Source organism: Triturus cristatus, chromosome 2_2 (genome assembly GCF_964204655.1).
Source record: "Triturus cristatus chromosome 2_2, aTriCri1.1, whole genome shotgun sequence".
Classification (NCBI taxonomy): Eukaryota; Metazoa; Chordata; class Amphibia; order Caudata; family Salamandridae; genus Triturus; species Triturus cristatus.
The window spans coordinates 264,868,038-264,940,126 of record NC_140582.1 but is presented as its reverse complement, the minus strand read 5'-3'; the positions used below and the strand labels follow the sequence as shown (position 1 = coordinate 264,940,126).

Genomic DNA, 72,089 nt, shown 5'->3' with positions numbered 1-72,089 from the left:
TGTCACTACCCATGTACTCCTCCAATCACCCAGCCAGTACCATGTACTTATCCAATCACTCTGCCAATACCCAAGTACTTATAAATTCACCATACACTACCCTTGCAGTACTCTAATCATCCAGTCAGTACTGATGTACTCTTGCAATGACCCAGACACTAACCAAGCAGTACTACAATCACCTGTGCACCTTTTTTTACCTTAATTCAAGTCACAAAACAAAGCAATCAAAATACAGTTAGGAGTTATTTTTAAGGAATGAAAAATGCTATAATTCTTGTTCCTCTTTGTGTTCTTTATTCTCCTTTAGCCTCTTAGCCAACGCATTTCGTCGCAGCTGGACTGTTCCCCTTTACGACTTCCTCAGGGCACAAGATCCAACATGTGATTAATCATTCACGATACTCCAAGTTGTTGAAGTCCTAATATTAATTCTCACAAAGTCATTATATTGAAATCCGTGGTCTTTGAGCAATTTCCATTGTATCCTCATCATGCAGCCACTTGATTCAACCACTTTTCAATATTGTAAAATCAAAATAGTGCACCCATGTTTGATGATATTTTCAACCTGTGACATTTATACATGCAACTGGTATTATAATACAAACAGTAGAGAAAATTCCCAAGAAATTTCAAATCAGTTCACAACAGATCCTAATAAATTGGAAAGAGTAGAAACAAGCACATTTTATCGTATCAAATATTCAAATTCGGGGGTCTGTAACGGACCCCTGAGCCCCAGGAACCACCACCTCCCCGGGGCTTTGCGCGGACCCCCTCCTGGAGCCTGGGATGGCCCTGGGGACCGCCACCCCCCAGGGCCAGCTCTGCAGTGTCCCGGGGTGCCCACCCCAAGGACACTGCTGTTTGCAATGACAGGGCAGGAGCCTCTCGGCTCCCGCCCTGTCATTGCAAACTGCTTTGCTTCATTGAAGCCTGCTCTCGCTTGAATGAAGCAAAGCAGATTGTTTTTCCATAAGAGGAGCTGCATGTTGGCATCTCCCCTTGTGGAAAAGCAATGCCGGCTCCCGCGGGATGTGGGGAGCCGGCAGGGACCGTGGGGGCATTGGGGCTCCCCCCGTGGGCCCCAACGAAAAGGCCAGGCCCCGGGAGATGGGGTCACTGGGCCCAGAAGTGGCCTGGGAGAGGGGCCACGCAGCCCCTCTCCCCTACAAAAATATTTGAAAAAGGCAGGCCGGCCTCGGGGATAGGGATCCCGGGGCCATAATTGGCCTGAGGAGGGGGGCCACGTGGCCCTCCTCCAAAAAATAAAAAAAAGCAATGGCCAGGCCCTGGGGAATGGGGTCCCAGGGGCCAGAAGTGGCCCAGGAGGGGGGCCACGCAGCCCCCCTCCCCAACGAAAATGTAAAAAAGGCAGGCCGGCCCCGGGGGATGGGGTCCCCATGGCCATAATTGGCCTGAGGAGGGGGGCCACGCAGCCCCCCTCCATAATAAAGAAAAAAAAAATGGCCGTGCCCTGGGGGATGGGGTCACCGGGGCTGGAATTGGCCACGGGAGGGGGGCCTACGCGGCCCCCTTCCCATTAATATATATATATATATTTTTTTTTAAAAGGGGGTCAGACCCTGGGGGATGGGGTCCCCAGGGCCCAAAAAAGTAAAAAAAAGGAAGACCACACAGCCCCCCTTCCAACTAAATTTTTTGTATAAAACACACGCGGTCGTGCCGTAGGCCCCGCCCCCTCCCAGCAACACTCTGCAAATGCGCCCTGAGGTGCGTTTTAAGTTGGGGAATTAATTCCCCTTCAATACTGGGGGTCCCTGGGGGCCAACTAGCCCACTAGCCCACCAGGTACCTCCAGTAAGCGCCAAAAGGCTGCATTGCAGAGAGGTGGTCCAGGCCACGCCCCTTTTTACACCTCTCTGCAACGCAGCTCAGTGGTGCTTACTGGAGGTACCTAGTGGGCTAGTTGGACCCCAGGGACCCTCAGGATTCAAGGAGACTTAATCTCCCAACTGTAAAAGCGCCACGGGACGCGTTTGCACAGTGGTGAAGGGAGGGGGCGGGGCCTCTGGTGACATGTGTGCAAACACGCCCTGTGGCGCGTTTTAAGTTGGGGACTTAATTCTCTTTCAATCCTGAGGGCCCCTTGGGGCCAAATAACCTACTAGGTGCTTCCAGTAAGCGCCACTGCGCTGGGTTGCAGAGAGGTGGTCCAGGTCATGCCCCTTTTTACACCTCTCTGCAACGCAGCTCTGTGGCGCTTACTGGAGGTATCTGGTGGGCTAGTTGGACCCCAGGGACCCTCAGGATTCAAGGGGACTTAATCCCCCAATTTAAAATGCGCCACAGGGTGCGTTTGCACAGTGGTGAAGGGAGGGGGCGGGGTCTGAGGGGACATGTGTGCAAACACGCCCTGTGGCGCGTTTTAAGTTGGGGAATTAATTCCTCTTCAATCCTGAGGGTCCCTGGGGGCCAACAACCCCACCAGGTACCTCCAGTAAGCACCACTGCGCTGCAGATAGGTGGGGCAGGCCACGCCCCTTTTTAAAACTCTCTGCAACGCAGCTCTGTGGCGCTCACTGGAGGTACCTGGTGGGCTCATTGGACCCCAGGGACCCTCAAGATTCAAGGGGACTTAATCCCCCAACTTACAAAGTGTCAGGGGGTGTGTTTGCAGAGTGGTGGAGAAAGGGGGAATAGCCTTTGTCTACCTCTCACCAATCCCACTGCTTGGGGCTTACTGGAGGTAAAAGGTAGGCTAGTTGGCCCCTAAAAGACACCTAGCAGTGAAGGGGACTTCAATCCCCATCCAAGAGCGTGCCAGGGAGCGTGTTTGTAGAGTGGTGGGCAAAGTGGGCGTGGCCTGGTATGAGTACCTACCAGTGCTGCTGTGTGAGACTGACTGGAGGTAATAGTTTGGTAAGTTGGCCTCCAAGGATGTCCTTGGAGGCCGACTACCCCTCTTGTTACCTCCAGTAAGTCCCACACAGTGGGATTGCTAGGACGTCTTCAGAGGCCATGGCCCCCTTTCTCTACCACTCTGCAAATGTGCCTCGTGGCAGACTACGGGATGGGGATGAAGTCCAATTTAGTCCTGAGCGAGTTTGGGCGCCAAGAATCCCTCCTGGTACGTCCTGTAAGTCCTACACAGCGGAATTCCTGAGCATTGGTTGGACGCCCAGCACCCTTTCTCCACCACTCTGCAAACTACTTGTTAAAGTAGCATATTTCTGCACCTCTGACTTAGAGGTAGTTTTAACCCCCCTGCCCTATTATTTACTAGGACCTTACAGAAGAGGTCATGCTAATCACAGGGGTACCCCAACGCATAGTGTTCCCCAGTGTATGTAGGTGTTTTCACTGTATTCTAAGTGTCTTTTAGCATTGCACTGGCTCTTGGCCTGGTTAGTCAGTCAGTTCCCACCAGTACCCGTCTGAAAAAGTTGTGGGCACAGGATGATTTAGCAACAAGGACTCTTTCTGCTCCTCTGTTCTTCCTGCACTTTTCTTCATCTTTGTGGACTTCTTTTGCTTCTTATTGTGTACTTTTTCTTCTTAAATGCTAATTTCTAACTATAACGTGCCTGAAACCTATGTTTTTTTCAGTGAATTTCAAAGGTTTTTTAAATGCTAGTTTCTAACTATGCCTACAGAGGTAGGACATGTGATGAAAGAAGAAACAACGCACAGAAAGAAGAAAAAAGAAATGCCGAAAGAAGCAACAGAAGTCCACAAAGATGAAGAAGAAAATATGTGCAGAAAGAACCAACAGAGGAGCAGAAAGTCCTCCTGTGCCCACAACTTTTTCAGACGGGTACTGGTGGTAACTGACTCTGACTAACCAGGCCTAGAGCCAGTGCTATTCTAAAAGACACTTAGAATGCAGTGAAAACACCTACATACACTAGGGAACACTTTGCGTTGTGGTACCCCTGTGATTAGCATGACCTCCTCTGTAAGACCTTAGTAGATAATAGGGCAGGTGGATTAAAACTACCTCTTAAAACGCGCCACAGGGCGCGTTTGCACACTGGTGAAGGGAGGGGGGTGGCCTGAGGTTACATGTGTGCAAACACGCCCTGTGGCCATTTTAAGTTGGGGGATTAAGTCCCCTTGAATCCTGAGGGTCCCTGGGGTTCAACTAGCCCACCAGGTACCTCCAGTAAGCGCCACAGAGCTGCGTTGCAGAGAGGTGTAAAAAGGGGCATGGCCTTGACCACCTCTCTGCAACGCATCACAGTGGCGCTTACTGGAAGCACAAAGTAGGCTAGTTGGCCCCCAGAGGCCCTCAGGATTGAAGATTAATTAATTCCCCAACTTAAAATGTGCCACAGGGCGTGTTTGCACACGTCACCTCAGGCCCCGTCCCCTCCCTTCACTACTGTGTAAACACGCCCTGTAGCCCTTTGAAGTTGGGAGATTAAGTCCCCTTGAATCCAGAGGGTCTCTGGGGTCCAACTAGCCCACTAGGTACCTCCAGTAAGCGCCACAGAGCTGCATTGCACAGAAGTGTAAAAAAGGCGTGGCCTGGACCACCTCTCTGCAACGCAGGCCTGTGGCGCTTACTGGAGGTACCTGGTGGCCTAGTCTGCCCCTAGGGGCCCTCAGGATTAAAGGGGACTGAATTCCCCAACTTAAAACGTGCCACAGGGCGTGTTTGCACACATGTCACCTCAGGCCCCGCCCCCTCCCTTCACCACCGTGCAAAGGCTCCCCGTGGCACATTTTAAGTTGGGGGATTAACTCCCCTTGAATCCTGAAAGTCCCTGGGTCCTACTAGCCCACCATGTACCTCCAGTAAGCACCACATAGCTGCGTTGCAGAGAGGTGGTCCGAGTCCATGCTCCATTTTTACACCTCTGTGCAACGCAGCTCTGTGGCTCTTACTGGAGGTGCCTAGTGGGCTAGTTACCCCTGCCATGTTTTTTGCTTTGTAGACAGACTTTGTTATGGTCTTGACCACACCGCTTTTGCCAGACAATTATGTAAGCATTACCAGAGAGGGGCTTTTGGCTGCACCCACATGTTGGAAGTCTGGTGTACATGTTTTGATTGGGCAGATGTTGTGTGCCTCAACAAAAAAAGTGCTTTCCCTCGAAGCAGCTTTGCTTGTTTTGTTTATTTATCCCAACTGCCTAAACTTGAACTTTCATAGACACACACATTACATTAGAATGCTACTAAAATTTGTCTTCGATAACTAGATATGTTGTGTTTCTCTAGCAGCAGAGATGGGAGGAGAGCAGTTATTAACCTACATGGATTTTTAGGTCTGGCTCGACAGTGCAGCTGTCACCAGACCTTTTAACCTACATGTGTAGATGTCACAATTCATTAAAGATAACTCCATACTTTCAGACTACCAAACATGATTATGTCCAGGTAGAGGCAAAGAATCTGCCCTCATCGTTGTTGGACTTGGCCCTTCTGGCAGGTTCACTCCTAAACTTTTTGCTTTTACTGGTGGCCTGATGGTAGTGATTTTTGGTTTCTGCACACTTTCCCTGTGTCCCAGAGTAAAGTTCGTGCGCACTCTGAGTGCATGTGGTGAGATAGGCCTGCCCTCCCATAGGAATGCATGGGGAATGTATGTGTCACTAGTAGTTCCTGATGCGTGGGGAGTGCAGTTGCGAGTTTGGTATGTACGGACTTGTGTGATGAAATGCTGCGCGATGATGTGTGCGGTGTCCATGTAGCTAGTGTGGAAGTGCCACTTCTAGACGCTGGCATAAATGTGCAGTGACTGCCTGTCGCGTGATTGGCTGGCTGAGGTCATGTGATGGGCTAGGGAATCCCCAGAGTCAGGAGGAGTCACCCAGTGGTGAATGGGGAGATCAGCAGCCAGATGGGTGGGAGGAGTACACCTAGGACCTGAATAGGGCTGGGCTTTCCCCACACAATGCTGGCTCCGCCCCCTGTGGTGCGACTGATGACCCTGGCCTGTTCTCTGAATAGGGAGAGGGGCTGAGCAAAAGAAAGTGCTCAGGAACCAGTTGTAACTGGTTCACCCCTTCCCTGCACCTTGAGACAAAGGAAACCTGTGTATAAGAAGGGGCTGTGACCCCATGTAAAATGTTCTCTTCTGATCCTAACCTGAGGGGGGCCTGCTGCTGCTGGGCACCAGGAGAGACCGCCACTGGGGACTGCCTCCCTGCTGGAGGGCCCTGTGAGCTGGCCTCTGGGCCCAGTCTTTGCCCCCCCCTGCATCTGAATACTTTCCCTGGACTTTGCCTGGAGAGCTGCCCCCTTTTTCCCTGGAACTGGGTGCTCCAGAGCCTGGGGAGCGACGTACATTTGTTGCCTGGTGAGCGCGGCAATTATTTGCGCCGACACGAAGCCGGACAGCGATTCCGACAGCAGCGCGAAGCTGCGATCATCTGGGTCAGGGAATCCCCGGCGTAGGGATTCCCCCACTTTTCGCTGTACTTGTTGGTGGGTGCCCACCCCGCTTATTTCTTTATTTACGGAGCGGGAGGCCACCCCCCTCTGTTCGTTTAATTCGAGGGAGCCTACCCCTCATTTGCCCCGCTTCACCGCCGCCGGCCCGAGCCACCACAAACATGGAAAGACCGGAAGTCAGGCCACCCTCGCCGGGACGGGGCGGGGCCTGACTCAGAAGCAAGCAGGAAGCGACGGGAGCCTGCCCCGCACTCCTGTACTGGAAGCAGGAAGAACTAGTGAAGGCCGGCTAGAAGAAGCGTCCAGGCGGGAGCCCACCCCGCACTGGACGGTGCCCAAGGAAGTCCGCGAGTAAGCGGGGCTCCTGTGTGCCAGGAGAGCCCCGCAGCCACAGAGGAGGTTGGAGCGCTGCGTGTTCCCTAGCAGCTGTCCCCATCGCCTGCCAGGAGAGCCCTGACGGCGAGGAGAAAGGCCGGAGGGGAGCAGGGAGCCTCCCACCATGACCGGAGCAGCCCGTCAAAGTCCTGGTGAGTGGGGGCTGAAGGGGGAGCCGTGTTAGCCCTCCCCAAGCACTGTGAGAGCCTGCGAGGCTCGCGAGTCCCCCGAGCGGGACTCCAACGTCGGGGGTGATCTCTGTTAGAAGGTCCCCAGAGAGGGGGCCCCCACCTACCTGTGCCAGCGCTTGGGGGCATTTATTGGCGGCCTCCGTTAAGTGCCAGTGAAGGCACTGAGTGTAGAGTTCTTGGGCAGCCCCGTCTGATAGCGGGCCGCCCCAGCAGGGGCATTTCAAGAGTCCCCCGAGCGGGACTCCAACGGTTGGGGGCATTGTTTCATGAGCCCCTGAGGCTCCAACGCGGGGCACATTATTTTGTAGAGTCCTGAAGGACTTCCACGGGCCACATTTGTCTCGAGCCTGTGAGGCTCCAACGTCGGGGGCATTGTTTTCCCAGAGCCCAGAGAGGCTCCAAGTGTGACATATTGGTTTTCAAGGCACCGTGGTGCCCAGGCTCCTTTCCACAGCTGCCCAGCACTTAGTGGGCAGCTGCAGCGTTTAGGTTGTGCCCTTTACGCTTTGGCTTGCGCAGCCTGCGCAGTCTGGCCCTGACTCTGCTGGACAGGGCGTCCTAGCCCCAACAAGGCCAGTTGGCCTAGGGACAGTCACAGGTGGTGACTCATGTGAGTTGGGCGCAATTGTGTTTTCCTGCACCTCTGAATGTGTTTTTATGCGTCATGTGCCTTGTTGCTACACCGCTGAATGTATGTTATGCATCATGTGTTTTCCTTCCCTACACCTCTGAATGTGTTGTGATGCATCATGTGTAATGTGCTTATACCCCTACAGGTATTGTGATACTTAGGTGGTTGTTTTTCTCCTAGTACAGGTGGTGCTAGTGAGGTCCTGGTTCCCTGCGCAATATTTTCCTAAGGTGGTTAGGGTTGCGTAGGTGATACTTAACAGTTACCAGTGGTTACTGGTTGTGCGCTACATTTTCTAATTGGTGCTACAGTGATTATATATCCGATGTTCTAAAGTGATATTTCTACAACGTGCTAGTTCCAAAAGAGCTTATTCCTGACAGTGGTCCAGGTGGCCCTGTCTTGTACATATCCCCTGTAAATTCTGCCCGTGCCTGTTGGCACATTGTGAAGTGTGTGTTTTTATCTGATGTGTTTTGGTATAATACAAAGGCTATTTTTTTATATAATACCTTGTGTGGAGTTTCCTTTGTGGTGGGCCTTGGGTGTTGTTGCTGGGTGCGCGCGCAAACGCTTTACACATTGCCTCCGGGATAAGCCTGACTGCTCGTGCCAAGCTACCAAGGGGGTGAGCAGGGTTTATCTTTGGCGTGTAACTCCCCAGCCCTGACTAGATTGGTGGTTTCTGCCTGGCTTTGGCGCAAGCCCTAGCCAACCAGAAATCGACATTTCTAACAGTCGTCATCTGGGATTACCTTGAAAACACTGTAGACTGGAACAGGGGTTTCTGCACTACTTCTCTTGAATCTCTCAGCTGCCTCTGACACAGTTGACCATGACACTCTAATACAAAGACTCTACGATGTGCCGTGCGCTCATGACGGAGTGGTTCCGTCATGCTGCGGCCGTTGGCCGCCGCTCCGCCCACGCGGCGCTAATTCCCCGCCTGTGTGGGCGATTAGCGCAGTGGGCGGAGTTGTGACGGAACCACTCCGTCATGAGCACAGCTCAACTGTGACTCATGACGGAGTGGCTCCGTCATGAGCACAGCGCCACCGCGCTGCCCCCAAACCCCCCCCAGTGCTGCGGCGGAATTCCTGCCGCAGCCAAGGGGTTAAACAGGAATAACGCAAATACAGTGGAAACTAACCAATCTTCAGTTGCCTCAGAGCCGTTGATCAGTGGGTGACATGGACCCATCTGGAAATGAATGCTTCCAAAGCTGAAATACATGTAGCGACTGGACCCACTCTGCACCTGGCCTGATTATCTGGCACCACTTCCTAAAGTAACCAAGGAAGTAAGAAATCTTGGAATTTCCATGGACTCTGAGTTATCAATAAATGCCTACGTGGACTTATTAGCAAGATCAAGCTTCATTAACATGAAAACTCTGTGACACATCTTTCTCCACCTGGGATTTCCACACAAAGTCCAGGCTACTATTTCTCTTGAACTTGAATATGCCAATGGCCTCTACCATGGTTCATCTATATAATCTATGAAAAGACTACAACAGATACTATTTTTCTGACCCTCTTTTTGTTGGCTTTAGGACTCTGGGCACTTTACCACTGCTGATTAGTGCTAAAGTGCACATGCTCTCTGTGTAAATTGTGATTCTTATTAGTTATCTATAATTAGCATATTTGATTTACTGGTAAGTGCCTAGTAAAGTGCATTGTGTGTGCCTGTAAATGAAATGCTACCCACATGAGTAACCCATAAACGTGTTTCAGACCTGCTATTGTAGTTCTGTAAGTGCAGTTTTAAACTGCCATGTTGGCCTGACAAGTGCACCCACTTGCCAGGCCCTAACTTTCCCTTTCACTACATGTAAGTCACCAATAAGGACCCATGAGCAGGGTGTAGTGCATGTGAATGAGGTAGGACATGTTCTGGCGTGTTTTACATGTTCTGGTAGTGAAATACTGTCAATTTCGTTTTTCACTATTCCAAGGACTAGTTCTCCCATAGGTTATCATTGGAGCTCCGTTTAACATCTTACAAGTGTAACTTTCTATTGGGAACAACTAGAGATTTGGAGTTTGGGCTCTCTGAGCTCAGAATTTTAAACCACATTGTTTAGTAAAGTTGATTTTTAAATTGTGTGTTTGAAAATACCACTTCTAGAAAGTTTAAAAAGAACAGATGATGGACGGAATGCTGAATCAATCAAACCTTCACCCACAATCACAGATCTGGGTTAAATCCATCTTTTTCTGCATGCCACGCCATTGCAGTTTAGACCCAATCATATGCAAATCAGTCTTGACTCTGTTCCCCATGGAAACAGTTAAGCCCAACTGCCAGGCCTGGTCCTCCCTGGACCAGAAATAAGCATCATACAACCGATTTTGGGGTTTCACCTCTCATCAGCTAGGATAGCTTGAATCTGGTGGAGAAGCGAGCATGGGACCCACATCTAGGCATACCCTTCCCACTTAGGGTGACAAATGCAAAGAGAACAGATGATGGACAGAATGCTGAATCAAGCGAACATTCACCCCCAGTCACAGATCTGGGTTAAATCTATTGATTTTTTGCATGCCACGCCATTCCAGTTTTGACCCAGACATATGCAAATCCCTCTTGACCCTGTTCACGTGGAACAGTCCAGCCCAAACTGGCAAACCAGGTGCTCTCTGGACCAGAAACAAGCATCCTAGGACCGGTTTTGAGGTTTCACCCCCTCATTAGCCAGGATAGCTTGAAACTGGTGGCGTAGCGAACAATCCAGTTTAGACCCAGCCATATGCAAATCATTCTTGACCCAGTCCTCTATGGGAACAGTTCAGCCCGAACTGCCAGGTCAGGTCCTCCCTGGACTGGAAACAAGAATCCTAGGACGGGTTTCGGGGTTTCTCCCCTCATCAGCCAGGATAGCTTGAATCTGGTGGCGTAATGAGCACGGGACCCAAGTCTGGGATTACCCTTTCCACTTAGGGTGACAAATGCAAAAAGAACAGATGACGGACAGAATGCTGAATCAATCGAATATTCACCCACAGTCACAGATGTGGGTTGAATCCATTCATTTTTTGCACACCACACCATTCCAGTTTAGACTAAGCCATATGCAAATCAGTCTTGATCCTGTTCCCCATGGGAACAGTCCAGCCCAAACTGCCAAACCAGGTGCTCCCTGGACCAAAAACAAGCATCCTAGGACCAGTTTTGAGGTTCCCCCCCCTCATTAGCCAGGATAGCTTGAAACTGGTGGTGTAGCGAACAAGGGGCCCACGTCTGGGCATACCCTTCCCACTTAGGCTGATAAATGCATAACAAACAGACGATGGACGGAATGCTGAATCAATTGAACATTCACCTCTAATCACAGATCTGGGTTAAATCCATCGGTTCTTTGCACGCCAAGCCATTCCAGTTTAGACCCAGCCATATGCAAATCATTCTTGACCCAGTCCTCTATGGGAACAGTTCAGTCCAAACTGCCAGGCCAGGTCCTCCCTGGACCAGAAACAAGCATCCTAGGACCGGTTTCGGAGTTTCACTCCTCATCTGCCAGGATAGCTTGAATCTGGTGGCATAGCAAGCACAGGACCCATGTCTGGACATACCCTTTCCACTTAGGGTGACAAATGCAAATACAACAGATTATGGACGGAATGTTGAATCAATCGAATATTCACCTCCAAACACAGAAGTGGGAAGGGCATGCCCAGATGTGGGTCCCATGCTCGCTAAGCCACCAGATTCACGCTAGCCTGGCTGATATGGGGTGATGCCCCGGAACTGGACCCAGGATGCTTGTTTATGGTCCAGGGAGGGCCTGACTTCGCAGTTTGGGCTGGACTGTTCCCATAAGGAACAGGGTCAGGACTGATCTGCATATGACTGGTTCCAAACTGGGGTGGTTTGGTGAGCAAAAGAATGATGGATTAAACCCAGATCCTTGTGACTGGGGGTGAATGTTTGCATTGCCCAGCATTCCATCCTTCAATTCATTCCTTTGCATTTATCACCCTTAGTGGGAAAGGTATGCCCAGATGTGGGTCTTGTGCTCACTGCACCACTGGTATCAAGCTAGCCTGGCTGATGAGGGGTGATGCCCCAAAACCGGTCCCAAGATGCTTGTTTACAGTCCAGGTAGGACCTGGCTTGGCAGTTCGGTCTGGACTGTTCCCATAAGGAACAGGTTCAAGACTGATTTGCATATGGATGGGTCCAAAGTGTGGTGGTGTAGGGAGCAAAAGAATGATGGATTCAACCCAGATCCTTGTGACTGGGTGTGAATGTTTGCATTGTTCAGCATTCTGTCTATCAATGTTTTCTTTTGTACTTCTAGAAAGTGGGCATTTTCTTGTTTAACCATCCTGTGCCTCTACCTGCCTGTAGAATCAACGTGTGGTTTAGACTGACTGGGGCTGTTTGTCCATTCACTCTAGACAGTGGGAGCTGAGGTGTGTCCTGCGTTTCCTGATGAGCCATCACCATGCTAATGGGTCTTCCTGAGCTAAAGTGGTGGGAGGGGTTGTCACTGACACCTGAATAAGGCTGTCCTTGGCCCTCACAATGCTGTCTCCCCCCCCCCCCCCGAGTGTGTCTCAAGCCAAGACCAGGTAGCAAAAGAACTTGTGCACTACAAACAAAATCCTTTGAAGAATGCCCACTTCAAATGCTTAAAAGGGTATAAGAATTGGACCTAAAAGCCCAGAGTTTTAAAACACTTTGTGAACAAGAGGAACCTCTGAGAAGGAGAAGAGCTGAAGAGCTGTGAAGAGGAGTACTGCCCATTTGCTGTGTGTTGCTATTCTGAGTTGGCCTGCAGTTGCTGCTTCTGCTTTGGAGAGGAAAAGGACTGGACTTTGCTGTGTATCTTGCTTGAGAAGTTTCTCCAAGGGCTTGTGTGTGCTTGTCTCCTGTTTAGAAGTCTTGGGCCATCAAATACTTCATCTGCAGCATTCCTGGACTCCCTGCTGGGAGTTCTCACCTGACTTGGGGTGTCAATTCCAGTTCTGGGCCCTTGGAGGTTGATTTGCTGCTTCTGCAAATCCATGCATCGCCCTTCCAGCGCTTGTTTTTCTGCCGCATCATCGCCGTGCAAGAGAAGTTTCCATGCACCACAGCGGTGTGGCTCAAGAAATCGACGCAGCACCTACCTGCGGCCGAAGAATCTACCGCATCCCGAGTTCAGGGCACTGTGTCTCCAAAGTACGGGACCACCGCTCTGACTCCGACCCAGGCCCTGATGTGCGGCGAAGGAATTGAGACATCTCCTGTCTGCGGCTGTGGGAATCGATGTAGCGCCTGTGTAGCCGTCACATTGACTCACAGCATCTGGATTTTCCATTTTTCGCACCAGTGCACCAAGTCTATTTTGACGCTGGGCTTCAGTAAGGAACTGAGGCCGCGTGTCTGGAGAAACAACATATCACCTCCCTCACGCAGTAAGAAACCAATGCATCACCTCCTCTCACAGTAAGGAACAAACGCATCAACTCCCCTGCATAGCAGTAAGGATTCAACGCATCGCCTCATCTGGGAGCAAGGAACCGGCGCCTCATCAGCCCTGTGCCTGTTTTTGTCTTTGATTTTGATGACCCCCCAGGTACTTTGTGCTAACAGTGACACATCAATAATTTTCTATGACTGAAATATTTTAAACCTTTTTAAAGTGATATCTTGATATATGTATGTAGGATTTTTTTTTCCCATTGTGTTTGGTTTAGAAAAAGATGTTTTATTCTTCTACACTGGTGTTGTGTCCATTTGTATTGTTTCCACTGGGTTACTGTGTGTTATGTTCAAATACTTTACACATTGCCTCTGACATAAGCCTGACTCCTTGTGCCAAGCTACCAAGGGGGTGACCAGGGGTTAACTTAGGTTTGTGCTCCCCTTATCCTGACCAGAAGGAATGGTCCCTACTTGGACAGGGTGCAAGCCACTGCCAATTAAAGACCCCCATTTTTAACAATAAGTATGGTTTTAAAATATATAGACGTTCTTTAGGTCTGCTTAAGAAATGCACTATATATATATATCCTCACACACGATTACGGAAGTCCGGTGCTTCAGGCGCGGCGGTCCTGGGCGGGCTCCGTCAACCCCAATATCAAACAGCAACCTTTGTCATTTACAAAAGAAATCCAGGACACACAGGAGTCTTGGTTAGAAGGTATTTAATGGGCGAGATAGCGCCTCACCAACGCGTTTCGCTTTGCAGCTTTTTCACAGTACCGTGAAAAAGCTGCAAAGCGAAACGCGTTGGTGAGGCGCTATCTCGCCCATTAAATACCTTCTAACCAAGACTCCTGTGTGTCCTGGATTTCTTTTGTAAATGACAAAGGTTGCTGTTTGATATATATATATATATATATATATATATATTACCTACTGGCGGTCGCCAGTAGGTAGTTATAGTTAGGACCACGTTTCCATAGGAAAACCTCAACATTCTATTTTGAATAACTTTGGCGCCGGTCGACGAATCCTCGCGAATTTCTCAAAATAGGTGGGGCGCTACGCTCCGCTCCTACCCTGAAAGTCTCGGGGGGATTCGTCAAGCGGGGGCTGAGATAAAAGGGGGGTCCCAAAACGCGTTTTTCCCATGCATTTTTCCATAGGACCTTTAGAACGAGCTACAGCCCGAACGGCTGAACAGAATTACTAGAAATTTGGCAGAGAGGTAGTCCCTAGGTCAAGGAAGTGCCTTTTGTAGGTTTGGTGTAAATCTGTTCAGTAGATTCTGAGAAAATAGCCTTTAAATCAATATATATATCTGAGCCCGCTTACGGTACGCTTACCGTACGCTTACCGTACGCTTACCGTACGCTTACCGTAAGCTTACGGTGGCGTGCGCGAGCGCGATTCTGATTGGCTCTTAGATCTTAGTAAACATTCGAATCGGCCGAAACCAGGAAGCGGCGTCCGCCATTTTGTCTCTCGCACTGAGTGTTGTTTATCAAACATGATGGCCAAAAACATGTTACGGGGCTGTTTTGACAACTCCCTCCCACATAGTCATGTTGAGGGAGTCCCCAAACATCCCCCAAGAGCAAAAACGGTTTTATTTTTTTTTCGGCAATTTCGCGGGGTACGCTTACCGTACGCTTACCGTACGCTTACCGTAAGCTTACCGTACGCTTACGGTAAAAAAATAAAAATAAAAAAAACACTATCCACACTTACCCCACCCCCTGTGCTTTTGGTGGCCGCAGGCCACCAAATGTGCAGGGCTTATTAATAGAGAAAAAAAACGTAATTTTGGCAACATGAAATTATAAAATCGAAATAAAAAAAACACTATCCACATTGACCTCACCCTCTGTGCTTTTGGTGGCCGAAGGCCACCAAATGTACAGGGCTTATTAAAGTTGATAAAAACCGTGCACGGAACGAACTGCGTTAAGTGGGCGCGCACGCCACAAATGGCGTAAAGTAACTTAGCATTTAAAAAACCGTACAAATTCACTGAAAAAACCATAGGTTTCACACACGTTATAGTTAGGAAATAGCATTTAAAAAACCTTGCTAATTCACTGAAAAAACCATAGGTTTCACACATGTTATAGTTAGCTGGACATTTTACTGATAAAAAACCAATGAAATTCCCCCGTTATAGTTACTGTAGGCAACTATAACTCACGCGACCGCAATCCTCTGCTGAGGACGTCAGATATTACATCACTGATGACATATGTGTCTTTCTGAAAAAAAAATATTTATAATATATGTATAGCTAAAAATTAATGGAAGAAGACATGGGTAAATAAGTGTCTAAATACAGTGATGTAATATCTGACGTCCTCAGCAGAGGATTGCGGTCGCGTGAGTTATAGTTGCCTACAGTAACTATAACGGGGGAATTTCATTGGTTTTTTATCAGTAAAATGTCCAGCTAACTATAACATGTGTGAAACCTATGGTTTTTTCAGTGAATATATATATATATATATATATATAATGGTAAGGCATATATTACTTTATGCTTAATATGTTTATAGGTCACTGCATAGTTTTCCTTTAAATTATTTGATTGGAGGCTTTATGGGTCTCTGTTTTATTCATCTATCACAATATGTAAATATTATCATATGTATTTTACCTACAAGTGTTTCAGTATTGAAATATTGAGGAAAAGAGCAAATTCAAAATAAATAAACAAATTAGCTTAAAGTACGGCAACACTTGAAAGTCTGTGTTTACAGTAAATATATATATAAATACATATATATATATATATATATATATATATATATATATATATATATATATATATATTATCTACTGGCGGTCGCCAGTAGATAGTTATAGTTAGGACCGTGTTTCCATAGGAAATCCGCAACATTCTATTTTGAATAACTTTGGCGCCGATTGACGAATCCTCACGAAATTTTCAAAATAGGTGGGGCGCTCCGCTCCGCTCCTTCCCTGAAAGTCTCGGGGGGATTCGTCAAGCGGGGGCTGAGAAAAAGGGGGGGTCCCAAAACACGTTTTCCCCATGCATTTTTCCATAGGACCTTTAGTCCAAGCTGCAGCCCGAACGGCTGAACAGAATTACTTGAAATTTGGCAGAGAGGTAGTCCTCAGGTCAGGGATGTGCCTTTTGCAGGTCTGGTGTAAATCTGTTCAGTATTTCCTGAGAAAATAGCATTTAAATCAATATATATATTTATAGGCGCGCTCCGAGCGCGTACCGTAAGCTTACCGTACGCGCACGCTGCCGTGCGCGAGCGCGATTCTGATTGGTTGTTAGATCTTAGTAAACATTCGAATCGGTCGAAACCAGGAAATGTCGGCCGCAATTTTGTCTCTCGCAGTCTGAGGGGGTGAAAAACAAAGGTGGATAACGTGAAAAGGGGGCAGGCTGGACAGTTCCTGACCCCCTAGCCTTGGTCAGGGGGTCCCAGAAGGACCCCCAAGGGCAAAAATGAATTTTAATTTTTTTACAAAAAATCACGGAGTGCGCGTAGCGTACGCGCACGGTAGAAACGGAAAAATTCCGCGAACTACGTGACGTGGGCGCGGGGTGCGCGAAGTGCACCGTGTGCGCACGGTACGCGCACGGTGAAAAAACTTTAAATAAATAAATAAATACATAAATTAGCATTTAAAAAACCGTACAAATTCACTGAAAAAAACCATAGGTTTCACACACGTTATAGTTAGGAATTAGCATTTAAAAAACCTTGCAAATTCACTTAAAAAACCATAGGTTTCACACATGTTATAGTTAGCTGGGCATTTCACTCGTGAAAAACCAATGAAATTCCCCCGTTATAGTTAGGTCAGATAACTATAACTCGCGCGCCCGCAATCCAGTGCTCATGACGTCACATATTACATCACTCATGACATGGTCAGTGGCATTACTCATGACATCACCGATGACATCATCCTTGTGATAGAGTGGCTGTCGCGTGAGTTATAGTTATCTGACCTAACTATAACGGGGGAATTTCATTGGTTTTTCACGAGTGAAATGCCCAGCTAACTATAACATGTGTGAAACCTATGGTTTTTTAAGTGAATATATATATAAATATATATATATATATATATATATTCCTTGACCGTAACTCTCCCTTTCTGGGAATTGCTTTTCCAAAATGAGCGCACTCTGGAGCAATTTCAAATTTCAGTTATTTTTAATCCTTCTATCAGAATGACAAATGCTTTTCGGCGTTACTGCCTTCTTCAGTGTCAACAATTCATTACAAATCTAGTGTTTTTAAATAAAGTTGTGCTATACAAACGGACCGGAAGTCAATGACATAGAAAGTGTCAAAGTGCAAAACATAAACATTACGTTGAAAATGTGGCAGACATCTTAGAATGGTCATTTTTTTATACGTCTATTCAACCAACAATTCCTATCCACTTTGTCATTACCAGTAGGTATAATACCATTTGATATAGATAAATGAAAAATGTAAAACATTGTAAATTCATCCTGTTTGTCCACACGTCACCATTAGTTTTAAATCATATTTTTATAAACTAACAAATCAGATTCTTTACATGGTTATTATAGCGCCCATAATGTTCCTCCTATTCCAACTAAAAGAAACTAAGTACTGAAGTAAATATAACGCTGTGTTTTACTAATTAGTAGCCACACTTTGAAGTTGATTATGTTCATTAATGCCAACTATTGCAATCTTCAGCCTTATTAAAAAATAATCTATAATTTTGTAACTCGTGACCATGGCTCACTGTACCTTTATCTACTCATCAGCTCTGGTTAGGAATGTTCCATGTGATGCCACATTAACTAGTTCTATTACGCCCTGTATGGGCAATTGCAGCAGTCAAATAATATTCTATACAAGTTCTATATATATATAATTCTATGTTTAACATGTTTATAAGGCACTGCCTAGCTTTCAAATAAGTTATTTGATTAATGCTTTTGGTTCTCAGTTGTATTCATCTATTACAATATGTGAATATGATTATAACTATTTCACCTACAAGAACTTCACTATTGAAATATTGAGGGAAAGATAAGATTTAAAAAAATATTAAAATATATAAATGAGCTTCAAGTACGGCAACACTTGAAAGACTGAATTTGTACAATGCAACTTCAAATCTCAATATATTATCTTACTTATACAAATATGCCCTTTCTAAGTAGTTATGGATCTATATATTTATACTGTAGAAAATGAAAAAAATACATGTATATCCTTTCTATGTAGTTATGCATCTATGTATTTATTATTTCACTCCTACTGTAGAAGAAAAAATAAACAACTTTGACTTTCTAGAAAATACAACTACTCTGTCTCATCCAATACCTCTCTCAATATACCATCTACCTCCACTCTGACTAATTCCAAACCTAATTTTACTACTATGATCTCATAAATAATCATTTCTAGACTATCCCCCTCTATCCCTCCTTGGCTCACCCAAAATCTCATTTTACTACTATGATCTCCCAAGCAACCCTTTCTAAATGCTTACCTCATGTATCCCAAACCTCATTTTACCACTATGATTTCCGTAAACCCCTTCTTGAGACTCTTACCTGCCTCATCTCTCCTTTAACTCATCTCAAGCCTCACCTTACTACTATGATCTCCCAAATAACACTTTTGAAACTGATGCATCGCATTTGCAGCGTGGAGAAGATCTATGCATTAGGCACCTGTGGGCCTCGACATTGACACACTTTGCGGTTTGCAACCAAGAAAGGTACTTTGTTCACCGGTGCCTGGTGGGTCCCGTAGCCGGCTGGTGCTCCATCGGTTTGCCCCAGGACTGCGTGACATAAAGTAACCTTTTTACAGCTACTTACTTATAAGCGCTTTACTGCATTTATTCTTTTAAAGTTCAATATCTCAACTTCTATACATTGTTTTTTTGTCGTTTTGGTCAGAGATGGACCACCATGTCAAGGTCTTCCAAGGGCCGAACCGGCTGAGGATCCATTGTCAGAAACGTAGGGTTTTTCGGCTATCTATGTGTTGGAGGAGCCACAAGTTTGGCATGGTGGGGTTTCGTACAATTTATGGCTAAACTCTTGGTGTGGCAAACTCTTAATTATTATGTACAGCACTGTGCAACTTTCAAAAGGGCACTAGAAATTATAAATGCTAATTCCTACCAGTACCTTGCTTCTACGAATAAAGTTGGTCATGAAATGTTGCAAACCGCACACAGTACCTTTAGACAAAATATATTTGAAAGATTCAGCTGGTGCCACTTTTATTATGGATCAGCATTTGGTCGAACCCAGCTGCCAAGCTATGTAGGGACATTATATCTGACTGCCTGACACTGGACAAGGCCTGTTTTACACCTTGGTTGAGTTATATACGGTCCCCCTTTGAATCCCTTGGCATATCCTCCTGTTTTTTTTTAGCCTAGTTGTACTTCCAAAAATGCAGAGATGAAGGTGAAAACATTATTAACGGACTACTGTGCACAGCATAGTTGTACCAGGGATATATACAGTACAAGACAGGTTAAGTTTATTGATGCAATCCCTAAAAGTAATAGAGCACACACCACTAGAGTAGGTCACAAGAATACCCACATAAATAATGGAAATACCAGAACAAGAGTGAGTGGTTGGAGGAGGGATGAGCGGAGTATGTTAGCTAACAGTTACGTTCATCAAATTTTCTTTTTCTCTATGGTTAATTAATAAACTTACAGAATTCAGCAGATGCATGGCAAAGATGTTAGTAAAGATAAAGATATTACAATGCAATGTGGACTGTATCCAAGTACTGAACATTTTGATACGTAACACTGGCTTATGTTTTTGCTATACGGCTAACCACTCCGATTGTTTAATGGAAAATCAATAAAGTATGTTTATAAAAAAAAAAAAAAAAAGGACTACAGTGCAAACAATAGGTTGAAAAACGAGTCATCCAAACCTTTGGTGTTGCACTATTATATTCTTCTATACATAAACGATTCCCCCTTGTATCTATCTTTGGACTTGTCTTCTTTTTAATTTTAGAGTTGGGTCAATTTACTGGTCCCTATTTTTTAAACACGTTTTAGACCCAGAGGAGAACTTGGTCTCCACCTGCCCCTGTGATAATCAATCTGCACCGTCAATATTGCAATTTATGTTCTTTTGCAATTTGTACAGTCTAACACAAAAGCATTTTTTGATACCTTTGTTACGAAGGTTAGGTCTCCAACGTTGTAGACCAGCTCTCATTCACCTACAATCTCTAAGTTCACCTAAAATCGTTTTTAGTGTCTGTGCCTTCTTGAAAGTCTTTATTAGGACCAGACACACCATGATGGATTGACACACTAGAATTTTATGCCAAATGAGTCTTGGTTTAAGGAGTATGGTTGAGATGTTTTTGCCCAATTCTGTGGGATGGTAGGAGCACAAAGCAGACCCTATTTGAGGTTTTTGTTCTGTTTCCATTTTTCTTTTTTTGCTCTTTTTAAACCTCAGCCACTCCCTATATGACTGAAATGAAGTTTTTTTATTTGATTACGTTTTGTACTCCTTTGCCTTTTTAAACATGATCATTAGGTGTATTGAGGAATATTGAATGTTGTTTATGTATTTATATCTTTTTCATCTGTTTTAATTAAAGTATGTTTTAAATCCATATGTGCGATTATTGCCATGTGCAATATTTCTGTACTTTTATGGTCTATTTTTATATAGCCGAATAAAGTTATTGATTGATTTGAAAGTAGCCTTTTTTAATGTAAGCCCTCAAATCATAACTTCTAATTAACAGAAGGAATTACACTACAAATGTACATGTAATTTTAGATGTCATTTTAACATATAATTACTGAATCATATTTTGATATTAGTTTATAAAACGTTACCTAAACATTTAGACAGACCTAATAATTTACAATTGATGTTTGTAAGCAACACCGGAATTACTCTTGTTATAAATGGTACTTCTTAGGTTTATATAAACAACAGAAGAGTGTGATTAATATACAAAGAGCCGGAAAGAAAAATGAAAATCACTCTAAGTTTTAAAAAGAACCCTCACTTACCAACCTAGTTGGTGACATGCTTCATCATTGGGTTCCCACCACAGAGGCTGAGTGCCTCCCTGGTGTGCTACAACGCCTGTTTACAGGGGAGCTGGTTTTTTTCAGTGATGTGTATGTGCAAAAAGTGTGTGCAAAGAAGTGATTTAAAAGATGCCTCGGTTTTATCCAAAAAACTTTATTGGCGGAAAACCTGGCATCTATAAAAGCAATTGTGGAGGATAATTAACTGGCTCTTTTAACCAGATATATCCTAAGGTGAAAAGTGAAAAGTAAAAATGATCAAGTTGTTTCTGTCTCTGTATGCTTCTAGCAGGGCATTCATCAGGACCAACCCTCCACGGCGGTGTGCGCACCCCAAGGCGCACCCTAACCTGTAGGGGAAATTGAACCAATACCGCCGGGTCGAGTTGGCGCTATATAAAACATGCAACTACAAAAGAAAATTAGGTTTGCAGGGGTAGGTACTATTCCACTTGAGATAAGTCAGGGCAAATTTAGGGGTGATGTGAGTTTGTTGGGTAGGTAATTAATTAAATCCACTAGAGTATAATTGTATTTCAAATATGGTAAGGTTTTGTCAGGAGAATGCTAAAATATACTACTGTAGATACTGGGCCTGTTGGAATAGCGAACATGCCACAAAGAAGTCACAGCCTCCAAATGCGGTTGACTTAGCAGGTGTGACAAAAAAGTCATAACCTAAAGCCATTTCCGCTGTAAAACATCCACATAACCGGAGCAGTAGCTGCGGCTGGTGAGATCAAATGCAGTCACCCCCTAAGGAAGCAGCATTCCTGGTGTAATCTCTCAGCTGACTCTTCACCTTAGTCCCCATGCCTTCAAGGCAAGGTGATATATGGTAAAAAGAGTCTAGCAGTGACTCATGCCTCCTAGCCTGACAGTTTTGCATCATGCAGGAAGTGGGATTCTGCAAAGAAAGTGCAAACCTCTGCAGAAACTTGTGTGCCTGCAGGCTGTGTTCTTTCATGCTGAAGCCATGTCAGTGAGTGACTCGGCAGAAGTGATTCAAAGGGCAGTTGAGGGCTAGTGGCTATATAAGATCTCCTCCACTACATGCCCCCGGAGCCTAACCCTGCTGGGTGTACATTTAAGAACTCAGTGCGGTCTCACATGAGGGGGCACGGTATCAGAAGTCGCATTGGGAGGCAAGATAATACTAGGAGAAGGGGGAGGAAAAGCATGAAAACAAACATAAAAAACAAAAGATGACTGCTGCAGGGGCTGTGTGTGCTAGGAGGAGGGCTTATAACGTGATTATATACGGTCTCACGAAAACAAACATAAAAAAACAAAAGAAGACTCTGCAGGGGCTGTGTGCGCTAGGACTAGGGGGGGCTTATAACGTCATTATATGTGGTCTCACATGAGGGGGCGGGGTAACGTGATTATAACGTGTAAGCAGAAGGGAAATGGAAACAGAGCGGGAAAAGCATGAAAACAATAAAGATAAAAAAGTTCCCTGAAACAGGAGCTAACAAGGCTAGCGAAAGCACTGTACTTTACTGGTGCTCCTGAGCCTTGGAAAGAACATAGCCCTCGGCTGCCGGAACAAGACAAAAGGCAGGAAAGAAGAATGATGCTGAATTGGACCAATCCTAAGCAGGAGGCGGGAACGAAGTGGTTTTGTCCATTACAGCAGGTCTTGCAGACAGCGCATGCACTGATGATCGACCTAAAGAACATAAACCAGCAGTAGGGTGACCAGGCGTCCCGGTTTTGCCCGGACAGTCCTGGTTTTCCGCCAGCTGTCCCGGCAGATTTCAAGAAATTAACCTCATGTCCCGGTTTTTAGGGAGGGTCGGCTGAAAACAGTGGGTGGTATATTTTTATGTTTTGCAAAGCAGAGATAGTAAGCAGCTTGTAGTGTTGCGCTCTAGTTCTCGCGGGCTACGTCACGACGTGGCTCGCGATGACGAGGGAGAACGGGCGATTGCGCATGCGTGAGCGGGTGAAGGACTGCAGTAGACGCTAGATGCTCGGCGCTCTCCCGCTTTGTGGAAATAAAGTAAATTTCCCTTATGAAACCAGCTGGTGTTGGTGGTGATTATTCTGGGTATACAAAGAGACTTTACAGTGGCGACGAGGACGGGATTCTTAATAGAGAAAAAAAAACACGTGGTGAGGAAGCCCAGCTAAATCCGCCATCACACCTGAAAGCACTGCCCAGTCTGGAAGCCACCACTAAGGACCACAGGAAGGAAGGCTACCACCACAGCGTTACAAAAGAGCAGGAGAGTGTGGCAGAAGCAGCATTAAACGCCAACCACACGGCGAGTTACCAGAAGCTGGGGTAGAGCGCAGGAGAGGTACGGAGAATAGCTCCAAAACGCACGGGCCCTGGCGGAGGCAGCAGTACGCAGAGACTGGGGAGCAGGAGAATCCCGACAGGATCAGGCACAAAGTGAGAGCGCGAACGCGCCAGGCAGTCCGAGAGGCCCAGGGGCGGAACCAGAAAGAAACGCCACGATGAGCGCGCAGGCGTCTTCACTAACTACGCCGATCCCGTTTCTGCCGAGGCCTGGAGAACCTCAAATGAAGTGGGAGGACTGGAGAGAATACTTCAAGAACTATCTGGAAGCCCTAGAAGACGAAAACGGGGAGGCCTTCCCCAGTGCAAGGAAGAAAAGGATACTCCTGTACAACTTAGGCCCGGAAGGCATAAGGGTTTTTCAGAACCTGGTGCCCACACCCAGGCCGAATGCAGACGATGACGTATTCAGGCAGGCTCTTGACGATCTCGACAATCACTACCGTCCCGCAGTGTGTGTCTCCATTGACCAGTACAATTTCCAGCAGAGGAAGCAAGAAACCGGCGAATCCATAGATGACTATGTAGCAGCGTTGAAAAAGTTGGCGGTGACATGCAAGTACGGGGCCCTGCAGGACGAATTCATAAAAGATCAAATAGTCATGCACACCACCAACAATACAGTGCAGGACAAGTTGTGGTCAAATGGTGAAGCATCGCTTAAAGAAGCAATTGCCATGGTAAAAAAGGTGGAACTGTCGAAAATGTGTGCAGATGCGGCCAAAAGAGAAACCATGCAGAAGACCATGGTGAACAAGGTGGACGACGCTGAACCACCGGGAAAGAGTAAAGCCATGTCATCGGAAGGGAAAGGACCAAATAAGTGGATGGGGAAACCGGGACAACCACGGAAGCAGAATAGAGACAACAAGACCACATGCTACAGGTGCGGAAGTCAGGCACATACAGCCCAGGACAAACGCTGTCCGGCGTTCAGAGCAAAATGTATGTTCTGCGGTATAGTCGGTCAGTACGAAAAGGTTTGTCGCCGGAAAACGAAGAGACCCATGGTGAACTACGTGATGCAGGAATCAACAGGAGGAAGAAGAAGAACGAGAGGAGGACGACAGTGTACTATGTGTGGAGGAGCAAGTGCTAGGCATCGATTGCGAGCGCTCCCGCAAACCGCAATGTGACATGGTGATAGGAGGAGTGAGAATCAAGATCGTAGTAGACTCGGGATCCCCATACACCATCGTCCAAAGAGCGGTGTGGAATGAAGAATTCGAGCCCAAGTTGGGATGAAGGTTAGAACCACCTGATATACGACCAGTATCGTACACAGGCGAACCCATTCCCATGGTGGGATACAGGAAATTGAACTTTGAATTCAGAGGAAGAAGCGCAGAATGTAAACTATACGTAGCAGAAAAGGGCCCATCCGTCTTAGGATGGATGGATCAAGTTAGACCCAGGGGGGGACACGCAAGTGCTGATGACAGCTCCAGGGAGCTGGCCGAAACTGGAGGAGATGAAAAGCAACTTCCCGAAGGTATTTAGCGGTAAAGTCGGCAAGGTGGAGAAATTCACACACAAGATCGTACTCAAAGAGAATTCCAAGCCAGTATCCCACAAGGTCCGGAACATGCCTCTAGCCATAAAGGAAGCAGTACGACTGGAGCTCCGCAGATTAGAAGAGAATGGAATTATCGGGCCCATAGACAGCTCGGAGTGGCTAGCTCCCTTGGTTGTGGCAATGAAACCAAATGGCAAAGTCCGTCTCTGTGTAGACCTTCGAGAACTGAACAAGTGCCTAATTGTGGAAAAGTTCCCATTGCCGCGCATCGAAGAAATGTTGTCCAAGACGAAGGGGATAAAATGGGTCTCCACCATTGACCTTACATCCGCCTATCACCAGATAGACCTATATCCAACAAGCCGGAAACTGACATCCTTCATAACACTCTTCGGATGCTATCAATTCCGCAGAATGCCGTTTGGTCTTGCTTCGGTAGCGGCGGTGTTCCAGAAACTGATGCATCGTCTCTTCAAGGACATCGAGGGTATTCAGTACTTCCAGGATGACATACTGGTGATGGGGACGGACAGGAAGGATCATGGTAAGAAGCTAGATAAGGTACTTCGAGTACTAGAGCATAACGGCCTGACCGCAGAATGGGAAAAGCGCCGACTAGGAATGACGTTCGTCACCTACTTGGCACATGAAAAAGGAGGACAGGGCATCACGCCTAAATGCGCAAATGTGAAAGCGATTTGCAAGGCTATGGCTCCATCCAGCAAAGAAGAGGTGAGATCCTTCCTAGGGATGGCAGAATATTATAGTAAATTTGTGCAACACTTTGCTACCAAGGCGTACCACATGCGACGGCTGACAAGGGACAAAACGGTGTTTAAATGGACAGAGGAAACACAAAAGGAATTTGAGGCTGTGAAGAATTACATTAGCCAAGCCGTACCACTGCAGGGATATGACCCGCTGGGACAGTCGATATTGACGACGGATACCAGTGAGAAAGGATTGGGGGCAGTCCTCATGCAAGAGAAGAGAGATGGAACGACGGAGACCCTCAGCTTCGCATTGAGATCTTTATCACCCACAGAACAGAAATATAGCGTAATCGAGAAGGAGATGTTGGCGGTAGTGTGGGCCATGGGGAAGTTCTGCCAATTCCTATGGGGCACGAGGTTCCTCCTCAAGACAGACCACAAGCCGTTAGTCAAAGTGCTCACTTCGAGTGGGCATGTGAGTGCCACGCCACGCCACGCATCGCTAAGATGACACTGAAATTACTAGAGTACAGGTATGATGTAGAGTACATACCGGGGAAACAAAACAAGGTAGCAGACTACCTCAGTAGAGCTTCAGCTATGGAAGGATTCCCAACCCATCAACAGAAGATGAAGAGATGGTAGCGGTGATGGAAGACCTAGAAAGGGTGATAAGTAATCAGGAGTATACCCAAGCGTACGAAGAAGGTAGGGAGATAAGCGAGGTCAAAGAGCGCATAATACACGGATGGCCCGAGAAAAGACGGTTGTGAGAAGCGCTCAGGAAATTCTATGAAGTCAGAGAAGAACTGTCAGTGAGAGACAAAGGGATATTCCTGTACAGGGGTGATAAAGTTATTCCCCCGGCAGCGTTAGTCCCTCGTCTGGTAGCGCTATTGCACGAAGGACATCTAGGAATAGTGAAAACCAAGATGAGAGCGAAGCACATGTACTGGTGGCCAGCAATGGACGTCCAAGTGGAAAGACATGTAAGAGAATGCGATCAATGCCAAAGAGCGGACAAAACGTTAAATCCTTTAAGACCGGCCTTGGGAAAATTCCCTCTACCGAGTGACCCGTGGGAAGAAGTGTCAGTGGATATTCTGGGACCTGTGCTTGACATCCAAGGAACGCCTAAATATCTGTGCGTCCTCGTTGACAAGTACTCGAAGTGGCCGGAGATACACGTCCAAGAAGTAATGGACGTGGAGACGGTGATTAAGTTTCTAACTTCAGTCTTCCTCAGGGAAGGTATCCCGAGAACCATATTGAGTGACAATGGGACGCAATTCACCTTGGAGAAGTGGTGCAAGTATGCAGAGAGGAATGGAATCAGAATACAACACACCTCCGTGTATCATCCGTCGAGCAATGGACAGGTGGAGCGATTCAATAGAGTCATAATGGTGTCCATCCAAGCAGCCATCATGATGGGCAGAGATTGGGAGAAAGAAGTACAGAATATGATATGGGCCTACCGTATCACCCCCACAGGCACGGGGTATAGCCCTTTCCAAATCTTGAGAGGAAGACATCCCTTTACCAAAGACAACATAACATGGAGAGATAAGACTATCACTAGCAAATGGTCCCCAGCAGTGGTACAGCACAATCTAGAGAAGGCCCAGAGAATATATACGGAGTACTACAATCAGAGGAGAAAAGTGAAGGCAACAACCCTTGAGAAAGGGGAATGGGTGAGAGTCAAATTTGCTATAAGGAAAAGGAAAGGAGACAGCAAATACAGTCCACCTCTACAAGTGAAAGAAGTGTACGATAGAGCAGCATTGCTCAGTGATGGGAACGTGTGGTCCCAAGACCGCATGTCTAAATGTAACAAGATCCTACGATGGCCCCCAGAGGAGAACGAGAGGACACAACAAGACCAAAAGCCAAGGGAAAATGAAAGAAGTAACCCGACCGAAGGAAGGGACGGGGGGCAGAAGGAAACTGTGAGGAGTCTGGAGATCAAGTAACGCCTGAGATGGAGGAACAGCGTGGAGAGGAGAGTGTGACCCCGAGGAGAGAAGAGCCAGGTACACCGAGAGACAAGATGGTGAGCCCTACAGAGGACGGTACCAGGGAAGCTCTCTCCACTCCGGTAAGGCGCACTAGAGCGGGCAGAGTGGTGGTAAGACCAAACCACTTCCGAGACTTTGAACTGGGGGGAAGCTAAGCAACAATAGTGACTGTGAGGACCATAAACTCTGTGGTTAATAAAAAGGGGGAGATATGTAGTGTTGCGCTCTAGTTCTCGCGGGCTACGTCGCGACGTGGCACGCGAGGACGAGGGAGAACGGGCGATTGCGCATGCGTGAGCGGGTGAAGGACTGCGGTAGATGCGAGATGCTCGGCACTATCCCGCTTTGTGGAAATAAAGTAACTTCCCCTTATGAAACCAGCTGGTGTTGGTGGTGATTATTCTGGGTATGCAAAGAGACTTTACACAGCTGTTATAAGAAATTAATTTAATTAACAGGCAAGCTACTGGCTTTAAAGATGGCATTTTATGTACGTTCAAGATGGGTTGAAGTAAAATTGTAGCCCTTCTATTTTTGGGAAAAGTCCCGGTTTTTGGCTTTAAAATTCTGGTCACCCTAAAAAGCAGGCATAACTCACTGTATTTTGCTGAAGTTATTGTGTTTAGTCCTCGTCTTTTGTCTTCATTCTGTGATTGTGCCCTCTCATTTAAAGCGCTTGTACCCCGTTCTGAGGCGCCGAAGCGCACTGGACTTCAAGGCCTGGATTAATGATGCTGAAAGACAAACAACGAGTACCAGAATGCAGTTGGAATAGGTGTCTGAAAGCACTCTCACCTAAACGGCAACTTTCTTCATTCTAGAAGCAATCACAAGTGCCCTTCCGAAGCACCTCCATTCCCGTCAACAATGCTATCAGTCTGCATCCCAGTTGTGTATCTAGAGAACAAAGCTTTTTTAATCTTTTCAATTCCCAACGTCTAGGTCGGAAAAAATAATTCGCGTTTAAAAAAAAAAATTAGATCAAACAAAATCCCTCCCCCATAGGAGGCACCGTGCCACGGCTCCGCCCACTCTCACAGGTTTAAAAGCCCCTTGGGTAGTACGGGTATAGTACTGTTCTTTTGTTTGCTGTCAATCTTGCGGTGCATTTTTGGTGCCTGCTGGAGCAGATATTTATTTTTTGTGACCTATTTCCTCTCGGCCTATAATCATCATGGTGAAGAAGGTCAGGAGTGTGGTAAGTTTTCTGGTCCCCCTTATGCCTTTCTCTGGCCGTGCGGCCTAGCCGGAGAGAGATCTGGAGGTGGGCTTTAAATAAATTGTGCTCGTTTGTTCATACGGGAAAAAACATGAAAGCAAGAGGGACGTAAGTTCTTGGTTGTCCAGGTTTTCCTTCGAAGTGTGAGCAGTGGGTGCATGTTTCTCTAATTTAGTATTCATTAGTAGAGGTGGGCGAGCGGCCGGAAGCTGAAGCCTGGCCCTGGCCCAGCTCGTGGTACGGCTGGAATCTCGAGCTTTCGTGTGGCTTCTGCTTGACTCTCCCTCTCTGTCCAGGATGTGGCCTTCGGGCTACAGCTGCCGACTTTAGAGCCAGCTGGTGGCCCAGTGTAAGAATCTCGGCGTCTGCGCAACATCTTGTGATTCCGGTCAAAGCCTTTCATCTCCCCTGTGTATACGCAATGAATGTAACCTTGCCGGTGTTCATGCAAAGTCTCTAAATTCGCGCTAAATAAAAGCTCAAGAAACCGACACGGAGGTTAAACTAAAAGCAAAGCCTTAACATAACGAGACAAATGGATACCCATACACGCTGGTTTGTGCAAGATGAGACCAGAAAACCTGAATTAACGGCTTCCCTGCTTAAATACGGTGATTTTATGCACCCTTTTCTTTATTGCATATGAAAGCACTTTAAAACATGGGTTCAGAATAAGTTGTACAAAGACCTATAGTTTGATTTGATAAAACCATAACGTAGCTGTATAATCTGGACCATGTAGAGGATTTACGTGACGAGTGACTTGTCTATTGGTTCTCTAATCGTTCACGTCTAAATACTATCCCTCTTAAATTCGTACTGGTGCAGTGTTATGTGGCTTATTTCAAAGCTTTCTCATGTTGAAGAAATGGCTCATTTGAATTTTGAAAATGCTATCATGTATCACGTGGTGCTTGTTGTGACTTGCATATCAAACCTTTGCAGGGCCTGTGCTGAAAGATCCGAGCCAGACCCTTGGCTCGGCTCGCCCTGTTAATTTATTGGCTCGCCCCACTCTAGAAGACCCAGCTGCTCCAGGCTAGCAACTTGTTTGGGCGTTTTAGCCCGCGAGAGCTGCGATTTTCATACCCGTACTTTAAATGTTAAAAATCAATACCGCCAGCTCCATCATCCAGCCTGGTGTTGGCTAATCGAGTACGGCCTTTTGTAACAAAGCTCGTAAAGCTTTTCCCATCGACGCGAACTCATTCCTCGGTGCAACGAAAATCATCCCGGTCCCTTCTAAAATACATAAACCGGGTTTTGTGTAGGGTGTTTTGGTTTGTGTGTTTTTTGTGTGCGCTAAGCAAGCTATTTACAAGCTCGAAGGTAAAGTGCTCTGTGCAAGGTTTCCGCATGGACTTGGGCCACGGAGCGTCCCTCGAGCACCCAGTATTTGAAAACGTCTGTGCGGTACTCTTAACTAGTTCATTTGCAATTGTTGCCACTCGATCAAATTTAGGAAAGCACGAATAAACCACACCTTCATGTTATTAGCCGTATTTTCTGACCCTCCAGTTTTCAGGCACAGCGGTCTTAAAAGGGGCGTTAGGTTGAAGTCTCCGCAGGAGGTTGTAAATTGTGTTAATAGTCTAGTGGTGCTAATGGATTATCCGATATTTTGAGTCAAAGGACAATTTGAAGTTCCTTTGACTTACACCGATCTCTTTCTTCTTCCCTCCCCCCCCCCCCCCTCCGCTGCTCAGCGCTTTGTGTTAAATTGGTCTGGCCTTGGTCAACACAAGTAGATAGTGCAAGTTGTTGAGGGTGACGATCTGTCTTGGGTTCAAAGTCCTATGTAAAACAATCCAATGTTATTTCCAGACATCACTTGTTTGCAATTCAAAAGATGAACCTTGGCTAGTGAGTGCTCTGTGTGTTAAGAGGTGGCATCTGTCATGGCTGGTATAAGCCTGACGAGCTAGAAGAGAAATTCGGAGACGTCTTTAACTTCTCAATGATTGCAAAACATTAACAATCTGTATTTTGTGTTCATTTTTCCAGGCGGAGTTTGACGATATCCTGGTGAAGTCCCACTCGAAGCTGGTCGTCGTGGACTTCACTGCGTCTTGGTGTGGGCCATGTAGAGAGATCGCACCTGCGTTTCAGGTAAAAGCCCCCCTTAATGCTATGTCTGTGCTGACCAGTTATCAAGGCATCCCCTGCCCTGGTGAAGGACTTCAGATGGGCCTGGATTTCTATCCTGCTGTATCTGAGGGCGTCCATACACAAGTTTAAGAGGCCCTGCGTATCTAATCTCACTCCAAGGTTTTCTGAGAGGGTAGCAAAAGAGCGTACTCTCCAGGAGAAAAGAAACACCCTTTATAGGGATCTGAAGAACCCCATTTTAGGCAAGCTTGAACCGATTTACAACCACCTGGGGGCATTGAAGCCATTTTTAGCTGTCTGGCCCCCCTTTTGCCACCGTCCAACCATCTTGGAGTGCCTCCAATCGAGGAGGGGCTAGTACAGAATCCCAAAATGGGGTAGACGTAGATTGAAAATTACTTTATCTCTGGCTCTAACCTTGGTTGAGGGCATGACCTGGACCACAACCCCTACCCTCGTTGGGACCAGAGAGGCTTAGCACTCCAAGTTATTTTATCTGGTCAATGTGAATGATGCCTGTGACCCTAAATCGGACAAATCCACTTTTGAAAGGGGCGAGTATTCCGTTATATATATATATATCCATATAACCTACTGGCGGTCGCCAGTAGGTAGTTATTGTTAGGACCCTGTTTCCATAGGAAAACCGCAACATTCTATTTTGAATAACTTTGGCGCCGGTCGACGAACCCTCACGAAATTTTCAAAACTAATGGGGCGCTACGCTCCGCTCCTACCCTGAAAGTCTCGGGGGGGGGGGGGGGGGGGGGGGGATTTGTCAAGCGGGGGCTGAGAAAAAAGGGGGTGTCCCAAAACGCGTTTTCCCCATGCATTTTTCCATAGGACCTTTAGACACAGCTACAGCCCGAACGGCTGAACAGAGTTACTTGAAGTTTGGCAGAGAGGTAGTCTACAGGTCAAGGAAGTGCCTTTTGTAGGTCTGGTGTAAATCTGTTCAGTAGTTCCTGAGAAAATAGCATTTAAATCAATATATATATCTGTGGCAGTTTACCGTGCACTTGCGGTAAGCTTACCGTACGCGTACGGTGCCGAGCGCGATTCTGATTGGCTGTTAGATCTTAGTAAACATTCGAATCGGTCGAAACCAGGAAGTGTCGGCCGCCATTTTCTCTCTCGCACTCTGAGGGGGGGAGGAAAAACAAAGTTGGATAACATGAAAAGGGGCAGGCTAGACAGCTCCTAACCACCTATCCATGGTTAGGGTGTCCCAAAAGAACCCCTAAGGCCAAAAATTATTTTTTTATTTTTTTATTTTTTTTGAAAAAACGCCGATTGCGCTTACCGTACGCGTACGGTAAAAAAAAAAAATTATCCACATTTTCCATACCCCGTGTGCAAAAGATGCCCGAAGGGCACCTTGTGTGCATGGCATATTAATTATTCGATCATTTAATAGATGACCTTTCACAACGAAGCGCATAATATGTCCTCCGTGTGTGGACGAAGCGCATCGTGCGTACATGGCCCACGGCACTAACTGCGTAAAGTGGGCACGCGAAGCGCACCGCGTGCTCACGGAACGAACTGCGTGAAGTGGGCGCGCACGCCACAAACGGCGTAAAGCAACTTAGCATTTAAAAAACCGTACAAATTCACTGAAAAAACCATAGGTTTCACACACGTTATAGTTAGGAATTAGCATTTAAAAAAACCTTGCAAATTCACTGAAAACCATATATATATATATATATATATATATATATATATATATATATATATATATATATTCACTGAAAAAAACCATAGGTTTCACACATGTTATAGTTAGCTGGACATTTCACTCGTAAAAAAACATTGAAATTTCCCCGTTATAGTTAGTGCAGGCAACTATAACTCACGCGACCGCAATCCTCTGCTGATGACATATGTGTCTTTATGAAAAAAAAATATTTGCAATATATGTATAGCTAAAATTTAATGGAAGACATGGGCAAATACGTGTCTAAATACAGTATTAGCATCAGCAGAGGATTGCGGTCGCGTGAGTTATAGTTGCCTGCACTAACTATAACGGGGGAATTTCAATGGTTTTTTACGAGTGAAATGTCCAGCTAACTATAACATGTGTGAAACCTATGGTTTTTTTCAGTGAATATATATATATATATATATATATATATATATATATATATATATACTGCTCCAAATGCACCAAAAGCGAGTCACTCGCGGTCGGGTGCTGTAATATGGCGGTGCCTGCCGTATAAAATTAACGCTCCAAATTCTTGAATTGTAAAGAATGTAAGCACTCACGGGTAGCGTGGCAACAGGTCTTTTATTCCCGGAACAGACGCGTTTCGGCGGTCTGCCTTCCTCGGTGTTGACAACACACCGGGAAGCGCCATATTTTATACATTACATCTCCGCGTGGCATAGTATAATAGACATAGACAGAGGACAGCGTAAAGTGTGGGTGGAATCACCAGCGCCATCTTGTAATGTGTTAATATACATATATACAGTGCAGATCATACAGTATATACATTATATACAAATTAATTCAAGGCGTTCCATGTGTTATTCACTTGAAATACATGCCGAAATCAAATATAGATCAAACATCAAATTAATACATCACTGAAAGATGGCTGCCATACCACCTCTATTCATGATTAAGCCGTGTATCGGCAATGCTCGTGATGATGCCGTGTATCGGCTTACACTGGCTGTCAAGAACTCCATAATTTAATATACAGTGCAATAAATCTAGTCTTGACACAAATAGCGAATTGGTAATCAAAACGGCCACAACTTCAGGTCGCCGCGGCCAGAGGACAAAATACATAACGCTTACATTATAAATCCTGATAAACATATTATTCTAAATGACATATTAATTTCCCAAATGTACTGACAGCTCTTCATTACTATTAAGACCTGAAGGAAATTTTGACCGAAGGTCAATAATGTAACGTGATTCTAACCTCCGCAGTTTCTGCAGGCGGTCGCCACCTCTGATATTTTCTGGGACAGAATCTAGACCGAAAAACTGTAAAACATTCTTACTACCTGGATGTTTTTCTTGATAATGTCTCGCTACAGGGTAAGAAGCATCCCCTTTCAATATCGCCCTCCTGTGTTCTAGTATTCTGATTTTTAACGAGTGAATAGTGCTGCCTATATACAATAGGCCGCATGGGCAAACGAGACAGTAGACAGCATAGGGGGTACTACAAGTCAAGAACTTTCTAATGGGCTTTTTTAAATTCACATTAGGTATTGTGTAATTAAGTACTCTATGGCTGTTAGAACAAGCCTTACACTTGCCACATGGAAAGAATCCTTGCATATCTTTCAAGGTGCCCTGTTGTAATGTTGGTTTGGTTAAATGACTGCTAACCAATCTATCTTTTAATGATCTTGCCTTTTTATAGGTAATCATCGGATATTCAGGAATATCATCCCCTATGATGGTATCACTTTTCAAAATATGCCAATTTTTCCTTAACATCCTTTTCAAGAAATTAGACTCTGCAGAGTATGTCGTAATCATCCTAAATTTGCCCTCATGTGTATCGACCAAATCTTTCCTTGTAACTGTCTTCTCTTCTAGCAGATGTTGTCTGGGAATACCTCTAACTTTATTGAGTGTTGTCTCCAGTAATGCCTGTCCATATCCTCTAATACGAAATCTATTTACACATTGACTAGCTGCCAATTCAAAATCACAGGTTCTGGAGCTATTACGTTTTAATCGTAATAGCTCCCCATATGGTATACTCTGTATCAGTTTGGGGGGATGATTGCTAGTTGCAAAGAGGATCGAATTCCCCGCTGTGGCCTTACGGTACAAGGATGTTTCTAATTTCCCCTCAGAAATAAATACCTTCAGGTCCAGATAGTCCACTGCCACTGGACTCACTGTACCTGAAAAGTGTAAATTAAGGTTATTGGTGTTAAGATCCTTAATATATCCTTCCGCTGATTCAATAGTGCCCTCCCAAACAATGAACAGGTCATCGATATAACGATACCATGCTTTTACCTGGCCTGTCACTTCTCCTTTTACATAGGTCTGGGACACCTGCTCCTCCCACCAGCCCACCAACAAGTTGGCGTAGCTGGGGGCGAAACAAGTGCCCATCGCAGTCCCTGAGATTTGTTTATAGTACTGCTCACCAAATAGAAAAATGTTGTTTGAAAGGCAAAAACTTGTAAATTCAATCAACATGGAATTATGTTCCGCATATCTCAATTGTCGTCTATTGAGGAAAAACTGGACGGCTTGAATCCCATCTTCATGTGTTATACATGTGTACAGACTAGTAATGTCCAATACCATTAAAACATACTTGGAGTCCCAGTTTAGGCTATTCACGTTCTTCAAAAAGTCTTTCGTGTCTCTCACATATGATTTTAATTGTGACACGAATGGGAACAAAAAGTGGTCAATAAACATGGACATATGTTCTGTTAAACTCCCTTGTGAGGAGACTATGGGTCTACCTGGTGGATTTGCATTATCCTTGTGGATTTTAGGAATATGATAGAATGTTGCCACCAGTGGAGTAGTTTTCCTCAAAAATAGATACTCATCAGTCCCCAACATGGATTTATCATACCATTTTTTAATTAACAGATCATAACTCTGGACACTGGTTTGATAGAGTTCACGAGAGGATTTGATGTAGTAGTTGTTATCCGATAATTGTCTGAGTGCTTCAGCACAATATTGCTCCCTAGTTTGTAGCACTACATTGCCGCCTTTATCTGAAGGCTTGATTATGATTGACGTGTCCTGCAATAAGCCATCAAGTGCTTGCTTCTCCTCCTTAGTCAAATTTTCACCAGAATTGCGTTTTTGAGTCCTGCATCTGAATTTCACTAGATCTTTCACCATTGTATCAGAAAATGTGTCTATAGTATCAAAAGGCATTTGAGGTACAAAAGTTGATTTTAATTTGAAGGGACTTACTTCCAGTTCTTGTTCAATGCCCACCGCTTTTGCTCTTGCAGCCATATCTTCCGATACACTCCGTTGAACGGGTGTGCCAGAGTGCAGATTCTGCAGAAGTTCCACTCCAGATAGATCATTGCAAGTCAATATGTCAGTGGCAGTAATCCTTACTCCTGCCGAAGTTGTTTTCATTAAGTTCGGCCTCAATTTGAAGTATTTGTGTAACTTTAATTTGCGAATAAAATTATAAAAGTCAATCCTGGTTGCGTGAACTCCAACTTGCTAGTCGGACAGGTCAGTCCTAGGGTAAGTACCTTAATCTCACTAGTTGTTAGTTTTTTCGACGTGAGATTAACCACTGTCAGATTGGATTCTTCTATTGGCGCTTGTAGTTCCTCTTCTTGCGCATCCACGTGGCTCTTCCTCTGCCTCTGGCGGCCCCACCCTGATCGACGTGTTCTCCTGTTTGATATTCGGGTGGTTTGTTCTTCCCGCCTCTCAGCCATGATTGCCTGATTATTTGGAATTCGTCGTGAAAAGGAGTCGGCCCCATAGTTCCTTCCACTACAGGTCTTGACCGCTCATCTCCTGATTCATTCTTCGTTAAATCGGATTCTGACGTTTCCACTTGTACATTGGCTTTGGCTGTACTTCTTTGCGTTAATTCTTGTCGTGGCCCATCAAATTTGCGCGCAAAGGTTAGTACTCTTCCCTGTAGATAGTCCCTCTCATCGCGCTCAAATTTCTCTTGTTTCCTGGTTTTAATTTTGCCTTCATATTTCAGCAGTCGTGCTTTCATTTGCTTCATTAGTTCTTCCACTTGTGTTTTGTCTTCTTCTTTCGTTAACAACTCCTCTAGAGTTTTGATCTCCTCCAAAGCTTTCTCTCGGTCACTCCAGGCATACTTTACTAAAATATCAAGAGTACCCTGGCAATACTTTGCAGTGTGTTCTGCCCATTCTGATAATAAATTCGGGTCAGGATTTTCATATGAGGGAACAGTGTACACTCTTAAGCCTCTGGGAACTCTATTAGTGTCCACATAACTCTGCAGAGAGGTGGCCTCCCACCACTTCCTTGTTTCGCGTTCATATAGTCTTTCCAATTTGGTCAGAGTGTTATGTAGGTTGCCACCCAGCCGCGGCGCCTCTGCTGTGTCGGCCCCCTCGGTTCCTCTTCGCTGTTGGGTTTTAAACATATCCTTTGCCGCTTCCCGGCGTGCCGATTCGCTGAACATAGCGATAATCTAAGTCCAGCAACCAATCCCGGGAATCTGCCTGAGCCACGGTACCCTCGAACTGCCGCAGATGAATATATCCGCAACTAATCCTTGTTGCTATACGTGATGCTGGGTCAATCGTAGCGCAAAACCTCCAGTCAATCAACGATACGCTAGATTCCCCCAGACAACCAGTCAAAATAGATAAATGCGGCGGTGCACTCGATATAGAAAACTGCTCCAAATGCACCAAAAGCGAGTCACTCGCGGTCGGGTGCTGTAATACGGCGGTGCCTGCCGTATAAAATTAACGCTCCAAATTCTTGAATTGTAAAGAATGTAAGCACTCACGGGTAGCGTGGCAACAGGTCTTTTATTCCCGGAACAGACGCGTTTCGGCGGTCTGCGTTCCTCGGTGTTGACAACACACCGGGAAGCGCCATATTTTATACATTACACACCGAGGAAGGCAGACCGCCGAAACGCGTCTGTTCCGGGAATAAAAGACCTGTTGCCACGCTACCCGTGAGTGCTTACATTCTTTACAATTCAAGAATTTGGAGCGTTTATTTATATATATATATATATATATATATATATATATATATATATATATATATATATATATATATATATATATATATATAATTTTTTTATTTTTATTCCGGAATTGCTTAATAGTGTAGCAAGGGCATCACTTGTTTCCAGTGCCTATATCGACCATAATCCCCCAAGCATACACCTTTAGCTATCTAGGAGGCTGGGGGAGAAAAGTGCGGCATCAGTCCCAGGGCCTGCCTTCAACTTGCGAAAATGTGAATATGAACGCCCTTCAGGTAAAGTTGTGTTCAAACAATTTTCTGCCTCATTCAGTTGGTGAGAGGCCAGCTCATTTGTACACCTGAACTTGGGCCCTTGGAGGCCAAGTAGTTTGATCAGCCCTGTAGGAAGGAATCGACATTGCTCAGATTACCTGAAGGAGTCATCTAGGGATTTTGCAAATTTAAAGATGTTAAGTGGAGTATAAGGCAGCGATGAACCGGAACAAGAAATTGGAAAACCAATCTTGGGTAAACTTATATTGGCACGTAGGCTGAAAGATGCCAGGTCCTTCTGGATGGAGGCAGTAAGACCATATCTGTATGTGCTAAACCTAATGCTGTTACTAACATCAGCCCAGAAGACTGGGTCGACAGTTTATGGTTTAAATCTCTTTATTGATTTCAAGCAAACATTCAACAACCACCCTCGATTCTAGAGGCACAATACCATTGAGGCAACTGGGTTGGCAGACGTAGCTAAACTACGGGTGGTAAACATAAACAGAGGACAGAAAATTATAAAAATAATAATAAAATCATACAAAACCTCAATGCTACCTCCCCCCTCCCTTTCCCTCGTCCGCTACAACTGGTCAAGTGAGGGGCAGCCTCTAAAGGATCAACGCCGCCGCTTGCGGCGATTCTGGGAAGTATCCTCCGGAATCTGGGTGTCTGCTAGGCGTAGTAACCGCAGATAGCGGGGACAGGTCAGCTCACGGAATTCAGACACCAGTAGGGTGAGGAAGGGCCTCCACAACTCTGGGAATTCGGATCCTCTGCCCGCTAAAGTGAGTGTTAGTTTCTCCATACCCAGCACCACCCAGAGTCTCTGGAGCCATCCAGAGTGTGTCGGGAGCTGGGCTGAGCGCCAGTGTATCAATATGTTTTGTGTCGCTGCGCCTAAGGCGATGGCCATCAGCCTACCCCTCCGGGATTTGAGTGGGTACGTCAATGGGTTGGGTAAGCCCAAAAGGATGTACGTGGGGAAGCGCGGTAGCTCTGTCTCAAAGTGCAGGTCAATGTCATCCAGAACCTGGGACCAGTATGGTTGTATACAGGCACAGCTCCATAGAACGTGCACTAGGGTGCCCACCTCTCCACAGTTCCTCCAACACAGCGCGCTCCGGCGAGGGTCAAAGCGATGCAAGCGTTCTGGCGTATAATACCAGTAAGTGGCAATTTTGGTTAGAGTCTCCGTGAGACCCATGTGGTAGGCAGAGTGCCGTGCCCTATGGTAGATACCGTCCCATTCCTTGTGGCTTAAGGATCTGCCCAGGTCCCTTTCCCACCGAGCCCGGCCTGCGTTATATGTGTGTGCGGTGGAGTCCAGAAGCATTTTGTAGAGGTCAGAGATTATTTTCTTATTGGACGTGCGCGTCATCAGCCATTTTTCATAAGGGGTCAGGAGACGCTGCGCCTGGGGCCTAACCTGTTGGTGGAGTGCCCAGTGTCGGACTTGTAGATAAGGCATGCGCTCTGATTCCGGGAAGCCATAATGCTCCTTGAGTTGCTGGAACGTGATTATGCCTTCAAAATCGAAAAGATAGCCCAGGGACCTACAAGAGGAGGAGCGCCAGGCGCGAAAGGCCTGGGCATCCGCACCAGGGCGGAACTCTGGATTGTCGCATATTGGGGTAAGCGGTGACGGAAAGGAGGTCAGTCGGTGGGCAAGGTTAGTGCGATCCCAGGATTCCGTGCCCGTGATGTAGGAGGCATAGAGATTGGGCGGCCTATGCTGCTTGCGGAGGAAGGGGATGCCCTGCAGCGGTCTGGCCGCTACCGCTTGGTCTTGAAACAGCCAGTGTTTCTCTGATTCCAATTGGTGCCATTCCACCAAGTATCTAAGCTGAGCAGCATGGTAGTATAGTTGGAGGTCGGGCACCCCCACCCCCCCCCCCCCCGTTCCGGCGGGAGAGTCGCCACTGCATGTCGGAATCGGGGCTTACGGCCATGCCAGATAAAGCGCGCCAGGTCCGTCTGGGTCTGTTGGAGCCAGCCGGTCGGTGGGCGGAGGGGAAGAGTCTGGAAGAGGTACAAGACCTGCGGGAGGACCGTCATCTTGATGGCCGCAATCCTGCCTAGCCAGGAGAGCGTATAAGTTTTCCATCTGCGCAGTTCCGATCGAATACGGGAGCGGAGATCAGAGTAGTTAAGGTCCGCGGTGGCCTGAAGGGTCGGAGCCAGGTGAATGCCTAAATAGGGGATCGAGGCGGCTGCCCAGCTGAGTATGCTCTGCCTGAATATGGGCCAGGGTGTGGGAGGAGAGCGAAACGTCAAGTGCCATGGATTTCTCCAAGTTGATTTTGAACCCTGATCCCCGCGCAAAGCCGTACAGTTTGATGAAAAGAGCGCGAAGAGCTGAGATTGGATTGGATAGGGAAAGCAGTATATCATCCGCGTAGAGACTAATGGTATGGGTGTCGCCTCCAAATTTAATCCCGGTGATGAGGGGGTGCCTCCGCACCCTTGAAGCCAGAGATTCCATATAGAGCGCGAACAGGAGGGGTGACAAGGGGCACCCCTGCCTGGTACCCCTCCCAATGGGGAAGCGGGAGGAGGTATAGCCATTCACCCGGACCGTCGCCATAGGGGAGCGGTAGCAGTTTAAAATCCTGGTGCGTAGCTTCTCCCCAAGCCCGGCGCTCTCCAGAACCATCTCGAGGTATGGCCAGTGCACCCTGTCGAAGGCCTTCTCTGCGTCAATGGCCAAGAGCATGTATTCCCCTTGCGTACGGGATGCGCTTAGTGTTGTCGCTTGTCTGCTGCTGTGGAATGAAGCCCGCCTGATCCGGTTCAACCAGGTAGGCCATGTGCGGTGCCAGCCGGGCCGCGAGAATGCCAGTGTACAGTTTAATGTCTATGTTCAACAGGGAGATGGGCCTGTAGGCGCTGCAAGCCGTCCGATCCTTCCCAGGTTTGGGGATAACGACTATCGCGGCCTCTAGCATTTCGCTCGGGATGGCTCCCGCTTGATCGAAGGTGTTGAATAAACTCGTCAGGAGAGGGGCTACTTGATTGCAAAAGGTCTTATAAAAGGCAGCTGTGTAGCCGTCTGGGCCCGGCGATTTACCCAACTTAAGGCGGGAGATCGCCGAGACAACCTCCTCCACTCGAATATCCTTCTCCAAGAGATCCACCTGCACAGAAGGCAGGGAAGGCATGTGGGCCCCCGCAATATAATCAGCGCAGGCCTGAGTCTCGAGGGGCTCTCCGGAATAGAGGCCCGCGTAGAAGTCGCGGAATGCCTCCGCTATATCAGCGTCGTCAGTTACGGGTTCCCCCCCTAATGTCCGGATCTCGCGGACTCCCTGCCTTTGTCTGGTCTCCCGCAGTTTGTTTGCCAGCAGGCGGCCGCACCTATCCCCTCCCGTGTAGTATGCGTGTCGAAGCCTGATCGCGGCGAACTCAGCCCTGTCCTGATCCAAGGCATCGAGTTGCTTTCTTTCTATGCAGAGCTGCCGCCAGGCCCGGGAAGCACCGGTCCTCTGGTGCATTTGTTCAAGCTCTGAGACGCGCTGGGAAAGTTCCGCCCGCTTGCGGCTGCGCTCGCGGTTCTGGGCAGAGGCGATGGCTATAAATTCCCCCCTCAGGACAGCCTTCAGCGCCAACCACTGTGTCGCTAGAGTCGTATCCGGGTTAGCATTGAGAGTGAGGAAGTTTGAGATGGCTTTCTGGAGCTGTTCAATGGTCGAGGGGTGGTGTAGCAGTGTATCGCGCAGGCGCCAATGTCGGAGAGGTTGCAGGGATGGCGGGAGCTGGAAGGTGGCCAGAACAGGGGAGTGATCGGAGAGGGAGGCCGGTAGGATGTCAGTGCTCAGTGCGTGGGCCTGAAGTGATGAGGAGCTGAGGAAGTAGTCTAAGCGTGCATATGTTTTGTGTGCCCCTGAGTAGAAGGAGTAGCCCCGACTAGATGGATGAAAGTGGCGCCACAGGTCCGACAGTCCCAGATCCCGGAGACGAGCGCGCCCGGCAGCCGAGAGGACACCCGCCTGACCAGTTCTCTGACCGGACCGGTCCAATGCGTTGTCAAAGACAATATTAAGATCACCGCCCAGCAGCAGACAGCGGCCCGAAGCGGCGGCCGCTTCGTCCAGAGCGTTGAGGAGGAATGCAATCTGCCCTTCATTAGGTGCATAGATGGAGCCAACATCCAGAGTCACCCCCCCAGTGAAAATTGATAGGTGAGGAGTCGACCCCTGACCTCCGCCCCCTTGTGTAGGACCCTGCCTGTGAAGGAGCGGGAAACCAAAATGGCCACCCCAGCTGTCTTGGAGTTGGCAGAGGAGAACATCTGTGTTGGGAAGGCTCGGGATTTCAATCTGTGGTGGTCCTTTGCCAGTAGATGAGTTTCCTGTAGAAGGCAGATGTCCGCTTTCGAGTGTTCCAGGTAACTAAGGACTGCCTTTCGTTTGACGGGATTATTCAGCCCCCGCACGTTGAGCGTAAGAACCTTAAGGGGGGTGTGTGGCATCTACGGTCCGGTGAGCAAGGCGGAATCGCTGAAGGGCGCTAACTATCCTAAGCAAGTGTGGGGGGCCACTCAAACCCTCTAAGACCTTGTGCAGCATCTGGAGGGGTGCAACAGGGGAGAGCGGACGAGGGATCCCATATCGAAAGAAAAACCCCAAAACCCCTTGCAGAACAAATATATCAATAATAACAACAAACAAAACCCAACAACAAAGTCATCATCTGGTAAGATTGTTCGTCACCTAGGCAGAGCCAGGAGGGCGTCAATGTGGGGACCATAGTGTGACCAAGAGGGGGAGTATCGGTGCCCCCCGCCGCCCGCCTCCGGTCGGAGACCCCTGGGTCAAGTGCATGTAGCTACAAGTGGCTAGAGCTCACTCAGCCCCCGCCGGCAGCCCGGCCAGCGCGTCCGTCGCCGAGGCCAGAGCGTCCCGCTGATTCTTAGCTATGTCTGTTTTGTTAGGCTTCCAGCCCCGTCTGCGCCCTCCTTGCCGCCGCCATCCCGACGCCGAGGGCCCCGGGTCCGCAGCTCGACTGACCTCCTCCACGTCCGGTGGCACCAAGTCCAGCACTCCGCAGGCCTCGGAGAGCGAACGTAGCTGGTGAAGTTTGCCATCGAGACGGAAGATGATGCGGAATGGGTGTCCCCACGAGTATGGAATGCCCCGCTGCCGGAGATGATCCGTGACAGGGCGGAACTGCCGTCGGCGTTGCAGAGTGATCAGGGCTAGGTCCTGGTAGAGCACCGGAGAGTGCCCCTTATAGGAGACGGGGTGGAGGGTCCTTGCTTTCGCGAGGATAGCTTCTTTGGTTCTAAAGTCTTGGACGCACACCAGTATGTCCGCTGGGGGGCTGTTGGGCGCTCGGGGCGGACCGACCCTGTGTGCCCTGTCCAGGACGATCTCCGTGTCATCCGGCACTGCCAGGATGTGGCGGAAGAGGCCCACGACGAAGTCATGGAGGTCCGCATTGTCGTCCGTGGGTTTCACTCCGCGAATTCGGATGTTATGCCTGCGGGACCTATTCTCCAGATCCTCGAGGTGGGTCTGAACATCAAGCTGCTGGTCTCGCAGGCGGAGGAGTTCTTGTTGGATCGTGCTCATGTCTGACACAGTAGCGTCGCTCCTCTCCTCCAACGCCGCCACTCGCTCCCCCACCTCCTCCACATCCCTGTGAATGTCTTTTATCTCTGCAGTGAGGTCAGCCTTCACTGTTTGTAAATCAGCCCGCAGAGTCTGGAAGAGGGATTCCATGAACGCCTTGGTGACCGGCTCCTCCCCAGCGCCGGGAGAACGCTGCAGGGTTGCCATCTGGGAATCCGCGCTTTGAGTGCTGGGGACAGGCTGAGGGCGCCCAATTATGTCCTTTAGAGGCTTTGATTTCCTCGCCTTGGAGACTGGCATAGCGTAGTGTCCCACAAAGTGACCAGCGCCGAGGGGGCGCGTCGGTGTCGCCGCCGGGGATCAGGGAGCGCAGGGAGGCGGAGACCAGTAACGGCAGGTAGGTTCCCAAACCAGTCGCAGGCTATCTCCCGCTGTCGCCCCTCGGGTCTGGTGGCAGTGTCTCGGAGGGGGCGTCGACCAGGTAGGCACGTCTCCCAGCAAAGGCCACGGGGGGGGAGGGGAGCCACGTGCGCCCGCAGGCCAGCGCCCGAACGGGGTCCGCTGTCTATGCCACTGGCCGATCCCGGCGGTACCCTCAGCCCCCGGGGCACACCTCCGCCGTCACCCCTAAAGTTCCAAGTCCGGGCACCCACCGGGCCCCCTGGCTCTCACCTTGCTCCTGCCGCGACGCTCCTGTGACTCACCGCCCTCCGAGCTGCCTCCGCGAGCCCACGCGTACAGGGCGAACAGTCAGGCCTCCACACTCCCCGGGCGTCGCAGCCAGTCTCTCCGTGCAGGTCCAGGAAGGGGAACAGATACTCGGGTACGGATCCCGCAGAGCACCCCAGCCGGTCCCGGTCCGCGTCCAGCCGCCGGCGCTCCAGTCGCAGCTCTCCCCAGCGCCGGGCAGCCCCCAGCACCGGTCCGCCCGTCGACCCCTCGGGACAGAGAGGGGTCCCGCTCCAGCGCCAGCAAGATTCCGGGCACAGGCCTCGGTGAGTCTCAGAAGCCGCTCCGCCGTCCAGGGCCACCCCTCCTCGCCACCCGGGCCTCCGCAGTCTCCGACGCTCGGTGGGGGCGGCCCGCGATCAGGCCCCCAGGCAAAGGCCGGGATCGGGGTAGCTGGCCTCGGCAGGCCTCACTTGGGCCTCCGCGTTGGTGAAGCCTCCGCCGGGGACCGACCACCGCAGGCCGCGTCGCCTCTCAGGGCTCCTCCTCCCGCCGTCGCCAACTGTGGTCGCCTCCCCCTCTAGTCGGAGCCAGCGGGCCCCCTGGGCAGCCCCTCGCCGTGATCTGCAGACCGCCACGGGTCTCCCTGAAGCTCTCAGATGCTAGTTTCGGCGGGCAGGAGCTCCGAATCCTGCGTCCTACCTCGCCGCCATCTTGGCCAAGCCCCCCCTGGGTCGACAGTTTAAAGAGGTTTATAGTTTGAGTGCCCCCCATGATTGCCAAGAGGCGGTTGTCTTCCCAATAGATTTTATGTAGGTTAATCTTTGAAGCAATTGAGGGCCCGCCCAACAAAGCCCAGGGCCCGGATGGTGTCCCTAAAGACGTATCAAAATCGGCACCATATACTGGGCCCTTCTCCTTCATAATTCTCTTCCTGCGGTCTGTAAAGAGGGCCTCCAGCAGACAAGGCATTCTACTGTAATGGTGCCAATTTTTAACAAGGGGATATACGCTATAACCCCCCCCCCCCCCCTTGGTGCTATTGGCCAGTAACTCTACTGGACTCAGTAGTAAATCTGGTGGGTGGAGCTGTTCTAGAGCACCTCCTCTCATGGTTCAAGGTGACACAGGATGTCGGAGGTGCGGTATGGGTTCCGAGAGGGTCTGAGCATGATGGTGCAATGCATAAACTTGCATCTACTGGTCAGTAAATAGACTGTTGCAAGGCAGGGTGCTGTCTGCCTGGCCTTTGTGGGTCTCGTGTCTTCGACAGTGTAGTCTGTTTCCTGATGGATTGAGACTCTTGAATCGTCGCGGTAACGGATGAGATATTAACCTACTCCCCTAGCTGCCAACATATCCAGAACGTGTGAATTTTACGTGCACAGCTATACATGACTGAATTGATAAAAGTCCCCTCCATCCCTGCCTCAACCAGTGGCACACCATACAAATTGTGAGAACTATCATTAGTCCCCAGATACTGTCCTGAAGAGACCCCTTATACATTGCGGGTCGAAACGTCGTCGACACAAACTAAGAGAGAGCAAGATAGACTTATGCTATTGTTGGATGCCTCTCATTGTTTTTAAGACCTTCCTTGAATTTCTTTTCACTAAATCTTCACTTTGAAGGCTATGATCACTGCACTGGGTTTACTCTTTCACTTCTATAAATGTGCTATTAGTATTTGAAAAAATCTGTGACCTTAATTGTTTTCTATAAATAAATTGTAAAATAAACTAATTTTACTTCGGCTGAAGTAAATTACTGTCCAGGTTACTATTTAGAATTTTATTTAAATCATGGTGTGATTTTCTGATTAATTCGGTTATGAGTATATAATTTGTACTCCTCATTGTAAATACGCTTTTTCTAATAAGTTCCTTGTGGACATTGTTATTGCCTAGTACTGGTCAAAACTAGGGCAGGCTTTATCTGAATTTGGGGTAGGGAACAATCTGGTGCAGTTCTAGAGAGCCCTTCATTAAGATCTGTCTGCAGTATGGCTTTTAAGTGAATGGACAGATGGCTATAAACTAGGGAGAGGTGTGCGATGGGGCTGTCTTGGCTCCTGCATTGTTTTGTATATCCATGGCCTTGGTACAGCAATTTCAAATCCTGTATCGATGTTCCTTCCAGTGGTAGGAAAAAGGTCCCAGCATGATTATACACAGGATGTTTTTATCTAGAACCCCATATTTTTTTAAATATTTTATTCCAAGAGTTTCTTTTATGGGAACGCTGAGCCTGGTTACCAGCCTACCAAAGATTTTTATCATGGTTTGCAAGCCCAGAAACGGTAAGATGAGGGGCACCTATCTGCATGGTCTTCCTGTCACCCAGACTTAGGATTTTTCATATTTGGGAGTAGTTATGGTTGCTAGGAGTAATTGATACCCAACACCTTTTTATGCTTAGTGGATTACTTTTTAATGTGGCCAAATGCATTGGGGAAAACATGTAGTCCCTCAGCCATCAAATCTGTAAGTCACCTGGTCCCTGCCAATGGTGCAGGAATTTGGGGATACTCCAATACAAGCCCCATTCTGGTGGTGTGAAAGATGCTTAGGTGACTTCTGGGAGTGCCCCCTCGTTTGCTCTACCTAGATTATGTGCCAGGGATGGAGTATTCCGAGGATACCATCAAGCTAGCTCACTGGCTTTTGTAGTGTTACACCTGGGCTAATGCACATGCCTCGCTGAATAGAGCAATCAGTGATTGCCTCTCGTTCGAGAGTGGCATAAATTCTCTGGTTTGCTTACTTCAAAAATGAACTAAACTGGGCAGGCCGACTTTTTTCCCCCACCATATAGAAAACTAATATCGTAGGTTCAATCCAAATTTATTGAAAGGTCTAGACCCTGAGGTATGACCACACATTAAAACAAATGATCCGTCAAAGTATACAGAGATGCACAGTAATGCTCCATCCCTGGAGCCAAATTCTAGAGTGAATTGATGGCAGTGGAGATAGGGTACTCATCACCAGGTTAGGATTAGTGAGGTGGCAAGTTTGTTTGCTAGGATTAGTGAGGTGGCAAGTTTGTTTGCTGTTTGGCCAATTTGAGCTTAAGTTGTCATGTATCTTTTCCTCAAATCCTGTTTAATTTTACTTTTGTAATTTATTTTGACCTCACATAAATATTCTCAATTCAGATCATACATTAACGGGGGATGAAACATCTATATTATCCCTAGTGTATATGCAACAGCTAGGTTCTCCATTTAACTGTTAACCTCTTCTTGAAGTGCTATTGGTAGACTCCAATCACTAAAGTTTTAACTTGAAGGTTTTATCCTATGATGGCAGTTATACCCACTTGATTGTACTAATTTTGTTATTTGCCACTATGCCCTGCACTTTATGCTAGATCAGTCTGTGTAATTTACTGCCTTTGACAAGTGAATAACTCGTGTAACTACAGAGAATTGCATTTTGCTGGCTTTTATCAAAGTTGTGTTAACAATTCATCACTTTATATACAAAGTTATGTCTCTGTGCATTCATGACCATTTGAGTGGATTTGATTTTTGTATCCAGGTAGTACCGTTCCCTGTTATCTGCCAGGTCATCAGTTTGTTTGAGACACATTATGGTAGCATGCCTTGGTGGCTACGGTTTCCTAGACCAGTTGCGGTGAAAGTTAGGTGTATTAAAAGGTGGTATGTGTCTTGGATATATGGGAAGAGACACTGCAACCCATAGTCTAAAGGCTGTAAATTCTGCAATACACAAATGATTCATGCAACTAACAATGTTTTGTATTTAACTTCTGTATTTAGAGGAATATTTTCTAACTCGGCAAAACCTTGCTGTATTATGGTGCAATGTCATCAACCTTCATGCTCCTGTGCTGTAGACCTTTAAGACAGCAAGATCAGTTTTATTTTTTTGTACTTCCACAAGTCTTTCCTGTGTCCTGCTGGACAGCATGTTCACTTATTTTCCCTCCTGAAGCCTTTGTTCACTGTACTCTTAACCCCTTCCCCGCTCATGACGGAACCGTTCCGTCATGAGCCACGGTTGCCGTGTGCTCATGACGGAACGGTTCCGTCATGACACGCCCGTTGGCGGCCGCTCCGCCTCCGCGGCGCTGTTTCCCCGCCTGTGCGGGGGGACAACGCAAATGGGCGGAGTCATGACGGAACCGTTCCGTCATGAGCACAGCTCAACTGTGGCTCATGACGGAGCGGCTCCGTCATGAGCACAGGCCCACCGCGCTGCCCCCCGCCCCCCCAGCGCTGCAGCGGAATGTCCGCAGCAGCGAAGGGGTTAAAGTGGGGGACAGCAGAAGATGGAGCCCACTCATGGACTGGGTACTGAGCAGAAATGACTGGCCTCTGTATACTTCATATGCATGTCAGCTGGTGTGGTCCTCTAAGGAGGGCACCGTTTGTCGTCTCCAGGTACTCGTTTAAGGGTCGATTCACACGCATACTTTGAGCTGGGCAGGGAGGCTCATTTGATGCAACTGCTATTTAAGTGCCCCCAAAGTCCAACTTAAATACTAGTTTAGAGGGCCACGAAGCGGTTGTAGCTTTAAAAGGGCCATTTCTACCGAGGTCTGCCTGCCAATGGCTTCTTTTTGTATTGTCCTGGTTAAGTGTTAAACTTTGGTTAGTCTTAGTCTGCTTTAGTTCTTGCATGTCTGTTTCCTAGTTTGCTGAAATAATTTACTCTCCCCGAGTGCATGCTACTTCCTACTTCGTGCTTGTGTTTGATGGGGAATATCATACATGAGATCGCTCTATTCGGGGAATATCGTACATGAGATCGCTCTATTCGTATGTTCAAAGGTGTGCAGTGTATAGTGTGGCTTGACGCAGGTGGAAGTGGTGTCCATGACGTAACTTTGTTTTTTCTTAATATACTTTCTACAGAAGTTCAGCACGGAGTACCGCGGTGTAGTATTTCTGAAGGTGGACATTGATGACAACCCGGTAAGTGAAACGGAGCACTTCACATCAACACTGGTACTGTGATCGGTAAACCTAACTTCTCGAAGCAGTTTCCCCTCACAAACCAACTTGAGTCACTTAAGTTGGTATTGGCACTTTAGTTAGCCCTTAGCCAAAGGGATCTGACACGGGCCATAGGAATGTAAGCTTGCGTTTAGTTTTAATATTTATTTAGTTTAAAATTGTCCCTCTTTGTTCATAACTATTCTTCTCTGAATTCTCAAATGGAGCAGAGCAGTATTTGGCAAACCTGACTTTTATTTTATGTAACCCTGTAAAGTTACTGTCTGCATGTTGAAATGTCTGATTTTGCAAGAGGGTGCTGCCTCATTAAAGTTAAATTTCGTTACCACCACACCCTGAGCATTTGAGTCACTTTTTCTTGGCTGACTGTAGTCTCAACGACGTGACTTTCACATGCCTGGCCTATGTAAGGGTGTACTTCGAACATACTCTGGCATCAACCTCCATTAGCCTAATTTAATGTACGAGGGTAATTGTATCTGAACTTGGGGCAGTCTGCAGGCATAGATTGGTTTGACAGAGACTCCTGGAGTTGTGGTTTGCTTGGCCCAGTGTGTACAAAGTTTTCAAGTACTTTCATTTGAATTATTACGGCGTTTGCCATTAAACTAATGTATGCTGGGATTGTCTTACCAACAGGTGCTGGCTGAAAGATACCGAATAGAAGCGATGCCCACCTTCATTTTCATTAAGGATTTTAAGAAGGTATGTGTGGAGTTCTGCTTTTATACCAGAATTTAAAGCTCTTTTCACAGCAAATAAAGACCCCTGCTATCAGCTGATAACCATTTTGTTTCTGCGGAAAACTGGAATTAAGTGCCACACTACCCAATGGAAACTAAAATTCCTATCTTGTTACTGGCCCTTAACAAGCCACAACTTTGACTAGAGCCAAACTAAGCTTCCTGGGCCTTCATGGCATCAGCCTTTTACTGACTGCTCCCTGTATGTACCTGGTACTGGAAATGGGCGGTGGCCCATTGGTGCAAGTGTACTTTAGGGTCTTTTCTGCTAATGTGATCTGATGGGATGGTTCAGAGGCCTCCTGGTTGTGGCCAGATGTGCAAAGAAGCTGCCTTCTTTCACGGGAAGAAAACTAGAAAAATCTCAGTTGTACACATCTCCTTTTTAGGTCTCGGCTAGCGAAGGCTGCGCTTGCGCAGTCTCGCTCGCGAGAGATAATGACTTGGGAGAAGAGGGGCTTGAACCCGCCCCTCTTCTCCCCTGTTCTCCATTGGCTGGCCTCGTAAATGCTGGCCAGCCATTGGAGAAGAGGTCCCGTCACTCCAATCATGCCCCGTCCTTTTCGGATCGGGGGGCATGTTTTTTGCAAAAAGTCTCAGGGAGGAGACAACAGCAAAACACGCCCCCGAATCCGAAAACGACGCTCCCTTTCTCCGAGGCATTTCTGCTGCCTCGGAGAAAGGCGGTGGTGTGCCTTTTGCTCTGCCTTGTTGCTCCTGTAAGGCCAAGGAAGCCCTCTCTCGTGCAGTTAAGCATGTTCTGATATTAGGCTGCGCTCCAATTTATTTACCAAAATGATCTAGAGTTGTGTACTGTCAGTACATGTGGCTGTAAATGCTGCGCCAGCACGTGACACAAAGGACGCATCTACCAATTAAACAGTGGTATGGGCAGAGCGGAGCCTCGGGGAACAGTACAGTGACAGACAATATTGTCATTGTGTAAACTGGGGTCCGCTGGTCCATGGTTAAAACCCGATGCTTGGGACACCCAGAGCTTTCACTGGTTGCCCACGACGCACGCGGTGACCTCGCCTTACCCCGGGACATTGCCACTTTAAGTCGAACCCGTCCTGTTGACCTGTGGGCCCTTCTTCTGCCCGAGGAGCGCCACCGAGATAAATCTCTGGTCCAAGCAACATCTGCCAGGCTAACATCTGCCACCGACAGCAGCGTCCCTGCCCTGCCGGACCTCCCATGAAGGGCTCCAGCGACTCTTTATCCAGCTGCCGTCCCTCTGGTGGGGTCTGCAGCTCCCACCCCGCGGACCCTCGAGGCCATCCCCTGCTTTACAGCCAGGGTGAAACCAAGGTGGGGCGGGAGGGGGGACAATACGAATGACCCGTTGAACACAACAGGAATGCTCTCGAGTGTGCCATGAAATTACAAAGAACAACATTGACTCTGCGCTGACCACACTGGACTGCTTGATATCGGCGCTAGGGACGCTACCACTTCACGCAGCATTGTCCCGCGCAGATAACGCAACGGTTTATCTCTCGAACAGAAAGGCCGTCTTGAGAGGCCTGTCAGCCAGCAAAGGGCACCATTGTCTCAAAGGCGAAATGTCTGGTCACCGCCTATTGTCCCGGAGGGGCTGCATAAGGCACTGTGACAAGAAGCAGCAAGGATAAAGCGCAGAGTGTGGGGGTGCGTGCGTGTGTGTGTGTGGGGGGGGGGAAGGGTGTGTGTGTCCCGTCTCGCTCCCACTTTTGTTGTGTGAAGAGTTTCTATCAAAACTGAAGGTACACCGCGAACTGCACACCGTGACTTAATGCACGTACATACGCTATAAAATATGCTGGCATTAATTTCTGGAGGGAAGAAACTCCTTACCTGTACATTAAAAAAGGCACGTTTATCTCCTTGCTGTTCCCACCCATGCGGTGCCCCGGGACACTCGCTTCCCGCCGGTGTAGGCTGACACATTCAGCACGTACTTGCTACTGCAAGCTGATAGCATTGTAAATCAGTGCAACACAGTTGCTGCTGCAGCCCCAGCAGTGTGGGAACATTAGCCCCAAGACTGGTGTGGGAACCATTTCCATGTGCGCCTGGCTATGCTAAAATCCCTTGTTAATGCTCGGAGAAAAGTAAGAAAGAAAATAATGTAGCGCTTCGTACTGTATTTGTACGCCGCAACTAAAACACGTGTTAAAAGGCTTAGTCTGAACTGCCATTTACCAACAGCAAGCCTTTAACTCACTGAGCCATGTCCGTGATGTCACTTTAAAACAGGAACCTCCAAAAGGTCTATCGCGAGCGACCCGTAGCTCCCAGACTACCTCGGACTCGCGCCCCTGCTTTGTCAGGTTAGTTTACAATGTATAACTGCGGGGCCCAGAAAGAGGACTTGAAAGTCCTGCCGCTTGAAAGAAGCCTTAAAAAAACAATTGCCTCACATCAGATCAAACCGCCTGAAAAAATATATGTATCCAATTGAGATGTATTTCCTTAAAGTCAATGGCAGTAATATATTTGGAAGAGAGATGCATTACATTTAATACTTAGTTTCTTTCACTTTCACAACGCTAACAACAAACTATTGTTTCCTGCTCCAGTTTGCACAGACTTGAACAACGTGGGTATTATTACCATAAGGCATGCTTCCTAAATCACTTTACCCGGCGGCCTGCAGTATGTAGCCACCGCATCCGCAAGGGGAGGCCGAGTGACTCGCAAACCCCTCAGCAGGCCAGTCTGTGGCTGCCACGAAAAGCGCCCATACGGCCCTTAAATGAACGTCTGCAGGACATGCCTGGGCATGTTATTGACTCGGCAACCTCGATTCAGGGGGTGTAGTGCTGAGAGAACTCCCGCGATCCGGAAAGGAGGCAGTGCCCAGCTGCCTACGGACACCACCATGAAAAGGCGGGCGGCGACAAAGGCGAGGTTGAGGTGAGCATTGGCCTGGGTCATGTGCAGAAGGTAACTGGGGAGCATAGGGTGCTAGTGTGATGTCGCTCCATAATGAGTTTTTTCCAACTCGCCTTCCTTCCTTTTAACTATCTCCCGCCCTCCCTTTCTTGCATTTTATCCCCTGGCTGCCGTCCCTTTCTTACCGTTTATCCCTTGACCGCCCTCCCTTCCTTCCGTAATTGAGTGTACCCAGACCTACCAGCCTTTTATGGATAGCAATACATATTTTATATAAGTGTGTGTATTTTTGGTCCAAATGCGGTCACTTTCGCGTGCTGTGCTTGTTTACATTTCTGTTGCTTTGCTCCCACCCCCACCCACTGTCTGTGTTCACAAAGCTCCCACCCCCCTTTCCGTTGGATGGAAGCTGCAGGCTAGTTGGGGGCTAAATGAGTGATTGTTGCACACGCGGGGGCAGGGGATCGTCTGTCGAACTTGGAGCAGAAAGGCTGAGGCATTTGTAAAAGGCATTTCAATGTGATACATGTGCTTCGGTAAGGTAGATGGTTTAAGAGTGTGGTTATGGCGTCGGGGTGGGGCGAGTTGCACTCAAGTTCATTAAAGTATATTATATTGTAATCGATGAGCCACACACTCTCTATCTCACTACCTCACTCTTTTTATCTCACTAACTCACTTTCAGTCTCTCTTTCACCACCTCTCTCTATCTCACTACATCACAACATCACTCTATGCTTATATGCTTATATATCACTACCTCACAACATCCCTCTCCCTCACTACCTCACTCTTTCACTACCTCACTCTCTATCTACCTCACTCTCTATCTCACTACCTCACTCTCTATCTGCCTCACTCTCTCTCACTACCTCCCTCTCTATTTCAATACCTCACTCTCTCTCTGCTAATGCAATAGTTATCACATATGCAACAAAAAAGCTAATGACAATAGAAATGACAATGCCATTTATTTAGGGATACAAAAATGATAAAAAAATAATGAGCAATACCAATAGCTCTACCTATAATATTGCCGAGACCATTGCATTGTAAATGGGGAAAAGGGCCAGATGCGCTTCTAGGAGGGGGTGGTGGTGGGGTGATTTCAAACCTGGGACAGACTCCTTTGGTCATGCTTCGGGTTTCATGCAGACTTTGTCTAGACGAGTGCAGAAAACAGGTTTGTCTCTCACACCACAGCCACATGTGCACACCGACCAGGCAAAACATTTTGTGTGGCTTCCTTCACAACTCAGGCAGCCAGTGAAACAGAAATCCGCAAAATAGGGTGCATCTTTAGTGGCAGCAACTACACTCCATTTTTGGTATCTCAGGCAGCCTTCTTTACTTGTGCTTATAGGACGTGGCTTAGATGTCAAGGTGTTAACTTAACCCAATGGTCGAAGTGGGGGGAAAAAAGTAGGGGAACTGTAGGCGGAGAATCAGAGGGCGGGAATAACCCAAGGATCGGATCAGTGGGCGGAGCAAGAGGTGTGGCCGGAATGCGCAAACATCCCAATTGTTTGTATTTGTTTGACATTTCACTGCCCAGTTTAATCAACCAATGGATACACATGATTATTTAAGGTTATAATTAGTTATTGACATTAAAATATACTCACAAAGTGGGATATGTTTCTAATCACAGAATGTTCAAAATACGATACAATGTGGAAGCACCAGCCAATTGTCTCTGAGTCATGGAGTTTCTGTCATCAGCACTTCTCCCTTTTTCCACAACAGCAGTTCCAACATGAATGGCAAAATATCCTACATTGCAAATGTTTTGTATGAGCGAGATTAAGCTATTGACATTGTAAATAACAATGCCGTTTCTCTAAATGTTTTAAAAACAAACATAAACAAAAATGTCATGAGCAATGCCAATAGCTCTAACTTTACCAATGCCGAGACCATTGCATTGTAAATGCTTGTTGGATGTGTAAGGGCTGAAGAAAATCGAAATGCAGCAAGGTTTACAATTGTATGTGACTTGAGTTTTTTTTTTTCCATGTAGTATTTGTAATCTGGTAACTAAAAAAAAAAATTGCCTGCTATCTATTTTCGCCTGGTTGAAGTTGTGAGCTACTAAGAGGGCTGTTGTAAATCTTTTATCTCACACAATGGTTTTGATACTCTGAAATTTGAGACAACTGGATGTTTTGTCCTGTCCCTGAGCTGTGATATTGGTGTGTACAAGAATTTGTAGCTTATTTTTTTTTTTTTGTTTTAGGTTGCAACAGTTAGAGGAGCTAACGAGGCAGCAATCAAGGCAAAACTGAGAGCTCTCTCCTGATTTTTACAAGCTTGTTTTGCACCATGGCAATCTGGAGTTGCACTGTCCCAGGACCACGGCAGAAAGTGAAATTTGAACTCTCATATTATATATATTTTTTTTATAAAATTTGTATTTATATAAATAAAAATAGTGTTACCGCAAGCCCTTTTATTAAGGGACTGAATATTTAACCATCAATTTATTTTTCTAATAAATCATTCACTTAAATCCTTCCTCTACTTGATTTCATATCAGTGGTATTTGTGATTTCATGTGGTGGTGGCTTGGGAAGACTTTGCTCTCCCTTTATTGTGGGGAGGACACTTTACCAGAAGAGAGCAGTGGTCAGGCGGGCAGGCCTTTTATTCCCACTGAACCAGCCTCAGTGGGCTGGAGCCCTTGGAGGCTGGTTTTGAAAGTTGTGGTGCCTCTAAATTTCCCAGCTTCCCAAGGCTAATGGGAACGGGCAAGGTGAGGCTTCATGAGGAGTGAGTGGGCAGGTACAGCTTGGTGATCAGAGTGACAAAAGGGATATTCCACAAGGAGACTAAGGGAGCAGTGCTACTTTGAGCATATTTGCCAGGGCTGCTATTGGTTTATAAGTCTGGCCCTGGAAACAGTTACGAATTTGGTTCCGAAGTGGGTATTTTGTAAAGGTTTTGGCTCCGAAGCCTAAGGGCAGTTGCAAGTTAGCGAACATGCTCAACTGGGTTTTAGCCCAAGTTCGGTTATTTACGCTTGGTAAATGGTATGGCACTGGCCTGTAGGAGAAACAAATGATTTGCCTGCACCCCCCCTGCCCTTATGGGGACTCTGGTCCTGAACCCCTTCATGTTTCTCATGTCAACTGTCAGCACCAACCCTAACCTTGCAAATAGAGGGCTAATGTTAACTGTTGCCACTGATGGGGCCAGATTCCACGTTCTAGATTTTCTCAGGATCCTCTGGCTGATCTTTTTTTGCCTGCTAAGAAAGTATGGAGAGGAGTCGACCAATCTTATGGATTTTACATTCCCCTTCCCCATGCGTCTAAAGGATCACTCTCGCTTTATGTTTGCTAATTTATTAGAAGGCCAAAAATAGTAGGACATGGACACACCTCCACAAGAGTATAGAGATATATGAATACCAATAAAGAGCAAAGTCTCCGAATAGAATTTATTCGGCACAATAGGCACCAAATAATGAATTCCAAAATCGAAACTAAGTATAGTCTGTCCAAATCACTTCATTTGTATTTCAGGAACTAAGAATATGTCCCTAGTCTGGTTCTAGAGTGACGGCCCTACTTAACTTCCCACTTGGTTTCCCTTAAAGTGGCCGCTCGAAGACTTCCTAAGAAGCACGTGTTAAATGGGTCAAGTAGCGTAAAGCTACGGAGCTCGCTCTAAGATGCTGCCTTTCCTCAGTCAAAAGCAGAAGTTCCCTAATCTGTCCCTAAAACAGTTGCACCCCTAACAGGTCACATGGTAACCTATTACGTGAACACCTCCTATGGGTAACTTTCCCCAAAACTCTAATTTAGGCTTCATCCAACAACCTTGGGTCCCAGGTTTCACCAAGCACGAGAGGAGTCCTACCTTCTATCTGGTCAGGCTCTTCAAAGGCATTCCTTTCTTAAATAACTGTCAAATTCCTGCAACTGCAGTAGGGTGAGAAATACTCTCCACACATACATAAATTCTAAATTGACTTAACTTGCAAGCAGACAAGGAGAAACATATCTCTGAACTTAAAGTTAGGCCTACAAGATTGGCTAACCTAAGAACATCCATTAATGCACACACTTCATGAGTCGTTTTATGAAGCGCTTATTCGGAAGTAAATGCATTCTATATTGCATAATATTCGTAATATGCATGCATGACAATCTTGTTTCTCTAAACATGTGCACAATCCTAATCCATCTCGTATACGGCATTCCAGAATTCATTTGAATGTCCTTGTATAGCGATACAAGCTTCGTCCTAGTCACATGGATTACAGTTTAAGAGGATATGAGTACAGATTATACTCTAGTATAATGCACCCCTACAAATTTTACAGTGCCAAGCACTCACTACCATGCAGTAATTTTAGTGCCAAGCCAATGCAATTTGTGTTCGTGCCCTCTTTCTGCATGGTTGCCCCCACTTTTTGCTGATGTGCTTTGACTGAGTGTCCTCTGCTCCTGCTAATCAGGTACCCAGGGCCTTTTTTTTTTTTTTTTCTTTTTTTCTTCTAAAACTGCATTGAAGCCTAAACCCAATTGGCATCTCGGTCCACAGGTCAGCCCCTGGAAAAGGCTACCACAGGTAGCCAGGACACTGATCAGAGAAGGCCTCTAAGGGCCTCAGCACTTCTTGTGCCACCCTTAGGGGTCCTGTACCCTTTCACACACCGCCTTTGCAGGCTGCATGTTTTGGTGCAGAACAAAGTGAAGTCGACCTGTCACACATCTGTGCGCCAGGCCTACTGCCCTAGCATAGATCATTCACCCCTCTAGCTGGGTGAACTATACCAGTGGTGAGGGTGCAGGTGCATGAGCCCTGTACCCCTACAGTGTCTGTCCATTCTTGGACATTGTAAGTGCAGTGCTCCCATTAAGAGTATATGGTATTGAGTTTGTCATTTTGAACTCCACAGCACCATAATGGCTACACTGAACTGAGCAGTTTGGTATCCAACTTCTCAGCACATTAAACCCACACTGATGCCAGTGTGGGATTTAATAAAAATCTTAGAGATGCCCCCTGAAAACTAGCCCACCACTAGTGTCCAGGCCAAGTGGCTGCTTTCAGCTGCCACCACCAGACAGGTTTGCAGACCACTGGGTCGAGAACCTGCAGTTCTCTGGGGCCTGAAACACTGCACATCCTGGGACGAGGTGCTAAGTCTCCTCCCCTAGGATGGGCAGGGTTCACGAAGGGCAAGATTCAAAGGCTGGTCACCTTTGAGCTTCCCCAGGCCACCTGCTGTTTTCTGTAACTGGTCCCCACTGGTTCTGACCCCTACTTTGGGTGGGAAAAACAAGTGAGGAAGAGGTGTGCCCACCTCTGCCAACTCCAACCCTCTGGTGGGGGAGGTGAAGCACCACTCCCAGCCCCTGCCATCTTGCAGATAGGGGGGGGGGGACTCAGCCAACCAGGAACAGGCTCACACCCCCCCCCACCCACTGGAGGGTGGAATAGGGGGTGTACCCACCCCAGGGAAGGGACCAATTAGTCCCTGCCTTTTACCTACCTGTAACACCCCTGAATCTAGTAGTTGGGGGCACCCCTGAACCTTGCTTTCTCAGGCAAGGACCAAACCGCAGTGCAGCAGCTAACCAGAGGAAGATGCCCACTGACTTAGCCCCAGCCCTACCAGCCTCTCTACCTGCCTTCAACCCCAAAGACTTTGTCTCCCATGAACCTCAGATATGTACATCTGCAACCTCTGGCCAGACACCGTGAATCTGCCCCACTCTGCACCCACGGCCTGAGCTCGAGTGGACAATACTGCCTTACTGCTTGACCACACTACCACAAAGTGAGGTGCTATCTGACGATCTCTGCCTACCTTTGAGGATCCACTGGGCTCTGTGCACACTATACCTCACTTTGGTATAGTATATACAGAGCCAGCTTCCTACAAATGGGGTCACTGCCCAGATCTGTACAGGTCACGTGTTATCACATGAATGCAACAAACTTGAGTCCATGTTCTTAATAGATTTGTAGAATGATTCAAGCTAGACTGTCACCAGGGAAAGCAGATTTGCATTGGAACATTAATCAAAAATTGACTTTGAGATTTCAACGAAGTGTAGCAAGAATCCCAACCGCCGTATTAAATCACTGATTTCTGTTCTAAGCGATATGCATGCTGTAATTCTGAAACAAGCACCGTAAAGCAACTGCTTAGTTCTGCAGAATTAATGGGCCTGTGCATGCAGTGTGGGGTATTGTAACTGACAGCAAGTGCTCCTTATCTGGAACTGCTGATCTTCAAAGAACCCCAAACATCAAATCAGTATGGTGCAAAGGAGAGATTCTTTTGTCTTTTTGGGTGGAAGTGCACTTTATGCACAGACAGCGGATGGACACTAAAAATGAAGTACGCCAATGGCTAAAGTACGTTGACCTTTTGCCCTATAATGTACTACACCTCAGATGCAGTGAGGCGACCAGTATGTAGAGGAGAAATCTATCCTCGTCCCCGGTCACCAAGCAAACACACAAAATGCTGGGGCATACACTGGTGGAGAATGAGATGGTCTAGTAGGGTGCAAAGGAAATCAGCCCAAAGATGAGTGGGCATGGTGGGTAAACACTAGTGTTAGTAGGGGATAAGGTGGGTTTTATCTGAACCAATGACTGGAGTGGCGCAACAGGACCAGGTTTTGGTCTGACCAGAGTAATCCTTTGGGTTGTGACCAAGTCTGTTGCTAGAAATGAATCTACAGCATGGCCTGCAATATGGGTGGAATTAAATATCGGCTGTAGGTTTATGTCTAGGTCAATGACTATTCTGTGCTGTGGCCTTTAGGTTTGTAACCATATGATCTGGTCTTCAAGGATGCATAGGTTTGCATATATTGTATGATGTAAAATTGTCTACAGCAGTATGAGTGTTTCCTTGCTACATGGTGTCTGTAAATGAGAAAGCTAAATGGAACGGTTTAGCATAGGGTTGCATCCGACAAGGGCTTCAAACCTTCCTAGCCTTGGGAAGATTACATTTTGTTTCTTTTAAAAATGTTGGCTAAACGCGTCCTCTTCTGGCTATTGTTTGTGTCAGTATGATAGCCTGGTGGAACTACTCGAGGCAATACAGGTAATGTCCCTCCCTCCCCCCCCCCCCCCCCCCCCAATGAGTCAGTTGGTAACTGACAACCGATCCTAAGTTTTGAAAAGTCAAATGTTTATTTTTTTGTGGTGTTTGTGCTGCAGGAGAGTGAGTGCTACCTTTGAAGTTGTAGGATGTTCTATTGACGGTTGTAACGGTTATCGCCCTACAAAAGGCCTTTTCTTTTGCTTGTTTAAGATGTATGGGTGAGGGGTCTAATATGAGGGCTATGATTTGTCTTGTTTCAGCAATACATGATTGACCTGCAAGTGTGTGGACTGAGTGATTGCTATATTTATTGCTTCTGAGGTAGAGGTTCAACTGTTATGTTGGGTTTTCAGAGTGCATGTAGGTTCTTGGGTGTTGAGTGATTTTGTTTAGATAATGTTTTTTCTTATTTTGGTGTGGTAGTATTAGGTTTCATTTTTCAGTGACGAGATATAAACATAATGTGAAGGGCTGGTGGGTTGTGAAGTTTAAGGATAAAGGGGCTGGGATTGGGGGTGTAGAATCTGGTGAGTGGCTAACGTGGTTTGGAGCACTGGTTTTAGGTGGAGAGGGGGAGAACTTTGCCTTAGTGGATGAAAGAGTTGTCTAGGGAAGCAATGGAATAAGTGAGTTGAAAGGTTTTAGTGAGGGGTAGAAAGGGGAATTTTGAGTAAGTAGAAGGTAGCTGAAAGATTTGTTTGTAAAGCTGGGTTTGAAAAAGTGGAGTTTTGTGGTTTTGCAGAGTTATGCAACCTGGCCAAGCAGGAGCCACAATCTTAGTTCAGGTAAGTCCCAACACATCCTAAATTATTCTGTGCTCACTCATTCTGGTAGCTTGGCGCAGCAATCTGGCTTAATTTAAGTATTTGTGCAACCCATCAAACATAACCTGGTAAACACCAAAACATGACTCTACACCGGGAACAGGGGACGCGCACACCAGGAACACTCCTACCTGTTTGTTCTCCCGTCCGGGAGTCTATCGAGGGAGTAACTGCTATCGACCCATTGGAACCTCATTCCCAGGTCAGGGAGGCGAGTTTGCGCTGGCGAACCGGGGAGAGTGGCTGGGCATCCTGTGTTAAACTACAACTCCCAGCAGCCCTGCGCACGCTAGTGACACCATCTGCAACTGACCGAGGGGCATAAGAACGAGGAGCGCGCTCCGCACCTCGGGCAGCGCCCGGGCAAAGCCCAGGCCAAGGGCGGGCCCGTCCTTGCCAGTCTGTGCCCGTGTGAGACTGGACCGGGCACTCCCTCGTGGCCTTGCTGCATCCTCTCCACCAGCTATATCGACCTTTAAAGTCGGACTTGAGGAATCCTGAAGGTAACTTCTGGCATCGGGAGAAATAGCTCCGGAGTCCAATCCCTAAGACCTGTATTATTGTAAATTGTTCGAAAGAGGGCAAATAAGCCGATATCCTCTACTGTCCCCACTAATTAATAAGATCCTTCCAGTATGGGCAAAAGGAAAGCACTGAGTAGTGACCTATACGAGGGGAAGGACATCAAGAAGCCCAAAAAGCAAACACTCTTAACATATTTGACTGGGGCTATGGGGGCAATAGAGAAACAAATCTCCACAGTGGAACAAACTTTAGCAGCAGGGTCATTGACTGGAGAAGTTGGAGTGACGGTTGAGCAAGCTACCCCTATCCAAGACTGTTTCTAATGTGGATCACATCACCGGATCTGTAGCTAATGGTTGTATTCAACAAACTGTATGTGACATTATAGTGCATAGCAATCATGGAGATACAATTCCCCCACAAACAAATAGGAAAAAAAAGAAAGCCAGTAAACAGTCTGTAAAGCCCGGAAAGGGTATGAGAGATCCGGGTAAATCAAGTGTACATAGTGATAGGGATAGTATGGCAAGGAAAAATGGCCATGACAACCATCATAGCACACCTATACCTCAAACCCCTACAACAACTGCCATAACAGCAAACACCATAAAACATACTAGGGGGATTGATTTAGAGAGCATACTCTTATCCATAAAAAGCTTAGACTCTTTTGTGAGAGGAGCAGTCGAGACTATTGGCGTAAGATTACATCGAATAGAGTCCCTTTTGGCCAAACTCCCAGTCAATAACGACAATAAGGTCATTCTATCCCCTAGTTCCAAGCCTACCAATAGCGAGGTGAACGACATCAGGAAAATACGAAGACCCCGGCCCGATATTTCCGGAGTCCCCATTAGAAACGAAATCAGTAACCATCCTAGTACATCTAAGATACAACAAAACCACACTACCATCTGTAATCCAGCCGTTGATAAATTAACACCATATGCCTCCAAACCATTATATATAAAACCATCACCTCCCGTACACTTGGACCTCCCACCAGCCTGCACTCCCTATACAGTGATTTTGGCAAATGTACCACAACTAGGGCAGCAGGACCAGGAGACATGCGAATCTCTAAGAAACAAAGCACTACACTGGCTGGGGGATAGAGTGGGAGATACCAGAACCCTGTTTGAAGAGTTCAAGATGGCACGTAGGATAGGATGGATCTGAAGAACTAGGAAACCTTTTACTGGTGACTGCCTGGTACTGACCTTCCGCTCGCCCTGGCTAGTAGAAAAGATCCTGGGGAAAGCGAATAGAAGCACCCTTGAAATAGGGATTAATATTCTCCCCCTAAGTTTCTTTTATCGACCTCCCCTTGATCTAGTGAAATTGGGCCACTGTCAGACCATGCCCAACCCAAACTATAGTGTTCCAGTACACAATCGTTTTAGCGCACTTACTTCATTAGAGGATCTGGATTGACTACCCCAAAAGATAAAATATGAATTAGAGGCTCCATCTGGAAATCTGGATATTGGCCCGCTTAGTCCACCCCAAAGGGTGACATCTGAGCCAGAGACTCTATCAGAAGGTCGAGATAACAATTTATATAGACAGGCGCAGAATAAATCGATCCATGTAGAAATTCCCGCCATTATTTTAAATAGAGAGGAACCTACGAATTTTATTCTTTCCGACCCAGATTTATCAGGATTAGATTCCCAGCCATCATTAACACCCTGGAAAAAGGAAGGGCAGATTAACATTACTTTTTGGAACATAGCGGGCTTACATTCCAAACTTCATAATGCCCTTTTTCTTGATCTTATTAAGAATATGGATATTCTTTGTCTCCAAGAGACTTGGTCTCAAAATGAAATTCACATTGATGGTTTTAAAACCTTTCATACTCCAGCCTGTCCTTCCAGTCATGGAAGATCAAAGGGAGGATTATGTATATATGTTTCCAACCTGGTGATAGCGGAAAAAATCACGCTTGAAATATCTGATTCCTATTATCAAATTCTTACCCTCTCAACGGACAGGAAAGATTCTATAACGCTTGTGAACTTCTATAATAACATCCCCAAAGAGAAAGAGACCGAAGTAATAGATCAATTTAGACAAATAATGTACAATATTCAGATTCTTAGCTCAGGGAACGCCCAGATTGTCTGGGGAGATTTTAATGTCAACTTGTGCTCCAATAATAACAATCAGTTATGTGGTTTGAGTGACGAGGAAAACTGTAATTTAACTCACTTCTCCCACAACATCTTTGGTAGTGCTCTGAATGAGACTGTATTTATGCTTGACCTGACCTTCGCTAACGAAATGGTAACTCCTCCCATTCCTTTTTTACCAACATTTAATGGGAGAGGTGCAGGTTCAGTAATAGATTACCTTCTGGTCTCAAACAATCTTGGCAGTAGGGTAAAACAATTTATAAAGCATAAGATTGCTATTAGTGATCATTTCCCACAAACCGTAACAGTGACAGGTAAAAACCCCAATCTTTATATTAAAAGTAATACGGAAAAACGCCAACATACCTGTGCTAATTTGGCTATTGACAGCACGAACGGTTACTCTTTGAAATGGGAACTTGCAGATCCTGATACTATTACATCCTCTGTAGTGGTTAGTGCACTAGGTCACATTTTGACAACCTTAAATGAGAATTCCCCTCCTTCGTTGGTTCTAGAAAGTTTCAAACACATCACGGCAACAATAAAAAATTGTTTGTAGAGGAAAAAAAGGGGAGATCAAAAGAAAATTAGATGGTTTGATACCAATTGCACGAAAGCTCATCGTGCATTAAAAAAAGCTATTCATAATAAGGAAAGGGATAAATATGCCGTCCAACAAGCAAGAAAACTATATAATCAGGCTATTAAGACTAGAAAAAAAACAATGAAAAATTCTTTGTGGGAAGACTTACACAGGGCCAGTATTCAAAAAGATAGTCAAGCATTCTGGAAAGTAATTAGATCACGGTTTCTCCTATCTGAAAATTCGCCCTCTGTAGAGGTAACAATAGATGAATTCCAATGGATGAGCCACTTCACAAAACAAAAATTTTTGGCTCTCCGGAGGTGATTACAATTACGAATAGCTCAACACTACCTCTTTGAACATACTGTTGTCCACCCAATTGAGATATCCTTTTCATTAAAAGAAGTGTTAGTAGCATTGAATGACAGTAAAGGTTCTAAGGCCCCAGGACCCGACGGGGTCCCTGTCGATATTTATAAACACAACACAGACTTGTGGGCTCCGCTATTAACACGCGTTCTTAACGCAACCTCTTCGCAGGGCCTAATTAAAAGCTGGACTGAATCTATCATGGTCCCTATTTACAAGAAAGGTAACAGACAGGATCCTTCCTGCTACAGACCTATCTCACTTTTAGATTCACTAGGAAAAGTAGCAGGAAGGATACTCCTCACGAGGTTGCAAACATGGGCCATAGAAAAGAACATATTATCTGGCCTACAGTTTGGCTTTAGGGAAGGCCGGGGGACAATTGATCAGGGCCTTAATCTCGCCATCTTGATGGGTAAATACACGAAGGCGAGGAGAGGAAAACTACACTTAGCGTTTGTGGATCTCTCCTCGGCTTTCGATTGTGTTTCCCACAGGAAATTATAGAGTATTTTAAAAGAAATGCAGGTAGAGGAACCCTTAATTGATTTCCTGAAAGCTCTCTATAGTAATGCCTTAGCGCGTGTCCGATTTGGTTCAGCGGGCGAATGCACATCGCCATTTAGGGTGCACAGAGGGGTAAGACAGGGGTGCGTCCTGGCTCCCTTCCTTTTTACCCTATACACTAACGGACTTGAGAAGGCCTTACTGGAGGGAAGCCAGGACGTTCCCCAAGTGCAACAAAATCCGGCTACCAGACGCATACCAGCATTGCTCTATGCGGAAGATGCCGTTATTTTAGCGAGGACACCATTGGCTCTTCAGCAGGCATTGGAGTCCTATAATAATTTTATGCAAGACATTGACTTGAAGATAAATGTCTCAAAAACTTATGTGATGAATTGTGGCAAGGGTAATAAAAAAAGGAAAGGATATATATCTAAATGGGAGCAAATTGGCAACCACTTTTACTTATTCATACTTGGGGATCTTAATAGACGATAAAGGCTCTTGGGGCCAAGCAATTCTATCAAGAAAACTTCTTTTTATGAGAGCTACTTCCGCCCTCGTTAATTTCTCACAAAAATTAGGAAAAAGAGCTCCTTCAGAATTAATTAAAATATATAACGCAAAACGCATGAGTGTAGTAACGTATGGGGCAGGGATTTGGGGCCATCGCAATGTTTCTGAATTACAGAAAGTGGAAAATGCATTTTTTAGATATTTATTGGCTGTTCCGGGTTCCATGTCTGCCATGCTGAGTTAGGAGTCCCCTACCTAACAGATATTATAAAAATCCAACCTGCGATCCTCTGGCATCGTATTTGGAAATCAGAGACTAACTATTTTAATCAGCTAGTGCTTCAGGATGCTCTTAAGTTGGACCATTCCCTCGACATAGAATGGATCAGTTATGTGAGGGACTTCATGACAGACATTGGAAAACCTGAATATTTTAATAATCCACTTTCTATGTTAGCTGTTTCAAGAAAAGATTTTAAGAAATGTTGTCTGAACCACATGGAGAGGCTGAGATTTACGAGTGAAGCACCAAAACTGACTGTCAGCTACAACCTCATGATATCATCCTCATTTGGTATGCAATTCTATCTACAAAAAATTGAAAATGGATATGATTTGTTCTTACCCGATTTCGTCTAAACATCTTCCATAGGCTGGTGACTTTTCCAACTGTCAATAACTGGTCTAAAAAATTACCAAATTGCCCATGTGACTGTTTCTGAACAATCAACAATTCGCGTCATTTTATTCTGTACATTTTATAAAGACTTGAGAAGGAAATGGATAATTCCAATTTTGAAAATCTGGGGCATCCGACAATGTCGTCCAGCATACATGGCTCTCCAATGTTTTGACAACGATTGCATAAATTTAAATGTTACTTTCTTTTTAAAAAATCTTATCAAATGTCGAAATAGTATAGATCTAGACTCTTAACGGCGAAAGTGCCTAAACATCACCGAAGATAGAGTAAGATGTTACTTATAGATGTTAAGACGGAGTATTCTAACTATTAGATACCAAACGTTGTTTTGGGTATATCCCCCAATGCATCCTAATACTGCAGCTGGGGGCTATCTTTTCTTTTTCTCCGCTTCAAAGTGTCATAAACTTCACTATCCCTGATTTACCAACACATCATGACATTATTTGATTATTTTTTAAGTATGTGGTTCTGTATGTACATTTATTGCACTGTACATATTGTTTTATATTACCTTTTAATCTTTTTTTATATATTACAGAATTAAATTGAGAGTTGAACTTATGAATCTATAAACTAGAAATGATATTTAACCTTGTTTCCTTCAAAGATTGCCATTTTGCACATATTCTAAATAGTATTGTTTACATGAGATCCTTTTTTTATATATCTTGCATTAACATCTTTCAATCTATATGTCTTTTAATGTATAAGTGCTGAAATATAACATTGTACTTGCTTTTATGGACTGAAATTAACTTTCGAATAAAGCTTATTTTGAATTTGAATTTGGATTCTACACCGGTTACAAAAATAGTTTGATTTCATAAATAAAACCAGCTTAAATAAAAAGGGAATTCCACAAGTAGGAGTCTAAATATATGCATTTTCAAAGAATAAATTGGCTTTTAGCAGCAAGAAGCTCTTAAATGGGCTATATGGTCTTGTTAGACCGCAGCAAAGTCAAAATTTCAGGCAGATGTGGAGTGTAGCCTGGATACAGGGGCCCGCTGAACCAAAGTACCTTGATCTGGAATGAGCTTATACAAAGATGCGAGGTGAAGCCAGAGATGCCTCGGTTTCAAGCTATACAGTGGACAAGATGTCAGTTTTTTTCTACACACAACTGCAGCAATGTGTCTGCTCCATGCAATGGCATGGATGCACAGGTTCTGACTCATGCAGATGGGATGTGGGTTCTGGTTGAACCAGCACTTTATACCCACTTCCAAGGTCCCAGGACTAGATTGATGCCACTTGGTAGGGCAACAGTTGCAGCAAGCAAAGTCCAGATGCTGTAGCAGCAGGGGTCCAAGTCTTTGTCCCTAAGACTTGGAACAGGAGGCAAGCCTTGGAGTCACTCTGGGTTCGAGTGATGTAGGTCCTGTCGTTCTCACCTAGGCAGGAGAGCAGTTCTTTAGACCTTCTGGGTTGTTGCTGGTGAAGCCTCCTGTCGGGAGCTACAATGTTTCATTGCGGTGTTGATGCATTGGCCCTATGGAGCTACCAGTCTGAAGCTGTGATACAGAGCTTTGGTTCGTGCTGGTGAAGCCACCCATCGGGGGCTGTGATGCCAAGGGGGTGTCAAGAGGTCTAGGGTGGCAAAGGAATGGTGTGAAGTTATTCGAGTGTGTGGAGGCAGATGCTTTGAAACGCAAGTGGTGAAAGGAACTGCTCTTCCCCCTCCTGCTAACATATTGACCTCCTTTACCTCCACTGTCTGGGAGGAATACACAAAGGCCAGTTATACTTATTCATGTAACAGAATTGTGACTTAAATCGGACTTTACCATAAGAGGATTTTAAATTGCAATTGTTTTGAGACCAAACATGACATTTCTACCCGTTACCAATCAAAGGTTATCACTCTAGTGTAATAAGGTAACCTATTGTTATACTATGAGAGGTAAGCCTCAGAGTGGTGAAAAACGAATTTAGGAGTATTTCACTTACAGGACATGTAAAAACATGTCCAAATTAATAATATCCAATACACTTTTCTCTATGGGGTTTTTAGGGCTGACCTTAAGGGGTAATATTTGTATTAAAAAGGGAGGTTTAGGCCAGACAAAAGTGCATTTTGCCAGGTCAAATTGGCAGTTTAAAGCTGCACATAGGCTGCAATGGACAACCTTGGATCTGCTTTAAAGGGCTACTTAAGTGCGATGGGCACAATAAGTGCTGCTAGCACACTAAAAGCATTTAATTTACAGACCCTGGATACATATAGCACTACTATAGTAAGGGCTTATAAGTTAAGGTCCTAAGGCCAACAAACAAATTTACTCAAACTGGTGGGGGCCAGACAAAATATATTGAGGAAGACCACACCAAAGGCTGCCTGGTCTAACACGTGGTCTTCGTAAGTTTATGCAATTTGAACAATTTTTTATTTCTTTGAAAGAGAAATGCATCAATTCAGTAGGTTGAGCCTAGCAGCAGCACGAATATGCTGCTCGCTCTGCGAGACTGCTGTAGTAGGGTATGGGAGAGAAACCGCGCCCCCACTCCCATATTTTTCGGTGGCTTTTGTCATTCGTAAATGCTGCCTTCAGATTCGATAATAGCACTATTTACTTTATTGAGTTTCTTTCACAGCAGGCCGGACATGCGCTGCTTCCGCTGAAACTGCTTGTGTTTTTTTAAGCAGCCCAGCTGCCCCCTAACACAGCGCCTGCTTTCAATCACTTTAACCCGGCATTATCTTGTCTGTTTCAACCCCCTCCCCCAGGAAAATGGATTTAGGTATTATTTGCAAATTGAGTCATGTGAATGCCAGGTAGCACATAATTGTGTGCTAATGGGCTGAAGCTGATAACAGCACATGTGTTGCATGTCATCTGCACTGCCACCTGATGGGTTGTTTTCAAAAGCCTGTTTTATTAACCACACCACCACCATCAATACCACAAAGTCCACCACCAATACAATACCACCACCACTACCAATACTACTACCAATGCCAACACCACCACAAATACCAAATACCACCACCAACAATACCCATACCACCACCCCCTCTCGCTCACTAGTAATAGGAGGGGCACTGTACGAGGCCAGAACTGCAGCCAAGACCATCCCTCCATACCTGCCATAAAGCGCTGCCCTCCCTGCACCAGGAGGTAAATCCAGGGCCCTACGACAGCTGGAGTGTTTTTCATTAGGCCAAAGATAGCAATGACATTATGCAATGCCGCACTGCACACGGAAAGGGCAGGAAATAGGCCCCCCTCCCACTCTTCCTCCTGAGCAGTGACAGTGTATTCACAGAGCAAAAGGTGTTGGGAGCGCTTTGTAGTGTTTATAGTACAGATCATATGTAACTCACTTTGTGTCTGTATGATTTACAACACTTGCACATCTTCTTTACTAGGATAGGATACGGATTTATATAGCGCAGCGAATGCCGAAGCGTCTTGGCGCTGATCCAACACAAAGGGGGACAAAATCCTCAGATGCAAGCCTCTTGAAAGAGCTGTGTCTTTAACATTTTTCTGAAAGTTTGGTGGTTTTGTATAGATTTTAAGGAGTGGGGAAGCCTATTCCTGAGTCCAGCGGCACGAACAGAAAAAGCTCTGGTGCCCCATCTAGCTTTCCTGATCCGATTGATCTTAATGAGGCTGAGTGCTAGATCTTAGCACACGGCCGGTGGTATAAGGAATGAACAGCTTCTGAACGTCCCTGGCACCACCTCCGAAGACAGCTTTGTGTACTAGGCATATAGCTTTAAAATCTATGCGCAGATGGTCAGGGAGCCAGTGTAATGCAGTGATTCCCCCTGAGATCGATTGATCTCTTGGGACGTCCAATAATAACCTCGCCGCAGCGTTTTGGAGAGTCTGCAACCTTCCTAACTGCGTCTTGTTTATCCCTAGCAATAGAGCATTGCAGTAATCTAGTCTGGATAGGACCAGACCTACTACCACCGCTTTACGCATTTCAGCGCAGATGGAAAAATCTTACGCAACGTCCTTATTGGGAAGGAGCAGGATGATGCAAGGCTGTTGAGCTGAGCTGAGAAATTTAGCTGATTGTCAAACAGCATGCCCAGATTTCTTACTTTGGGCATGGGGCAGGGACACTCCCCCGCCCCTGCCGGCCACCAGGATCTGTTCCACAGGGGACTTCCATGACCAAACTCTAATCTCGGTTTTCTCGGTAATAATCTTCAGGAAGCTCTCCTGCATCCAACTCATAATTTCCGACAGGCAGCTATGGAATTTAAAGGCCAAGTCGGTAGATTGTTGAGCCGCGGAAATTATGAGCTGGGAGTCATCAGCATAGGAGACTATCTGGAACCCATGCTTCCTGATGAGTTTCGCCAAGGGAGTCACATAAATATTGAACAGCGTAGGTGATAGTGCTGAGCCCTGCGGAACACCACACGGCAGATGAAAACTGTCCGACTGTAGCCCGTCCCAAAGTAGACTTTGCTCCCTCCCTTCCAGAAAAGGAGAGAAGGGACAGTGCAGTCCCCCGAATGCCGACTTCCTGAAGCCTTTGAGTCAACACCGTATGGTTTACGGTGTTGAAGGCTGCCGACAAATCTAGCATCACTAGGACTGCCTTGCCTCCCTTGTCCACAATGTTACGAATCTCCTCTGCTGCCACCAGAAGTGCTGACTCAGTGGAATGCTGTGCCCGAAAACCATGTTGGGTTGAATCCAGTAAATTATGGGCACTTAAGTATTCTGTCAGGGATCTATTTAGCTCCCTTTCCATAATTTTGGCTGCAAAAGGCAGAGCTGCAATTGGGCGGTAGTTCTTTAATGTAAGAGGGTCTAGTGATGGTTTTTTTTAATAACGGTCTGATGGTTGCACTCTTCCAGCTTATAGGGTAAGTGCCAGACTCAATTACCTGGTTAATCAGAGCGCATAGTTCTCCAGCAATCAGGTCTGCCGCAAGATGCATAACAACGGGGGGGCAGGGATCTTTAGGTGAGCCTGATTTCGTAAGGGTAATCAATCTACAAGTTTCCTCTCTTGTGATGAGAGGGAAAGTGCTAAAACCAGGATGGCCCTCCCTACCGGTTGTCAATAACTGGCTGTGACTATCTAAACTAGGGTGCAGATTAAGGAGATCCCTGTAAATTACCTGCACCTTATATTGGAAAAAACTTTCAAGTTTCTGGCACATTTCCAGGTTTGGCCGATAAGTGTTATCCGAAGGGGGCTTAGAAAGGGGCGTGATTGTTTTGAAAAGCTCCATGGCTGAATTCCCTGCGCCCTTAATCTTAGTCTCATAGAATGCCCTTTTAGCTGATATGATTGCATCTCTATAGGCTGATAGGGCATGGTAATACCTGGCTTTTCCGTCAAGACTGTAATCCACTCTCCAGAGGCGCTCAGCCCTTCTACATGTACTCTTCAAAACCTTGAGCTCCCTATTTTACCAGGGGGCAGATGGCTTAGTCCTGCTTGTACCAAGCAGCTTCACAGGCACTACTTCATCAGCCGCAGCCACCAACCATTTGTTAAAACGCAGTGCTGCCTCAGAGTTGTCTCTGCTATGAAGGGGGCGTGAATGACCGAGAGCAGTAATTAAGTTATCCGCATTCGTCTGAGACCAAAGTCTGGTTATTACCTTCAGCGGTTTAGAGCGGGAGGAAGCTACTACTATTCCCGCTCTAATATTGAAATCCACTACACTGTGATCAGACCAGGGGAGAGCTGTAATGTTCACAATTTCCAGATCTAAATTACTCGTGAAGATACCATCTAGGGTGTGGCCCATTGTGTGAGTCGGACCCTTAACCACTTGGTTGAAGCCTAGAGCTGCCAGATTTTCCAGTAGTAGGGCTACCTCTGGTTGATTAATAAGTTCCAAGTGGTAATTAAAATCACCCAGGAGAATGAAAGGATGGGGATCCATTCGGGATTCAAGATGGCTCATGAGCCTTGAGGGGAAGGTGGATTTAGGCCCAGGCGGTCGATAAATTAATTGACCTTGGAGTTTGAAAACATTTCCCAAGTATATAGTAAAATAAAGTGCTTCTGCTGGGAGATCGAGGTATGTTTCCACTCGCAGGTTTAAATGTGTTCGATGAGCCACCGCTATTCCCCCGCCCCTCTGGCCTGTCCTATCTTGAGAGG

The 72,089-nt window shown here is 46.5% G+C and overlaps 1 protein-coding gene across 1 annotated transcript; it reads left to right on the top strand.

Annotated features, from left to right (window-relative positions):
* Positions 1-28,662: 28,662 nt before the first annotated feature.
* Positions 28,663-55,256, top strand: LOC146862131 (thioredoxin-like). The gene is made up of 5 exons (XM_085643222.1): positions 28,663-28,810; positions 30,836-30,940; positions 49,026-49,085; positions 49,767-49,832; positions 54,984-55,256. Exons 1-5 carry the CDS (start codon positions 28,787-28,789, stop codon positions 55,044-55,046), a joined length of 318 nt encoding a protein of 105 aa, XP_085499348.1. The 5' UTR covers positions 28,663-28,786; the 3' UTR covers positions 55,047-55,256.
* Positions 55,257-72,089: the final 16,833 nt, after the last annotated feature.

Coding starts and splice junctions, on each gene's coding strand:
- LOC146862131 (XM_085643222.1), top strand. CDS start 28,787: ATGGTGAAGAAGGTCAGGAGTGTG. Junction 28,811..30,835: donor TGAAGAAGGTCAGGAGTGTG/GTAAGTTTTCTG, acceptor TCATTTTTCCAG/GCGGAGTTTGACGATATCCT. Junction 49,086..49,766: donor TGGACATTGATGACAACCCG/GTAAGTGAAACG, acceptor TCTTACCAACAG/GTGCTGGCTGAAAGATACCG.